General features: G+C 55.1%; 2 protein-coding genes across 2 annotated transcripts; one reads left to right on the top strand and one right to left on the bottom strand.

The window, feature by feature from the left end:
• The first annotated feature begins 16030 nt into the window (after positions 1-16030).
• Positions 16031-21658, top strand: LOC105480700 (DiGeorge syndrome critical region gene 6 like). The gene is made up of 5 exons (XM_011739808.3): positions 16031-16214; positions 16294-16454; positions 19823-19923; positions 20525-20665; positions 21119-21658. Exons 1-5 carry the CDS (start codon positions 16105-16107, stop codon positions 21266-21268), a joined length of 663 nt encoding a protein of 220 aa, XP_011738110.2. The 5' UTR covers positions 16031-16104; the 3' UTR covers positions 21269-21658.
• Positions 21659-22656: 998 nt separating this feature from the next.
• On the bottom strand, positions 22657-36519 carry LOC139358392 (proline dehydrogenase 1, mitochondrial-like). The gene is given in 10 exon segments (XM_071078924.1): positions 22657-23045; positions 26545-26643; positions 28013-28188; positions 29139-29285; positions 29407-29499; positions 31098-31179; positions 32168-32247; positions 32660-32770; positions 33166-33214; positions 36179-36519. Coding segments are annotated over 10 exon segments (1512 nt in total). The 3' UTR covers positions 22657-22711.
• Between the last annotated feature and the right edge of the window lie 15327 nt (positions 36520-51846).

The raw sequence follows: 51846 nt of genomic DNA, 5'->3' as shown, positions 1-51846 counted from the left end.
CAGTGTGGGCTTTATGGACATCGGGGAATCTGTCGGGGGTTTGAACACACAGCGACGGCATGGAAGTTGAGTTTTAGGTCAATCTTGTGGAGGCGGGAGAACTGAGTCAAGCAAGATCAGCCGGGGAGGAGTCAGCAAACTTTTTTCTGTAAAAGGCCAGAAGGTAAATGTTTTAGGTTCCATAAGCTGGTTGGACTCCGTGGCTGCCTCCGTCTGCTGTTGTGTGAAGGCAGCCACAGAGAGCACAGAAGTGGATGGCTGTGGCTGGATTCCAGTAATGCTTTTATTTGTGGCCTCTGAAATTTAAATTTTATGTCATTTTTACATGTCACAAAATAGCCTCCTTTTAATTTTTTCCCCAGCCCTTCAGAAATGTAAACACCAGGCCAGGCGCAATGGCTCACACCTATAATCCCAGCATTTTGGGAGGCCGAGGTAGGTGGATCACGAGGTCAGGAGTTCAAGACCAGCGTGGCCAAGATGGTGAAGCCCCCATTTCTACTAAAAATATAAAAAATTAGCTGGGTGTGGTGGTGGGCACCTGTAGTCCCAGCTACTTGGGAGGCTGAGGCAGGAGAACTGCTTGAACTCGGAGGGTGGAGGTTGCAGTGAGCCGAGATCGCGCTACTGCACTCCAGCCTGGGCAACAGAGTGAGACTCCATCTCAAGAAACAAACAAACAAAACAGAAACGTAAATACCATTATTGGCCTGCAGGCTGGATCTGGCACGTGGCTGGTGGTGTGGCCACCCCGGGGTCTGGCTCGTGGGCAGTAGTGTGCCCACCCCCGGGTCTGGCTCGTGGGCGGTAGTGTGCCTTGTAGTTTTGTGGAATCCACAAGGCAAGGCAGACAGATCCAGCAAACGTTAGCTTGAAAGTACCAGGGACAAGTAGAGGGAGTAGATAGAGGTCATGGGCTCTGTTCTCAGAGTTCACAGTTCACTTTGGAAGTCATGGTGAATACTAAAAGAGCAACATGGGCACCAGGGAGGCAGGGAATCAGGCACGCAGCACGCGTGGGCATTCTGCTGCGCAAAAGGCAGGGGCTGTTCCCTCCCTCCTGGACCTTCCTCCCATGCTCCAGGCACACCCTGCGTCAGGGCTGTGGGACAGACTCCCCCTCCCTGAAACACTCTTTCCTGCAATATTGCATGCGAACTCCCTCAACCCTTCATGCCTTCGCTCAGATGTTACCTCCTCTGGGAATCCTCATGCCTCCCAGTGTAAAATGTCAGTGTGTCTCCTTCCTTCAGTGCTCTGGATTCCCTGTACTCTGCTTTACTCTCCGTTTTTCCGGAGCACTGACCCCTCTAGCATGCTGTGTTGCTCGCTCATGCTTATTGAGAGGTGGCAGGGCCCGGGCTCTGGAGACAGGCTGCCTGGGGTTGATTTTGTGGCTTCACCACTTGCTACTCATATGGCTTTGGGCAGATTATTTAACCCCTTTGGCCTTGGTTTCCTCACTAGTATGAACAATACCTAACTCAGAAGTTTTGTGAGGATCAAGTGAATTTATATTTATAAAATTCATAGCATAACACCTGCCATGGAGTCAGAGCTGTATTATGTAAGTGTTTAATAAATACACCTTTTATTGTCTGTCTCCTTCCACAAAAATGGAAGATTCATGAAGTCAGAAATCCTATTTGTTTTGTTCTCTGATGGATCCCTAAGCATTTTGAGCAGGACCTGGGGCAAAGCTGGCCATCTGTGCTCACCGAGTGAGTGACTGGGTCGGGGGAGGGTGTGGTCTGGGACGGTGTCAGGGAGCAGTGAGGTGTGGGTCAGTGCTGTGCACGGGTCTGCCCTGGGTCGGCTGGCTGAAGAGGCTGAAGCTGCTGTGTGCCAGTGTGTTTGTACACAGTCCGGGGGAGTGGGAGGGACAGTGCTGGGCTGGGGCGGAGGGCCTGGCTGCATTTGGAGAGCGCTGGGCCGGATCCTACTGCAAGAGGAGAGAGAGGGTCTAGCTATCAAGGGCAGGAAGAAGCCTACAGGGCCCAGTGTTTCCAAGCGCTCTTCCATCCACCTCCTATCCTGGCCTGAGCCCACTTAGGAGGAGGCAGAAGGATCGCTTGAGGCCAGGAGTTTTAGACCAGCCTAGGCAATATACGGAGACCGCATCTCCACAAAAACACACACAAAAAACAGCAACAAAATCGATTTTGCATTACTTACTATAATCACAAAAAATGACAAAGAAACCAGAGGCATTGAGAGGGCCCTAGTTAAATAAGTCCCCGTACATCCAAACAATGAAATACCATGAATTTGTGGGTTTTTAAAAATAAGGTAAATGTTGAGGATAAACTGTTTAATGAAATACGCTTCACCTCGCTCATACAAACAGTAACTGAAAATGGGTCACTCACATGTTAAACATAAAACTATAAAACTTTAGGGGAGAAATTCTAAGAGAAAAAATGGAGCCCTAGAACTAGGTAGAGATTTGAGACTTGACACCAAAAGCATGACCCCTCCAAATATGGATACATTGGAAATCACCAACATTTAAAACCCAGGCTCCGGGAAACACTGGCTTAAGAGGATGAAATGAAAAAGTACAGACCAGGAGAAAAGACAGGCATTCCTGGGAGATATTGCGGGTTCAGTTCCAGGCTCCCACAATCAAAGCAAATAGGGAAATAAACTCCGGTACCCAATGTTTTCGTTTCCCAGTGCATATACATGTTAGGTTTACACTATGGTGTAATCTATTAAGTATGCAATAGCATTATGTCTAAAAACCATGTACATTTCTTAATTTAAACATACTTTCTTGGGCTGGGTGTGGTGGCTCAACCCTGTAATCCCAGCACTTAGGGAGGCCAGGGCAGGCGGATCTCTTGAGATCAGGAGTTCGACACCCGCCTTGGCAATGTAGCAAAACCTTGTCTCCACAAAAAAATAAAATAAAACTAGCCAAGTGTGATGGTACATGTCTGTAATCCCAGCTGCTAGGGAAGATGAGATGGGAAGATCGCTTGAGCCTGAGAGGTTGATGCTGCAGTGAACCATGTTTGTGCCACTGCACTCCAGCTTGAGTGACAGCACAAGACCCTGTGTCAAAAAAAAAAAAAAAAAAAAAAAAGAATATTGGTTTGTTTAATGACTTGTGGTACAGAAAAAACTTTGCTAAAAAATGCTAAGCATTATTTGAGCCTTTAGAGACCCCTACATAATCTTTTTGATCTTTAAGCTGTTGGAGTCACGCCATGAAGCTAATTGGCTGCTGACTGATGAGGATGGTGGTTGCTGAAGGGTTGTGGGGGTGGTGCTGTGACAATTTCTTAAAATAAGACAACAATGAAGTTTGCCACATTGGTTGACTCTCTTTCACATAGGATTGATCTGTTGCTTTGTAGTGCTGTTTGATAGCATTTTACCCACAGTAGAACTACTTTCAAAATTGAAGTCAGTACTCTCAGATCCTGGCGCAGCTTTATTAACTAAGTTTATGCACTATTCTAAATCCTTTGTTGTCATTTCAACAATGTTCACAGCATCTTCCCCAGGAGTAGATTCTATCTCAGGAAACCACTTTCTTTGCTCATCCCTAAGAAGGGACTCCTCATCTGTTCAAGTTTAATCATGAAATCACAGCAGTTCAATCCCATCTCCAGGCTCCACTTCTAATTCTAGTTCTCCTGCTATTTCCCCCACATCTGCAGTGACTTTCTCCACTAAGTCCTGAACCCCCAAAGTCATCCATGAGGGTTGGAATCCACTTCTTCCAATTCCTGTTGATATGGCTAGTTTGACCTCATCCTATTTGATCACAGATGTTCTTAATGGCATCTAGAATGGTGAATCCTTTTGAGAAGGTTTTCAATTTACTTTGCCCAGATCCATCAGAAGAATCACCATGTATTGCAGCTACAGCCTTATGAAATGTATTTTTTAAATAACAAGACTTTGAAAGTCCTTGATCCACAGGCTGCAGAATGGATGTTGTGTTAACAGGCATGAAAACAACACTCATCTCCTTGTACATCTCCAGCAGAGCTCTTGGGTGACCAGGTGCATTGTCAGTGAGCAGTAATCGTTTGAAAGGTATCCTTTTTTCTGAGCAGCAGTGGGTCTCAGAGTGGGCTTACAGTAAACCGTGCTGTAAACAGATGTGCTGTCATCCAGGCTTTGTTGATTATTTATAGAGCATGGGCAGAGTGGATCTGGCACAATTCTTAAGGGCCCTAGAATTTTGGGGATGGTGGATAAGAATTGGCTTCCATTTAAACTCACCAGCTGCATTGACCCTTAACAAGAGAATCAGCCTGTCCTTTGAAGCTTTGAAGCCAGGCATTGACTTTCCTTCGCTAGCTAGGAAAGTCCTAGATTGCATTTTCTTCCAACAGAAGGCTGTTTTGTCTGCATTGAAAATCTGTTGTTCAGTGTCACCACTTCATCAGTGAACTCAGCTAGATCTTTTGGGTAATTTACTACAGTTTCTACATCAGCACTTGCTGTTTCATCTTGCATTTTTATGTTATGGAGATAACTTCCTTCCTTCATCTCATGAGCCAGCGTCCTCTGCTAGCTTCAAATACTTCTGCAGCTTCCTCGCCTCTCTCAGCCTTCATAGAATTGAAGACAGTTAATGCTTTGCTCTGGATTAGGCTTCGTCTTAAGGGAATATTGTGGCTGGTTTGATCTCCTAACCAGACAACTAAAAAAAACCTTTTTCCATATCAAAAATAAGCTGTTTCACTTTGTTACCATTTGTGTGTTCACTGGAGTAGGACTTAATTTCCTTCAAGAACTTTTCCTTTGCATTCATGACTTGACTAGCTGTTTAGTGCAAAAGACCTAGGTTTTGGCCTCTCTCAGCTTTCAACATACCTTCCTGGCTAAGCTTAATTATTTCTAGTTTTGGATTTGAAATGAGGGATGCACATCTCTTCCTTTCACTTGAACACTCAGAGGCCACTGTAGGGTTATTGATTGCCCTGGTTTCAATATTGTGTGTCAGAGAATGGGGAGGCCCAAGGAGAGAGAGAGACCTGAGGGAACAGCTGGTTGGTGGAGCATTCAGAGCACACACAGTATTTATCCATTAGTTCACGGTCTTATAGGAGTACAGTTCATGGTGCCCCAGAACAATGACAATAGTGACATCAAAGATCACTGATCACAGATGATCATAATTCATGTCATAATAATGAAGAAGTTTGGAATGTTGTAAGAATTACCAAAATGTGACAGAGACCCAGAGTGATCACTTGCTGGCAGGACGATGGCACCAGGAGGTTTCCTTGATGCAGGATTGCCACAGCCTTCAATTTGTGAAAAACAGATTGTACAATACAGCAAAGTACAATAAAGCAAAGCATAATAAGATGAGGTCTGCTTGGATTTGCAAATTTCAGGTCCAACCAAGTGCTAGTATCCAGAATGTGCCAAGAACTCTCAAAATGCAACAGCAGTTTTTGAAAATTGAAATACAAAATAGCCAAAAGACACTAATAGGCGTTTCACCAAGAGTATGTACAGATGTCAAGTAAGCACATGAAAAGATGGCCACCGTCTCATGGGAAGGTGTCGTTATGGACCGAATGTATATATCCCCCAGATTCATACATAGAAGCCCTAACCCCCTGTGTGGCTGAATTTGGAGTAAGAAATAATAATTAAGGTTGAATGAGGTCATAAGTTGGGGTCCTGATAAGACAGGATTTGTGTCTTTGTTAGAGGAGACCCCAGGGAGTTGGCTCCCATTCTCTCCACCTACACCCACCAAGGAAAGCCCACATGAGGACATAGTGACAGGGGCCATCTATAAGCCAGTAAGGGCCCTTAACCTGTAGAATGGTGAGAAAACAGTTTAAGGTGTTGAAGTCGCCCAGCCTGTGGTATTTTGTTACGGCAGCCCAAGCGGACTAATACACATTAAGATCATGGTGAGGCAGTGAGACACACCCATCAGCATGCCTTAAGCACAATGTAGAAACAGCACCAAAAGCTGGTGAGGATGGGGAGAAAGTGGGCGACTCACACATCACTGGGTAAATGTAACATGGTACAGCCACCCTGGAGAAGAGTGTGGCAATTCCCCCTCCCAATAAAGCAAACCCCACCACCACCAACAAAACATGCAACTACGGAACAACCTGGCAACTCGATTCCTGGGCATTTGCCCCAGAGAAATGAACATGTAGAGTGTGGCAGAGAATTAATGCAGTCGGTCTGGGATGCTCCGAACCTGCTCATTCCCAAGAGAATATCTGGCCTTGCCTGGCTCTGGGGAGGAAGCCCAGAAACCATTGAAATACTTGCCTGATAAGAGTGTGTTTTCGTAGCTGGGGCTGTGGGCAGTTTATGCTGATGACCTGATCTATGGTGGGGCCCTGGACCAGGTGGTGTCCTTCAGGGAGATGGGCTTCATGAAGTTCTTTGAGTCTTTCTAGGGAGTCGTCCAGCTCAAGGATGCCTGGAGGACCTTACCCGACAACACTTATGTTCACACAAAATCCTGGACCTGAATGACCTCAGCAGGCTCGTTCCTCAAAGCCAAAACCTAAAAACAACTCCTCAGAGGCCTTTCAAGGGCCAAGAGGTTAAGGGCTGGGGGTGGGTGTGGAAATAAAGAGGAACATTTGGAGATCCATATTAGAGGAGGAATGAACAGGACTGGGTCACAGGTTGTTTAGGACATAGGGACATACAGGATGAGGAAACTCTCCCAGAGTCCTAGACTAATACACAAATTAACATACATGGGCACAGGCCAGGGCAATGGCTCATGCCTGTAATCCCAGCACTTGGGGAGGCCAAGGTGGGAGGATTGCTTGAGCCCAGGAGGTTGAAGCTGCAGTGAGCTATGGTTGTGCCACTGTACTCCAGCCTGGGTGACAGGGGGAGACCCTGTCTCTAAAGGAATTAAAAAAAGAAAAAACACTGGTACAATTTATTGACAGCAAGTCTGGGTCACAGCCAAATAGAGGAAGAAGAAGACCAAGATATGGGGGTTGGATTGTTTTTAATATGTAATGTCTATGAAACAACCAAGCCAGAAAATCAACAAGGCAATTCTATATCTATGTAATTCTGAATGAAGATAAAACCTTGGGCTTATACGCATGGAGATAAGAATTAACGCCTTGGAAAAGGATTACATCACCCAGAGGTTATGTTTTTAAGTGTAGAGATAGAATAATAAGGCCATACCTGAACTGTGATGCACTGCAGACTGTAAATCCAGGCAGAGGAGTCTCTGCTGGCAAACGCTGCTGGGGAGGAGCATCCAGAGAGGGAGGAGCAGGTTCTGATGTCAGGATCCGGAGAGGAGAGGATCTTCGGAATCGCAGGTGAGCCCCTCCCCCGGACTGCTGCCAGGATGTCCAGGAGGATGGGCGGTACAAAGTCGCTATTAGGTTTTTCCCACAGCAGTTCATCAGTGGCAAGAGAGAGGAGTTCTGGGGCGATCTGGTGGGAGAGCGAAGAGTGTAGGAGAAATGAAGAGGGAACCTCCAGTGACCACAGTGAAAGGTGCTGTGTGTTGACTTCACCGAAATTTAGCTCTGAAGGGGCCCAGACAACCTGGGCTCTTGAATAAGGTTGGCCATGTGATGTTAAGGATTTTTTTTTTTTTTTTTTTTTGAGGCAGCATCTTGCTGGTCACCCAGGCTGGAGTGCTCTAGCTTGATCATAGCTCACTGCAGCCTCAACTTCCCAGACTCAAGCGATCCTTCTACCTCAGCCTCCTGAGTAGCTGGGACCACAAGTCACCCAGGCTGGAGAATGCAGTGACACAATCTTGGCTCACTGCAACCTCCGCCTACTGGATTTTTGTGCCTCAGCCTCCCGAGTAGCTGGGACTATGGACATGTGCCATCATGCCTGGCTAATTTTTGTATTTTTTGGTAGAGGTGGGGTTTCATGATGATGGCCAGGCTGGTCTCAAACTCCTGACCTCAACTGATCTTCCTGCCTCAGCCTCTCAATGTGCTGGGATTACAGGTGTGAGCCACTGCGCCCGGCCTCTCTCCTTTCTTAGCATGTCAATTACATTTCTTTTTTTACTTTTTTCAGTGGTTGCCCCAGAGTTTACAATACACATTTACAACCAATCCAAGTCCACCTTCAAATAACACTCTACTACCTCACAGGTAATGCAGGTATCTCACAACAACAAAATATTCCTAACTCCTCTCTCCGGTTCCTTGTGTCATGCATGTCACTTAAATGTAAGCTGTAGTCATCAAATACATTGTTGCTACTACTATTTTGAACAAATTGTTATCTGTTAACTATATTAAGAATAAACATAAAAGTTTTTATTTTAGCTTATTTCTTCCTTCTCTATTGCTCTTCTTTCGTTTCTGTAGATCTGAGTTTCTGACTTACATCATTCTCCTTTTCGCTGAAGAAATTCTTTTAACATTTCTTGTGAGGTAGAGGTAAGCATCCTGGAGACAACTTCCCTCAACTGTTATGTATGTGAGAAAGTATTTCTCCTTCACCTTTTCCCCCAGTTTTTTCTATTGTGGTAAATTACTCATAACATAAAATTTACCACGTTAACCATTTTTGAGTGTACAGTTCAGTGATATTAAGTACAAGCCTAATGTTATGCAGCCATAACCACTGCCTAGCTCTGGAATCCTTTCCATCTTGTAAAATAGAAACTCTGTGCCTACTAAACAGTATTCCCCATTCCCATCTCACGCCAGGCCCTGGCAACCACCATTCTACTTTCTGTCAATGATTTAGACTATTCAACATATCTCATGTGAGTGGAATCATACTGTGGCTTTCACTCTGCATAATGTCCTTAAGGTTCATCCATGTAGTAGCGTGTGTTAGAATTTCCTGCCTTTCTAAGGCTGAATAATAGTCCATTGTATACACAGACCACATTTTGTGTATCTGTTCATCTGTGGATGAACACTTGGCTTGTTTCCGTATTTTAGCTATTGTGAGTAATACTGCTATGAAGATGGATGTACAGATATCTCTTTGAGAACCTGCTTTCAATTCTTTTTGGGTATATGAAAGGAAAATAAATCTAAGGACCCAAAAATCACTAAGCCAAGGGAAAAGTCAAGCTGGGAACTATGTCAGGCAAACCTGCCTCCCATTTTATTCCTATAAGATAGCTACAAAGATTAAAGACAGTGGCTGGGTGTGGTGGCTCATGCCTGTCATCCCGGCACTTTGGGAGGCTGAGGTGGACAGATCGCCTGAGGTTAGGAGTTCAAGACCAGCCTGGCCAACATGGTGAAACCCCATCTCTACTAAAAATACAAAAGTAGCTGGGCATGGTGGCATGGACCTGTAATTCCAGCTACTCAGGAGGCTGAGGCAGGAGAATCACTTGAACCCGGGAGGCGGAGATTGCAGTGAGCTGAGATTGCACCATTGCACTCTGGTCTGGGCAAAAAGAGTGAAACTCCATCTCAAAACAAAACAAAACAAAACAAAACAAAAACAGCTACATACCTCCCTTACAATTTACCTACAAGGAAATTCCTGTGGGCCTCAAGATCTTCACCCTAAAACAGTTCTGTTGAATTTCACCCTGGCAATATAAACTGATAACTGATCTTCAAATATGTAGGACAGAAAGTCATCCCTCTGCTCACTTGAGACAGATGCATATTGGATTCCCTCCTCTGCCTGTTGTTTATGTAAAAATGCAAATTCACTGAGCCGGACCAAATTATGTATTCAGTAAAAGGTTGATAAAAGACTCAGAAGAATACACCAGTTTGTCTCTTATCTACCTATGACCTGGACGACCCTGCCTCTTTGAGTTGTCCCACCTTTCCAGACTGAACCAATGTACATCTTACACATATTGATTGATGTCTTATGTCTCCCTAAAATGTATAAAAGCAAGCTGTGCCCCGACCACCTTGGGCACATGTCATCAAGGACCACCCGAAGCTGTGTCACAGGTGTGTCCTTAAACTTGGCAAAATGAACTTTCTATTAATAAACTGATTGAGACCTGTCTGAGATATTTTGGGTTCACAGGTATATACCCAGAAGTGGAGTTGCTGAAGCATATGGCAATTCCATTTTTAGTATTGTGAGGAACCGTCGTACTGTTTTCCACAGCCGCTGTACCATCATACAGCCCCACCAACAATGAAGAAGGGTTCTGACTTCTCCACATCCTCACCAACGCTTGCAATTTTTGATTTTGTTTTGTTTTGTTTTGTTTGTTTGTTTGTTTAACATACTGTTCATCCTAATGGGTGTGTGGTGGTGTCTCATTGCAGTTTTGGTTTGCATTTTCCTAATGATTCATGATGTTGAGCATCCTTTCAAGTGCTTGCTGGCCATTTGTATACCTTTAGAAAAATGTCTATTTAAGTCCTTTATTTTATTTTATTTTATTTATTTTTTTTGAGACAGAGTCTTACTCTTATCACCCAGACTAGAGGGCAGTGCTGTGATCTCAGCTCACTGCAACCTCCGCCTCCCGGGTTCAAGTGATTCTTGTGCCTCAGACTTCCGAGTAGCTGGGACTACAGTCATGCACCAACATACCATGCTAATTTTTGTGTTTTTTTGTAGAGACTGGGTTTTGCCATGTTGGCCAGGCTGGTCTTGAACTCCTGACCTCAAGTTATCCACCCTCCTCAGCCTCCCAAAGTGCTGGGGTTACAGGTGTGACCCACAGTGCCTGGCTGCTTTGCTCATTTTTTAAATTGGGTTGGTGGTTTTTTTGTTGTTGAGTTTTAGTAGTTCTCTATGTATTCTGTCTATTATTCCTTTATCAGGAATAATGATATTCAGTATGTGATTTTAAAATATTTTCTTCCATTCTGTGGGTTGCCTTTTTACTCTGTTAATATTGTATTTTGATGCACATAAATATTTAATTTTCATGAAGCCTAATTTGTCTACTTTTTCCTTTGCTATTAGTGCTTTTCGTGTCATACACAAGAAATCATTGCCAAATCCAATGTCATGAAGCTTTTCCTCTATGTTTTCCTTTAGGGGTTTTATTGTTTTAGTCTTACATTTATGTCTTTGTTCCATTTTGAGTTAATTTTTGTATGTGCTATTAGGTGAAGACCCAACTTCATTCTTTTGCATGTGGATGTTCAGTTTTCCTAGCACCAGTTGTTGAAAAGGTTGTTCTTCCCCATTAAATGGTCTTGGTACCCTCATCAGAAATCATTTGACTGTAAATCTACGCTCTGTATTCTATTCTGTCAGTCTCTATGTCTATCTTCATGCCAGTACCACATTGTTTAGATTACTGTAGCTTTGTGGTAAGTTTTGAAATCAGAAACTGTGAGTTCTCCAGCTCTGTTCTACTTTTTCAAGATTACGTTCGCTGTTCAGGGCCCTTTGATATTTCATATGAATTTAGGATAGGCTTTTCTATTTCTGCAAAAAAAGCATGGTATTTTGATAGAGATTGCATTACATTTATAGATTGTTTTGGGTATTATTGATATCTTAACAATATAAAATCTTCCAATCCATTAACATGGAATATGTTTCCATTCATTTATGTCTAATTTCTCTCACTAATGTTTTATAGTTTTCATTGTACAAGTCTTTCACCTCCTTAGTTAATTCCTACCTTTTTTTTTTTTTTTTTTTTTGAGACAGTTTCGTTCTTGTTGCCCAGGCTGGAGTGCAATGGCACAATCTCGACTCACCGCAACCTCCGCCTCCCAGGTTCAAGCGATTCTCCTGCCTTAGCCTCCCAAGTAGTAGCTGGGATTACAGACATGTGCCACCACGCCTGGCTAATTTAGTATTTTTAGTAGAGACAGGGTTTCTCCATGTTGATCAGGCTGGTCTCAAACTCCCTGACCGCAGGTGATCCACCTGACTTGGCATCCCAAAGTGCTGGGATTACAGGCATTAGCCACTGCACCCCGCCCATTATGCTAGTATTTTTAAAGGGTTTTTACATCAATGATCAGAGGCATATTGATCTGTTGGTTTATTTTCTTACAGTGTTTTTGGCTTTGGTATCAGGGTAATGCTGGCCTTATAGAAAGAGTTAAGAGATATTCACTCCTTTTTTTTAGTTTGTTTTTGTTTTTTTTTTTACAGAAACAGGAACTAAAGAGTTTTAACTGGGCACCGCTATAGCAGTGGCTGTTGATCATCGTCTCCTGGCTGGAACCAGGGAATCCTGTCGTTCAGGGAGGAGCAACGCAGCAGCAGGCATGCCTTCTCAGCCCCAGCTGACTCACTCTGGGGTGGATGGATGGATTTACTTACTTATTTATTTATTATTTGGTTCTTGTTCTGTCGCCCAGGCTGGAGTACAGTGATGCAATCTCGGCTCACTGCAGCCTGGACCTCCCGGGCTCAAGCGATCCCACCTCAGCCTCCCAAGTAGCTGGGACTTTAGGCACATGCCACTACGCCAGCTAATTTTTTAAACGTTTTGTAGAGACAGGCTCTCGCCCTGTTGCCCAGGCTGGTCTTGAACTCCTGGCCTCAAGCCGTCTGCCCACCTTGGCCTCCCAAAGTGCTGGGATTACAGGTGTGAGTTACCACACTCAGCCCACTCGGTTTTGAGTGGCCATTTGCTTTGACTCAGCAAACACTTCTGATGGTAACAAAGCACCAACTGGGTGGCTGGTTTCAATCCTACTCTTGCACCCAACACCGCAACATTTTATCTACCTGGAGCAAATGCTCTGGGGTCCTGAGGAGCTGGCCACACTGCCCATTTTGCTGGTGGGACAGTGGGAGGCCCTGCCCTCCTCCCATCCCACACCTCTTAGGCAAGAGCTGTGCCCAGGAAATGTCACCCGTAACTGGTCTGCACAGACCCTGTCTTCCAAAAGGGTGCTGTGCCTCCACCAGACCCCACGGGCAGTACATTGGTCAAGCACATGCAAGACACGCCAAGGCCAAGGCCTGACTGATTGGACAGTAAAGACACAATGAGCCCCTCTCATTCGGAGCTGATTACTCACAGAGTGAAAATAAGAGAAGCCTGAGGTGGCAGCTCCCTCCCGTCCTGGTGCCACACACTAAAAAGGACAGCACCGAAACAAAAGGGGTCAGAGAGCACGCGCTGCGGGACACCCACTGCGGAGCAGCCCCTGGAGACTGCGCCGGGCGGCATCCTCATCTGTGGCTCTGTTGTGGGGGCCGGGGGCAGGCAGCCTCCCCCTCACCAGGGCCAGCGAGGCAGGCAGTGAGGAGCAGTCTCGGGAGACAGAGGGAGTGAGAGGTGGCCTGGGTGCAGCCTGATGTTCTGGGAGGAGTAGGCTTAGGTCAGCTGCTGTGCGCACCTCTGCGTGGCCTGTGGGGATCCTGCAATGGCTCAGGGCCCCACGGCAGAGCTGTCTCTCCGCCCACACAACGGACACACAACCTAACACACGGAAACTCACAGAGACACCAGAGAGGCACATGTGACACTCAAAGACAGACCCCCACAAAAGCCACGCAGGAAAGCCTTTTGCCACACGTGCACACACACATACACACAGGTGCCCATCCCTTCAAACCTTGGTGTTTGCCCAGACACACCTGTGTCAGAGACAGGGGACCTGCAGCTCCCCAACACACACCAGTCACCCCACACTAACCCAAGGTGTCACCAGCCAGCCTGGAGGACTTGGGAGGCCAAATGGAGGTGGACAGTGGCCGCAGAGCAAAGGCCTTCGGTGGATAGCACCCGACGTGAAGAGCCATGGCGCCCACCGTGTCCACACACACAGGGGACACACACGTCTGTGCACCAGCTCCCCCATTCCTACACACGCATCACCCATCCCTGGGGCTCTGGAGGATGAGGCCCCTCCTTCCAGACCAGGGCCTCCCTGAAGACCCAGAGGTGGTCCAGGAGTCCCCATGCCTGAGTGACCCACTGCTCATGTCCATGAAAAAGAAAAGGAACTGTGTGTGTGTGTGTTTGTCAGCACAATGGAAGTTTATTTTATATATATATATATACTTTAAGTTCTGGGGTACATGTGCAGAACGTGCAGGTTTGTTACATAGGTATACACGTGCCATGGTGGTTTGCTGCGTCCATGAACCCATCATCTACATTACATATTTCTCCTAATGCGAAAAGGAACTTTTTTTATCTGAGGAATGTGAGCCCCCTTTAATTATCTGGCCCACAGAGGCACTGGAATGAAACAGCAGTCACATCCCACTCCCACTTGAGCTAAAGACCTCTTGAAGCCAATTGCTCTGTGGGTCCTAGACTGATGCCAAGTAGACATAAAAAGCCATGCGCTAGACACCATAACTCTTACCCTGTAGTCCAACACTGTATAGCCAGTCACTAAGGTTCTCTCTGGAAAGCAGTCAGAATTCCTGCTGACTTCGTATCAGCCCACTCCCTGTCCCCTTCAGTCTTTAAAAACGTGCTTGTGATAAGGCTGAAGGAAGCACTCCCAGGGCAACTTGGTGTGTCCTGGGCAGCTCTCTCAGCCTTGGCCCAGACAAACTCTCTATATGAACTGTGGTTCAGTTTCTTTCTTTAGGTTGACATCCACATTAGGGGAGCAGTGCTGCTGGGCTGGGGAAGCTGGTTCAGGTCAGACATTGCACAAAGGGTGGGAGAAGGGGCGTTCCTGCATCAGCACCCAGACGAGGCAGAGCAGCAGGTGTCCAAACCCAGGCCTGGCTTGCTCCTGCTGTGGCTCACAGCCCCCACCCCACCTGGCAGACCCCCGGAGCTGGTGACAGTGTTGCCCAGCTGGCCACAGCAGCTGGACTGCTTATCCCACTCACGACCTACGGGGGAGGTGTCAATGACCAAGCCCAGCCCCAGCTGGCTCCTGGTCACTTGCTGCAGGCTCAGCTCCCACGGTCTCCAGTCCCACCTCCAGCTCCTGCCATTCCGAGGGACCTGGAGGCCAGGGTGCCCGGCGCATGAGCAGCTCTGGGTTGTGGTCCACCCTCCACGGCAGTGGCCTGAGCGCTCGTTGTCATTATTCACTTTATTCACTCCTGGTTTGCTGGCTGGAAGGGATCACACAGACATGGCATGCAGCGGAGCCAATCCTGCCAGGGACTGAGGAAACAGATGCTGGAGAAAACCAGAGACTTTGCTGGCGCTTCAGGGGGACCCCAGTTGGCTCAACGCCCCCTCTCCCTCATAGCCAATCACTAACCAATGTTCTCTCTGGAAACCAGTCATAATTCCTAACCTAGTCAAAGCAGGTCATCCCACACAGTCCAGCCACCCCGCAGGCAGCTAAAGAGTGCTCGGTGAAACGCAAGTCTGAGCGTGTCTGTGTCCCCAAGCCTTTCCGTGCCCCCTGCCGCTCTTCGGACAAGCCCCCAGCAGCCTCTGTAATGGGCAGCCCCCGCCCTTGTCTCCTGCGCTGGCTTCCGCAGCCTGGCACACCGGTCCTCTCGTCCATCCACCTGACCTGATTCTGGCAGGGCCTTTGCAGAAGACTTTCCTCCACCCCAACCCCTCCTATTAAAGTCTGTTCCTAGCCGGTTCAGCCCCAGCCACCAGAAGCCCCCCAGCCCCGGCCCAGCAGCTGGCCTGGGGAGCGGGGAGAGCGCAGTCTGGGTTACGGGCTGGGGACCGGGCAGCCCCGGGCGACCATGCAGGCCCAGATGGGGACTCTGGCTCCGACTGTCCTGCCCCAGAGGCTCTAGGGTGGTCCCGTCTGTCTCACCCCGGGGGGCGGGGAGGACGCAGACAGACCCCAGCGCCACTGCTCGGCCGCAGATGATGCCTTAGACCCAGGTTCTGTAGGCTCTGGCCCGAGCGCCCTCCCTCTGGGGGAAGGCGGGTGACCGGGACAGTCCACCTTGCAGGCTCGCCGGCGCGGAGCCGGGACCTCAGCCCGCACTGACACAGCAAGGGCCGGTGGGATTCTCCATGGCCCTGCGATATCCAGGTGGCGGAGTCTCGCCTCTAAGGTGGCGCAGGGAGCAGGCAGGTGCAAGCCTGGGCTGAGCGAAACCCTCCTCGGAGTCTCCGCAGAGGGGCAAGGCGCGCCTCCCTCTGAATGAGCAGGCGGCGGGGCGCGGGCCAGGACAGGTGGCCGGTCGCGTCGCGCTCGGGACTGTCGTAAAAGGGGGCGGGACGCTCCGCTCGCGGGACTGTCGTAAAAGGGGCGGGACGCGCCGCGCTCGGGATGACGTGAAGTTGGGGAAGCTCGTTGCTGCCGCCGGCGGCTACCGGGCGTCCGCGCGATGGAGCTATACGCGGGTGCCTTGGAGGAGGTGGCGGACGGTGCCCGGCAGCAAGAGCGACACTACCAGTTGCTGTCCGCGCTGCAGAGCCTGGTGAAGGAGTTGCCCAGGTACGCGGGCGGGCGGGCGGCGGCCTGCCGAGGCGGTGTCGGGTCCCTCCAGGGCTCACCGCGCCCCCCTACCCCGCAGCTCCTTCCAGCAGCGCCTGTCCTACACCACGCTCAGCGACCTGGCCCTGGCGCTTCTCGACGGCACCGTGTTCGAAATCGTGCAGGGGCTACTGGAGATCCAGCACCTCACTGAAAAGAGCCTGTACAACCAGCGCCTGCGCCTGCAGAACGAGCACCGAGGTGCGCGGGGGCAGCGGGACGAGGTGCCTCCTCCTCGGGGTCTGCGCCTCCCGGCAGCTCTTGGTATCTGTGCAGATCGGCTCCTTCCTTGGGAGTGTTCGAAAAAGGTCCCTAAGATTAACAAAATCAAGGGCGCGGAGACTGAGACAGCGCCTTTTTAGTGACCAGTGGGTCCAACCAGTTTTGTTTTCAGTTGCTGCAGCCCCCACTTGTTAGCAGAAACTCCTTGCTCGGGCTTCCCTGTGCCCCAGCCCCTTCCAGACCGGACGGCCCTAGGCCTCGGTGCCTGGTTGGCCTACAGGCAGACTCTGGTGGTGGCACTGATTGCGTTGCCCCTCAGTAGTTGGAGGTCTGTTGACAGCTGTGCAGCGAGCGCCTTTCAGGGTCAGTTCCCTCTCAGACCTCGCAGGGCCTCATTCCAGTTGCACATCAAATTCCTAAGCACTGTCTCCTGTGGCGCCCTCCCAAACCCGAAGAGCTTCCCACTTGAGCCGCATGCTTGGTGGGCTTGGGAGTCCTTTCCTGCGAATTATATAGGCCAGGTCCCCCTGCACCATCAGATTTCAACCTTCGCTATTTTATTTTTCCCAAACTTCTTTTAAAAGTTGAAACACTTAGAAAAGCTGAAAAGATAGTCTACTGCGTGCGCTTGTGCTCGCCGCTGAAAGTTCAGTAGTGAACGTTCTGCTCTAGTGCTTGATATCCCAAAATGCGTGCATGTAACAGCATAGCGGTTCACCTAGAGTCTTCAGCGTTCCTGGAGACCAGGATTTTCAACCCAGCAATGTTGACATTTGTGACTGGGTAAGTCTATGGTGAGATGCTGTCTTGCGCATTGCAGGGTGGCAGGGGTACCGTCCCTAGTCCGGAAAACCAAGAATGCCTCCAGACAACCGGGGGGTGGGGTCAACCTTGGCCTCGGATTGGGAGCAAGTTCTCTAGAACAAGAGTGGTCTCCTACACAGCTGCCGAGGGTAGCCCCCTGAGAAATTAACTGTTCTGGGTGTCTCCTGACTTTCAGTGCACGGCCACATCATGCTACCTAACTTGTGGCAAATTGTTGATTTATAAGTAAGGATCCAGTCCAAGTTCATATACTACAATTGGCTACTTTGGTCTCTTTGCTTCTGGAACAGTCCCCAGCATTTATCGTGGCATTGACTTTGTGTAGAGTCCAGGGCAAATGCCCTGCTGTGGATCTATCAGGTTGCTTCCTCGTGCATTTAACCTGCTTCTCCACTCTCTGGGTTTCCTGTACACTGGACTGCTGGTAGAAGCCTGATTAGAAGCAGGTTTAATGTGGCAAAAATTCCTCCTAGTGGTGCAAGGCGCCCTTCCCCAGAAGGCAGGCGCTGTCCATCTGCTCCAGGATTCGTGTTTCTATCAAAAATGGATGTCGGATTTTGGTAGACCCGTTTGGCAGCTCTTGAGATAATCACATGGTGAATCATTTTCTATGACTACAGTGAATTACAGTTACTTGAATTCCATCCTACTTGGTCATGCTGTAGTATCCTCTTTATGTACGCTGGATTTGATTTGCTAAAATCTTAAGAATTTTTTGGTGTATGTTCATGACAAACTGTGGTCTATAGTTTTCATGTAATATCATCTGGTTTGGGTATCAGGGTTTTTGCCAGCCGTATAGGATGAGTTTGGAAGTGTTCTCTCCTCTTCTGTTTTCCAGAAGAGTTTGTGTAGATTTGGCATTACTTCTTCCCCTAAATGTCTGGGCGACTGTCTTTTTAAAATTTTTTATTGAGCTGTAAGAGGCATACAGTTTAATCCCAAGTGCATGGCTCAGTCCTTGATGCTCAGACTGTGCCATGTGTGGCCAGTGGGGGCGCTCCAGGCTCCTTTAGATGCCTCCCCATCATTCCGTGAGCACTTCCTTGCTTTCTGGTTCCAGAGCGTGTTCAGGCTCATCTTTTGTTTTCTCCCTGTCTCAGTCCTGGAATCGGCCATTTTTCCACAGGGCCCTGGTCCCTTCTAGTGGGATGGGGAGTTTCAATAACTCCCTGGGCCCATTGCTGTTTGGGCCAGGCCCTGGTTCCACCAGCAGCAGGCATGCCTGCGTTGACGTTCTGCTTCTCCTTTCTGATTTGGCAGGGGTGAGTGGCTGCTCCTACCTCCTTTGTGTTCCCTGGGCATGTCTAAGGCCAGGCCCCTTCTGCCCAGGCAGCCGGCGTGGCTCTCTTCTTGCCTTTTGGTTGCCTACCTAGTGGAATCTGGTAGTGGGCCTGGCACTTGTAGCAATGTTTGATCAGTAGAGTGAAGGAGATGACATTTCCCTGCTTCCCTGTGTTATGGAGATGTCTCGAGGGAGCTCTTGGTTTGAAACATATTTCATGTGATAAATGCCATCATTGAGGTGTGTACAGAATGCCAAGAAACAGGAGATCGGGGAAGGCTGCAGGCACAGAGGGAGCCAGCTACCTGCAGGGGAGCCTCAGGGACCCTGGAGTTCCCTGGAAACTTGCCACCAGAGAAGAGCTGCAACATCAGGGCTCTTCCCAGGAACAGAGTGTTGGGTTTCACATTTCTTGTGGCCAGGGACCCCTCCTTCCTGGGGAGCTGTAGCCATTTGGCACTTACTGCAGTGGCGCCAGCTGCGGGGTGCTGCATGTTCTGTTTCATGGTAGTTTATGTCCCATGATCGCTTCCTCTGTACATTCCCCTCAGACTAGACAGTTTGCATACATCTGTGTTTGTGCACAGTTCAGCAGGGACCGTGGAGCTTTACTTGGTGGCCGAGGGTGAGCTCCTCAAAGCCGCACAGGCTTATGGTGCCCCAAGCTCATCCCAAACTTGGGCCTCCCAGGTCTGCCCACCCTTCTCCGTCTGGCGCTGTGCCAGAGCTGGGAACTGCAGATGGGGGAGGGGGCTGCCCACCCTGAAGGGTGGAGGGGCCGAGCACACCCCTGGTAGGCAGAGGCCCCACACTCAGGCTCAGCGACCCCGCTCCTCCTGCTCCTTTCCCATGCCTTTGTCTGAGGTGGTCTCCGACACTTGAGTAGATGTCCAGTGGCCTGTGGCCATGGGGGCCCTGAAGCCCTCAGACTGCAGCCTCCCTCCCACCCGCCTCCTCCAGCTGCCCTGGGTCTGCGGCTGCAGCTTTGGCCCCACCCGGCCAGTCTTCCCCACCCCACCCTCTTTCAGTCCCCCGCACCTTCTGGAGTCCCCTGGAGACTTGCCATTGGAGGGCCCGGCCCTGGGTGACAGTAGGGTAGGAAGATGGAGGAGGCTGGCGTCCCTACTGCAGATACGCCTTTGGCCTGGCTGCTCTGCTGGGCTGGCAAGGCAGGTGCCCATGGGTGAGGGCTGCTGCCAAGTCCCACCGCCTGCTGACCGGCTCTCATCCCTCCCAGTGCTCAGGCAGGCGCTGCGGCAGAAGCACCAGGAAGCCCAGCAGGCCTGCCGGCCCCACAACCTGCCTGTGCTTCAGGCAGCTCAGCAGCGAGAACTAGAGGTACTGAGAACACAGGCAGGGTGGCCGGCCTAGCTGTCCTGTGGGCACCATCTGGCTCTGCTGACTGGAGGGGTGTTGGGGCTCAGGTGTGGGTGGCTACTCTGGGCCTGAGTGGGCCACTGGAGGCCTAGTGAGTCCTACCAGGTGGCTCTTCCCTGAGGGTGCCAGGTGTGCTGGGGCTGGGTGGAGGGTGAGGGCCTACCAGTGCTCCCCTGGAGCTCACTGGTGCTCCTCGTGGGTTGGGGCCTCCGCAGAGCAGGTGGCCTTGAGGGGGTACAAGGGCAATGGTGGGGTGATGGGGCCAGCCAGGAAGCGGCCCATCCTTCTCCCAGGGAGCACAGGGACAACCAGAGACTGGCATGTAACCAACAAGCCATGGGGCAGGGTGTGCCTGCGGAGATGTGTGTGTGGTCCCAAGGCAGCCCCAAGTTAGGGCATTTGTGGAAGCCCCTTAGGGCCCCCTTCAGGAGTTCGCATGGCCGAGGAGAGGCCTGGGTGTGGTGAGGATGCATCGGTGGTGTCAGAGCTGGTGCTGCTGGGGACGGCAGCAGGAGCATGTGTTTGAGCTGCCCTCCCCCTCCCGCCCCACCCCTCATGGCAGGCGGTGGAACACCGGATCCGTGAGGAGCAGCGGGCGATGGACCGGAAGATCGTCCTGGAGCTGGACCGGAAGGTGGCTGACCAGCAGAGCACACTGGAGAAGGCGGGGGTGGCTGGCTTCTATGTGACCACCAACCCACAGGTCAGTGCCTGGGCCTGCTCCGCCCTAGCCCGAGTGCCCCTGGGCCCCACAGACCCCATTCCATCTGGGGTTTCACCGCTGGTCCCTGGGGAGCCAAGCTCAGGGTATAGGGGGTGAAGTGGAAGGATTGAGACTCTGGAAAGGATTTCTCTGCCATTCCCAGCACGGAGGCCAGGCCCATTCCCTACAGGAGGGTGAGCCAGCCAGCCACGGGGCACTGCCCACCCTCCCCAGGCCTGCTGTGCCCCACAGGGCCCTCTTCTGCTCCCCTCCCACATGCCATTCCGAGTGGCCCTGCTGGGGGCAGAGGCTCAGATTCTACCCTGTCCTGGCAGGCCATGACCAGGCTTCACAGGATGGCCGCCCTGTGGGCTCACTGCCTGGCACCCTTGGGCCGGGGTGAAAGGGGCCCGGGGGTCACTCTGGCCTTCACGGTGCCCCTCTGTATCCCAGGAGCTGATGCTGCAGATGAACCTGCTGGAACTCATCCGGAAGCTGCAGCAGAGGGGCTGCCGGGCAGGGAAGGCAGCCCTGGGACTGGGAGGTCCTTGGCAGCCACCTGCTGCCCAGTATGACCAGGAAGGCAGCCCTGTCCCACCATAGCCACAGGCAGCAGAAGTCTGGGCAGAGTTCATCTTCTGACCTTTGGCCACTGCCTTCCCAGCTGCCCACAGGGGTCCCCTGCTGAGGAGAGGCCGGGTGAACCCGGCTGCCTGTCCCCCTGCGTCTGGGACTTGCTGCCAAACGCTAGGTTGGTCTCATAAAAGGAAGGCCGGCCCAGCCTGCCGCTGTCTGCTTCAGGGCCCGGCAGAGAGTGAGGCCGGGGGTTCTCACACCTTCTCACTCCACGGGGCACATCCCAGCCTGCACCGCGGGCCACCCGAGTGCTTGTTCTGGTCTCAGCCGCTCCCTTGGCAGCTGCAGCCCCCATGCAGAAGAGGCTCCGAGGCCCAAGCTCTGTGTGACCCAGAGAAATAAAGATGCCTCAGTGTGGCTTGTGTGACAGCTGCAGGTTCTGCCATAACCAGGGCCCCAGTAGGGCCCCCGCCTCTGCTGCAGCAGAGGCCTCTGCCTGGGGGCCCCTTCCTGGGCTGTGTGCCCAGCCCACCACCCCTCCCCCTGTACGGAGACTGGGACCCTCCAGCCTTTCCTGCCCCAGCCCTGGTCCCAGGATGCTGTCACTGCCATCTGCACGGGGCCCCCATCCAAGCCCCAGGGCATGAGGACCACATCCAGCCTGCTTTGTGGGGCTGGGGGCTGGAGAGCGTGGGAGAAGACCCGGGGTGCAGGTGTGCGCCTGCCGCAGCCTGGTCAGTGTCCTGTGGGAACCACTAGGAGGCACCTGATGCAGGTCACGGGTAGAGGACTCTGGGTGGCAGGAATGGCCCGAGGAGGAGCCCTGGGGGAAGGCGTGCCAGACCCACGTAGAGAGCTTGGCCTCTGCATCTGCATGAGTCCCCTCCATGCTGGCCTGGGCCCATGGGCCCTGCTGGGTCCTTGTGGAGTCAGGGTTGGGGGTGTCCAGGTCTGCGCAGGGCCTGGCCTCCAGGAACAGATGATGCTGGAAGCCAGAGTCTGGGGTGAGACTTCTCTGACCCTGTCTGAGCCACTCCCTCTTTGCTGCCCAGAGCTGACCCTGTGTGAGGGCAGGGGCTGTCAGCTGCAGGAACAGTGGTTTATTGACCAGGCAGGGCCTCCCCAGCCCGGCCTCTGCTCCCCGAGGGGCTCGGGCTGTGTGGGCTGGCCCTGGCAGAAGGCGGACAATCCTCTAGGCCCAAGGACATGGGGGTCACAGAGGTGGGGCCTTGGGCCCACACATCCGGGGAGAGTTCCCAACCGTTCCCTGCAGCTATCCCAGGCAGGTAGCAGGTTTGGCCCACACCTGAGTGCCCAGACCCTGGGCAGGGCTGGGAGGCACCTGACCCCACCTCCAGCAGCTCTGCAAATGCTGAGAAAAAAAGGTGACTCTGTGTGAGGATGGGGTTGGCTGCAGCTGTGGCGATGGCCCGGGGTGGGGCCTGGAGGCCGAGGGTGGGCTGGCGGGTGCTAGGTGCGGCAATGAAAGAGGCTGCCAGTTCGGAGCCACCGCAAAAGCTTCAGCCACAGCAGCTGCCGAGTGCCCTTCATGAGGCTGCTGTTCTCCAGGGCGCGGTGGGACAAGTAGGGCAGCACCTCCATCACGGGGCCGTAGGGCACGTACTTGTAGCCGGCCTGGCCTGCATGGGGGCAGATACGCCATGAGGTGCAGGCCCAGAACCGCACCCCATCACACCAGGGAGGGCCCCACTCACCCAGCGGGAAGCTGATCTGGTCACACATGCCTAGCAGCTGTCCAAAGTACACCTGGTGGTCAGCGGGATGCAGGCACAGCTCCTCCATCCTATGCAAGTGGAGCCAGGAGCTGAGGGCCAGTTCCAGGACACTGTCCCCGGTGCAGGGGTACAGGGCTCTTGTCCCAGCTCTGAGCCCATCCTACTACCCCAGATCCCCCATCTACACTCTTCAGACTTCATCCCCTGCAAGGTGGGGCTGGGGTATGGGCTCTGCCTGGCCCTGCCCCAGTGAGGTCTCTTCTCAGCAGGACTCTGCTGGGCTGCCCTACTCTTCTCCCTGGGGAGGCCTCAGCCCTTAGCCAACAAGATCCTCCTCCTGCTTTCCCCACCCTCCCCTCTGCCACCTCTCCTCTACCTCCCTTCCTGGAGGTGCAGCCCTTCCTGGGGCCCTGACCCACCCAGCAGCCTGCCCCACAGGGCAGGGAAGCTCCTCGGCTCTCCTGCCATCCCTTCCTCAAGCCCCTCCAGGGTTCTGCGGTATGACTGGTCTCCGGCCCTGCCCTTGCCCTCTGTGGGCTGCTCCTCTGCCCCATCCCCACAGCTGCTCTGTCCCACACAGCTGCCACCAGCCCCCGAGTCCTCGGAAGGCGGCTGCCCTGAACCGAGATGTGCTGCACATGTCACATACACACGGGATTTAGGAGACTTTGTAGAAACATAATACTCAATGACGCGTTGCTTTTCTAAAAGCAGCTGGAATACGATTTGAAGTAATATTTTGTATATTTTGGGTTAATTAAAATGTATTCTTGAAATTCATTTTATCTTTTTTAATGTAGCTACTAAAAAATTTTACAGATGTGGCTTGCATTATATATCTGTTAGCACTGCTCAGATATTGGGGTGGGGCCCTCAACTCTGTCCTGTCTTCACACCACCCCTGACAGGGTCTTACAAAGATTCTCAGGGTTTGAAATATCCATGCAGTGACAGTTCTCACGTTTCATTTCCAGCTTCCTATATCCAGGTATCCTGACTTAGCCGGTCTGCACAGCACTGGGGCCCCCACCCTGGGCTGAGTTCCGCCCGCTCCTCACACATCACCTGGGTGACTGGCGGGGCCTGTGCTGTGCTTCCCACTCCCTCCCCGAGGGCCTCACCTCCCCTGTTCTCTCCCCGCCCCAGCCCTGGCTCCCAGAGTACCCATCAGCCAGAGGCCCTTTCCCTCCATCCCTGGGCTGGGCTCCAGTGTCGGGACCACCCAGTCTAAAGCAGGCACCCGTCTCTGCCACATTGCCCTGGTCTCCATCGTGTGTCTCCCTCAACCCCAGGACAAGAACCCAAGAGCCGGGCTGCCACTGCTGGCTGCCCCCTCCCCTGTGGTGTGCATGGCCTCTGCCATGTGACTGCAGCTACCCCCAGCGCCGGGCAGCAACTCACTCCGCCTGGCATCTGGGCTTGGCCTCATGAGGCATTTTGGCCAACAGGGAGGTACCAAAGGTGACACAAGCAGAGGCTTGCCCTCTCCAGGCCTTCTGGAAGCCTGAGCCCACCACATGCCCAAGCCTGGGCTGGCCTGTGAGACACTGGACCTGGGTACAGCCTCCTTTACTGCCCCAGCCATGAATGAACTCACTAGGCCCCACCGGCCCCAGATCACAGATGCAGGAGGGACACAGGCACGGCCAGCGGCAGAAGCATCAGCTGAGCCAGCCCGCCCAGGCCTCCAGAACATGCCACTGTTTCAGCCTCTAAGTTTGGGGCTGGTTGGTTCCTCAGCCAAAGCCAATGCGGGTTGTTTGAGGGTGGGTGGTGTGGCAGTCTGGGCCCGGCATAGGACAGAGCAGCTGCCATAGTCTAGAAGCACTCAGGGTAGGGGACCCCAGCTCCCCAGAGCTCCCCAGCCACCCACAGCAGGGGCACAGAGCTGAAGCCTGCAGGGGTCCAGCCTCAGGCAGGGTTGTGAGCATGGTATTGGGGGAACCTGGCACACGGCCCTTGGGGCCATGAGGAGAGAGCCCGACTGCCACTCAGGGGAGGGGGAAGCTGTGTCCAGTGGGGAAGCCACTGCCACAGCAAGACAGTGGGGACAGACAGGTGCTGGGGGGAAGCTGGAGAGAGGAAGCCCTGCTGAGGGCAGGCTGTCCTTTTGGAGTTGGATGGTGATGTGTCTAGTCAGGCTGTGAGCTCACCAGCATTGAGAGTCCACCCAGAGGCTGGGAGTCCTGATTACAAGCTGAGAGGACCCACCAGCTCCCGAGTGCTGGCTCCTGCTGGCCGCCAGGCCTGTGCGTGTGGAGACAGTGAGTCTGTCCCATCTATGACAATTAGCAGAGGGTCAGGGCACAAAAGCGGGTGTGCTGCGATTTCAGGCCATGAAAAAGCAGCAGCATCGTGAACAAAGGCTGAATGTGGACATAAGTGAATGATTTCAGAGCCGTGAGTCAGCTCCCCGAGCAGCTCCAGGATGTGTCCTGTTGGCTGCAGCCCTGGCCCCAAGCCTGGCCCTGTGGCTTCACAGCTCCTTGGGGAGCCCCCTTGTGCCACAAGCCTTGGATCTGGAACACCCTGCCCTGCTGTGGAGTGGAACCTCTGCTCAGCTCCTAGGAAGGTGAGAGCCAGCGAGGCCACTGCCCAGGCCCCCGAGGGTTCTAGGGGTCCCATCCCTGGGAAGGCGGAATCTGGGAGGGGAGGGGGAACCTAGGACCCCATTGTGTGCATAGCTTGGGCTAAGGCATGAGATAAAACCGGGGTGACAGTACTGGAATATCCAAGAACTGACTTCACCTAACTGCTGCCTTTGACTTGTTAGAATTCTACCAAAGTTGTGCTCCATGGGACACATGTTTAAAGGGAAAACAGACCGTTACATTCCAGATGTAGTAAAAATGTTAAGGGAACTGCTTATAAATGAGGCGGCGCTGTGGAGGCCTCCTGAGGGACTGGGCTCCAGCACTGCATCTGTACCTTTCAGGAGCCCTCCGAATCCCCTAATGAAACTTAGGTTTTTAATTGTGAAGTTTAATAAGTCAGATGTTAATTTTTAAAAGACTGGTTATAGTGGCTCATGCCTGTAATTGCAGCACTTTGAGAGGCCAAGAAGGGAGAATCACTTGAGGCCAAGAGTTTGAGACAAGTCTGGTCAACATGGTGAAACCCTGTCTCTGCTAAAAATACAAAAAATTAGCCAGGCATGGTGGTGCACACCTGTAATCCCAGCCACTTGGGAGGCTGAGGCATGAGGAATTGCTTGAACTTGGGAGGTGGAGGTTGCAGTGAGCCGAGACCATGCCACTGCACTCCAGCCAAGGTGACAGAGCGAGATTCTATCTTAAAAAAAAAAAAAAAAAAATGTTAATTTTAAAAACCAACGTAACTGCAAAGAGCCTTTGTGCTCACAGTCCAATGTCCAGAATGCCAGCAGGCCCGGGCCTGCAGGCACTGAAGCTGCCCTCCAGCTCATTTCACCAACCTTTCCCCACAACTGCCCGCCTGCACCCAGCAGGTTGCTCTGCCCACCCTGAGCTCTGCGCTGCTGCCACCTCTCCCCAACCAGAGGAGCCAACGGCTCGGGTGGGGTGTCGGTGCAGGGTGGGGCGCACCTACCTGCGCAGCGTGAAGCGCACTGTGTCCTCGTTGTGGGAGGCCACCATCACCTTGGCCTTGGCGTTGTGCTTCAGCTCCTCCAGCACGTAGTCCAGGCACCTGTGGAGAGTGCCACGTGTGCCCAGTTCCAGCCTGTGGTCGCCTGCGCCTCTCATTACCAGCTGCACAGAGAGGAGGCCGAGGGCAGGCCCAGGGCCATCCAGTGAGCTGGCTCTTTCCAAGGGTGTCCACAGGATCCCACAGGATCAGGAGGAACAGGAGCAGCATCTGCCCCTCCCAGCACCTCATGAAAAAGAAAGACCAGCAACCAAGAAGAAGTGAGCGATGTCTGGGACCAGACAATTCATGCAGAACCAGCTGGGGTGCAGCGTCCCTGCATCGAACATGCCGTGACACTGGGGACCAGCCCAAACATGGCCATGAGCCTCATGACAGACACAGCTTTGCTTCTGGGGAGGGATCCTACAGTGCCCCCCGGCCCTGCAAGGAAATAAAAGGGAAGCAGGTCCCTATAGGGCACAGTGGGGGTGGGCATCCCGGTGCACCAGGAAGCCCGAGCAGTACCACGCTCCTGCAGCGAGGACACAGCAGGCTTGACCACGCGCACATTCTCTCTGACCCAGCAATTCCAGTTCCAGGAACCTAGGACAGCTGCATCCTCAGACACAAAACCCCTGATGGCCCGTGTGTACCATAGAGGGTGACGGTGTGTCCAGCGAGTCCCTGTTACAATAACCAGACTGAAACCAGTAAGATCAAAGATGCTGGACACACAGTCCCGGGCACCCCATGCCGGCTGGTAACAGCGCCACTCTGCAAGCCCACAAAAGGGGACCCAGATGGAATGAGAAATGAAAAGCACATTGGGCAGAGAACACACTACAACGCAAACAACAATGGCGGAGATGTGTGCGCTGCGGCACGATGGGCACGGCGGCTGCAGGAGGGGAGCTGCAGGCAACCAGGAGACACCTGGGGTCTCTGAATTTGCAGCACACACGCCTCTAAGAGGAAAAGCTCATGGTTGGCCAACCTGTGCTACATGAAAAGATCACCAGGAAACTAGAGCAGTAAAAGCAGGTGCAGAACAGCTGATGGGCGATCCCACTGTGTGAACTGAAAAGCAAACAGGCTGAGCCTGCGGGGTGGGGAGGGCCGGGTGCTCGTGCACATCTCTGGATCTAAGTGTCTACAGGAGCCGGCTCAGGGAACTGTGGCCTATTTTGCTTTGTTCAATGGGCTTTTCTATATTTGTAAAAGAATAACCTTAATGTTTTTGAAAAAGCAACACATGACACAAAAGCAGAGGAAATACCAGTTCTGACCTGGGGACACACGAGGCTGCCACTCCTGCTGGGGTCTTCTGGCCCCAGCAGGGTGGGACAGGGTCAGTCTCCAAGCCTCTCCCTCAGGTCCGGTTTCTTGGCACCCTGCCCTGGGAAGATGGAGGTGCGGGAGAGCTGCGCACCTGTGGTACATGGCGTTGGTGGCCTCGTACGTGGGGTTGATGGGGTCCTCATAGCCGATCTCTGCCGCATGGGCTCGCTCCTGGGCCAGGTAGGCGCCCCGCACCAGCTTGGCCCCAAAACACCAGCACTCACAGCGAGCCAGCTCCATGCCCAGGGTCACATTGTCATAGGCATCCTGTGGGGCCAGGGCCAAAAGTCGCAGGGAGCCTGGGCAAGCCCAAGTGACAGCAGGATGGGGCCTTCCTGGGCCCAGGTGCAGTCACCAGGGCTGGGCAGCAGCTGCCTGGGGAGGTACAGCTCAGGGCACCTGGAGCAGGTGTGGGTGAGGATCTGTCCCCAAGGAGCAATGGCAATGGGGATGTCTGCAGCTTCCTGTGTGGCCCGTGGACAGCCCTGTGGGAGCAGCCCAGGCACCAGCAGCCATCATGTGCCCTAGACTCCCAGGCTGACTGGGGGACGGGATGTGTACTGCAGGCTCCTGCCTGGACCCCTCCCCATGCCACCCTGTGTCCTCCGGGCACCCGGCTCACCCCTGAGAGCTCTGAACCTGTTAACATCCCTGAGCAGTTTGGGGCCCACAGGCTAGGGTGGGCTCCCTGAATACATGTGACATCCTGGGTGAGTCTTTCCGGGGAGGGCCCAAAGCTTTCATCCGGTTCTTAGGGGCGTTGAACTGAAAACACGCTGGAGGAAATGGTCATGTGGCGCCTTCCACGTTTGGGGCGTCAGGCACATCTAGTGGACCCTCATAGAGATCGCTGTCTTCCTCCTGCTCCTTAGACACTCGGCGGGTTCCGAGAACCACAGGAGAGGCTGCGGGCAGCGGGCCCTTCTTCCTACTCTGAGCCAGTCACCCCGGCCTTGGCCTCCTCTGCAGGCCTGGCTGTGGCCACCACCTAAGGGGCTCTTTCCTGGGCCCTGGGGCCCGCCCTGGGTGAGCTGTGCTGCAGAAGACCCCAGCAATCCCTTGGGGGCACGGCCCACTCCCTCCTCCATCCCGTGAGCTCCCTGGCGGGTGCTGAGTGTAGAGCCAGGCAAATGCCAGGGAGCTCAGATGAGAGGAGCCCCGCCTGTGGGGTCTCCAAGCCCCAAGGCAGGCAGGGAGGGGCTGAGCGGGGAGCTTGCCTTGAGGTAGCACTGGTACGTGTTGAAGATGAGCGGCTTCTCCACATTGAACTTGCGCTGCATCTCCAGCGTCAGGCGGCTGATGGCCGGCTGGAAGTAGGTCTGCTCGGCGTCCACCATCAGCCGCACGCCCACCTCTGTGGCTTTCTGAGAGGTGCAGAGGGAGGAGCAGTGGGAGCAACTGTTGCTCAGGTGAGGCAGGTGCCCTCTTCTGCACGAGTCCCAGGTCCCCAAGGCCCCAGCCCTCTGTCCAAGCAGGGCAGCTCACCTTGGCCAGGACATCCATCCGCTGTAGCATCCTCGTCATCTGTAGCTCCTCCTCCTCAGTGAACCGGGACAGCAGGGGCTCCAGCTGTCCTGTCTGGGGGTGCAGCACATGGTCAGGCCACAAGCGAGGGCTGGAAAGTGCCACCCTGAGGCCCAGGCTAAACCTTTCTCAGTGTTCCCAGCCCACGGGAACCCTCTGATCCGCCCATGCAGGGCCGGGAGGGCCACCTGGACACAGCAACACAGCGCCTGGGAACCTCCAACGCAGCCAGTGCACTGCCCTACGTGGGCCTGGTGGCACCATGAGGGAGCTCATTGGCCATGTCCGTGGGCCCCAGGCTCAGTCTAGGCCTGCACCCCAAAGTGTGTACTCTAGCAGCCTCCCCAGTTCCCACCGAGGCCTCACTGTTGTGGGAGGGCCCCCTGCAGCTCCCATGTGACACTGAGGAAGTGAACACTGACCACCCAATCGTCAAACAGAAGGCTCCGCCCGGAGCAGGGAGAGGACCCAGGAGGAGGAACCCCTGGCTACAGGCTGACAGGGCGGTCGTGCAGCACATGCTGACACGTGGCTAGGGACCAGGGCAACCTCCAGGATGAGGCCTTCAAGGAGCTAGTGCTCAGAGGCCATGGGGACCCATCCCGCAGGGCCTCCCGCTCACCCCTTTGCTGCCCCAGCAGCCTCACCTCACTGAGCACACACAGTACCGCTCTAGCCCTTGCTACACCATGCTAAAGTCTCCAGCAGCTGGTGGCCTTGGTGCACAGCCGCTCTGTACACACGGCGCCCCGAGCCTCTGGGTCGAGGTCTCTAAGTGTGAGGCTGGGCCCTTAGTGGACTGGGGCTGGATGTGTCATGGAAAGCTGCCTCTGCAGGATATTTTCTGAAGGTGCTTCTGTTCTTTCTTCGAATCCCAGCTTAGGTTGTGGTTTCAAGCATTCTGCCAGGTCCTGGGCCCCCCTCCCACAGGCAGATGACTCTCATTCCTCTCCCCGCTGTGTACAGGCTGGCCTGGTGACATGCTTCTAACAAAGAGAACTCGGCAGAAAAGATACCGTGTGACTTTTGAGGTGAGGCAGGAAAAGGTCACCCAGCTTCTGCCTGGCTCTCACGTCTCAGGGGACACTGGCAGGAAAAGGTCACCCAGCTTCTGCCTGGCTCTCACGTCTCAGGGGACACTGGCCCTTAGAGCCCAGCTGCCGTGTTGGGATAAAGCCCAAGCCACAGCCAGCACCAACTTCCAGACATGGGAGCGGGCGCCTCCACCAGGTCCCAGCCCACCACTCTGTGAGTACAGCTACCCAGGAGACCCCAAGGGAGGACTGCCCGGCTGAGCCCTGTCAACCCCAGAACCATGAGGGAGAAGCAGAGTGACTGCTGCGTTTCAGGCCTCTGAAGTTTGGGGTGACCTGATGCACAAGACAGATGACTGGGGGAAGGCCCAGACCCCCTCTCCTTGTGGTGTCTTAAGGCTCTGCGTGGGTCTCTGTCCCACCAAGCACTCTGTGGGCACTAGTGGGTTTGTCTCCTTCCCCCTGGACCATAGGGGGTCTGTGGGGCCATAGTGTGCAATGATCTTGGTCATGTTAAGTTCCCAGGGTGGGCAACCAGAGACACGCGTGGCAGGCTGAACTCCCTTCTCAGCCCAGCGCCCTGCTGAGCAGGGCCTCACCGAGGAGCGGAGGCGTTACCTGAGCGTTGGGGACCACCAGGTGCTTGGAGAGCTTGGTCCTGCTGTCGATGATGCTGCCCCAGTCCAGCAGGTCCACGGTGCTGAGGGAGGAGGCGCATCAGCAGAGGGGGCGACCCCACCTGTGGGTGCTGGGGTCGGGTGGGGGATCCAGGCCCAAACCTGTCCGTTCACCAACCACCACAAAACCCACCTCGGTGTGCAGTTTTAAAAGACAGAGAAGGCTGAGGCAGGAGAATGGAGTGAACCCAGGAGGCAGAGCTTGCAGTGAGCAGAGATCGTGCCACTGCACTCCAGCCTGGGCGACAGAGTGAGACTCTGTCTCGGGAAAAAAAAAAAAAAAAGACAGAGAAAATGTAAATACTGTTCTCTGTTTAAAAATTTAAAACCAGTGGCGTGCAGTGGCTCAAACTTGTAATCCCAGCACTTTGGGAGGCTACGGTGGGCAGGTCACTTGAGCCCAGGAGTTTGAAACCAGCCTGGGCAACATGGTGAGACCTGGTCTCTATAAACATAAATTAATTAAAATAATTTAAAACCAAAACACAAACAGTCCTGTATCTAGGCGGCTCTGAAAACACTGAGTACCCTAGGGCTGTTTTGGGCTTGTGGAGGGGCCGAGCATAGGCAGCCAGGCAGGAGGTGGACACAGCTCCAGGGGCCAGGGAGGACACAGTGGGCAAGGCTGACAGTATGTGAGGGGATGGCTCACTACTGCACCACCCCAGTCACCTCCCCACTTCAACTGGGGGCTCCTGGTGACCTCGGTCCCAGCCCCTGACCCCAAGGATGGGGCGTGGGGCTCTGATCCTTCACCTGCCAGCGTGGGCTCCAGGGGGGCTGAGAGTGCCACCTTTGCTCTGGACCCAGATAATTCTATAATGAGCCCTCTATGGGGGCCTCAGAGACCTGAGGCCATCAAGTCCTGCTGTGTGAAAAGCAGGTCCTTCAGCACTGTCATCCCAAGGCCCACCCTCTCAGGCAGGGCAGCCAGGACTGGGAGACGCCGCTGGGGCTTGGCTAGAACCATGGCTGATGCTTGTGTCCTCTCAGCCTGGGGGCTGTTCTCACCCAGACACTCCCAGGGTCTCCGCCGTGAACCAGTCCTCAATCTCAGCCTTGGATGCGATGCCCATCTTTGCAACACTTTCCTTGAGAAGTGAGAAGGCCTGGATCAGCCCCATTCATTCACATTTTATCCTTCCCCCACCCATTGGCCTCTGGTGCTGTTTCTGGCTTTATTACATCATTAGCGAGAACGGGATCCATTTCTGGTTTGTTTCTACTGCATAGACAGGTCTATTCCCACCCTGCTGCTGATGCTCGCCCATGCCCTGCAGGGCTGGTCCCCAGCCCTCCCACCAGCATCTCCCCACTCTGTTCAGCGTCCCTCTGACCTCCTCCTCCCCACAAGGCCAACCCCAGCAGCTGCAGAGTGAACCACATGCCCTGGATGAGTTCCCCAAACCACCTCAGACCACTGCCCACCATGCCCCCTGTGCGCCCCCACAGTGCCCACCCCCTCACAAGCCCCGGGAGTGGGGAAGGGGAGGGCTGCCCCACCTGCAGCGCCGCCACTTCCAGCCTGGTGTCCACGCCTGGCCAGCCCACAGCAGGCTGCTGACCCCACCCCACCCCACCCATGAAGTCCCCGCACATGGCGCTCTGGAGGTCCTGTAGAGATGGAAGGGCGGGGTCTGTGTTTGCCATGCAGGTGCAGGACAGCAGTGGGCACAGGGGCTGCCTGTCCCCTGCCGAGCAGCCCCCACAGGCTCCCTGCCTCGGTTTCCTCCCCTGTGCCACCAGCACCATAGGCTGCTCACCCGTGGGTCACAGGACCCAGAAACACCAAGCATGGCTAAGGCAGAGACACCCCAGCAAGGCCCCCTTGCTCAGGCCTCTGCCCCAGAGCCAGGGTCTCTCAGGCACCTCTGATGTTCCTGCCCCCACACAGCCAGCCCGCAGTCCCACCCGGTCCTCCAGGCCGACCCTCTTGCAGCATTCTTCCCCTGACACTTGTTTCCAAGCAGCAACCAGAAATGTTCCTTTAAAGTGAAAGCAGATCTTACCATCTCATCTTGTTTAATGTCACCCCAATGCAGGGCCTTCCCCTTCCATCTGCCCCGGGAGAACAGGCAATGGGTGAGAAGACGCCCCTCACCCTGGTGGCCCAGCATTCAGCTGGCCACTCTGACCCCCAGCCCCAGTCGGGAGGCGGCTTCCAAGCACTGCTCGGCAGGGCCAGGTGCAGTGGTATGCACCTGTAATCCCAGCACTTTGGGAGGCCCAAGTAGAAGGTTCACTTGAGCCCAGGAGTTTGAGACTAGCCTGGGCAACATGGCTGGTCTCAAAATATGAAAAAATATGAAAAGTAGCTGGGTGTGGTAGTGTGCGCCTGTAATCCCAGCACTTTGGGAGGCCAAGATGGGGGGATCACTTGAGCCCAGGAGTTCCAGGCCAACCAGGGCAACATAGTGAGACCTCATCTTTTTTCTTTTTCTTTTTTTTTTTTTTTTTTTTTTGAGATAGAGTCTCACTCTGTCACCCAGGCTGGAGTGCAGTGGCATGATCCTGGCTCACTGCAACCTCCACCTCCCAAGTTCAAGCAATTGTCCTCTCTCAGCCTCCCAAATACCTGGGATTAAAGGCACCTGCTGCCATGGCTGGCTAATGTTTGGTATTTTAGTGGAGACAGGGTTTCACCGTGTTGCCCGAGCTGGTCTCGAACTCCTGAGCTCAGGCAATCCACCAGCCTCAGCCTCCCAGTGTGCTGGAATTACAGGCATGAGCCACCATGCCCAACCGTGAGAACTCCCCTTTACAAAAATTAACAAAACAAAACAAAACAAAAAAACTTGGCCTGGTGTGGTGGTGTGCACCTGTAGACCCAGTTACTCAGAGGCTGAGGTGGGAGGATGGCTTGCGCTCAGGAGGTCTAGGCTGCAGTGAGCTATGATCACACCACTGCACTCTAGCGTGGGCAACAGAGCAAGACCCAGTCTCATTTGAAACAAACAAACAAACAAAAACATAAACAGGCCTGGGACCTGCTGCCCCTGACGGAGGGCTGCTGGGGCCAGCATGCGGCTGTGCAGGGTCAGGTGTTTCTAACACTGAACGACATTGGGCTTTGGTGACCTCTGGCTTCTCTAGCCCTCGAGCCCTGCTTCCCCCATCTCTGGCCCCCAGAGGCTGTGTCAGGGAGGGATTCCCAGGCAGAAGATGCGGCACCAGCTCCCTGGGCACAGTGGCTCACACCTGTAATCCCAGCACTTTGGGAGGCCAAGGTAGGCAGATCACAAGGTCAGGAGATTGAGACGATACTGGCTAACATGATGAAACTGCGTCTCTACTAAAAATACAAAAATTAGCTGGGTGTGGTGGTACATGCCTGTAATTCCAGCTACTCGGGAGGCTGAGGCAGGAGAATCGCTTGAACCAGGGAGGTGGAGGTCACAGTGAGCAGAGATCAAAGCACTGCACTCCAGCCTGGTGACAGAATGAGATTCCATCTCAAAAAAAATAAGAAAGAAAGGAAACAGAAAAAAGAAACCTGACCTGGTGCCTTCCTAGTCCCCTCTCCATCCCAGCCACAAGGTGGGCATGGCTTCTGCATGGCTAGCCCCTGTCCCACTCAGCTGCCACCTAGGATGCCCGTCCTTGCCCATGGCTGGCCACTGCCTCCCCTGGCATTCCTGCCTTGCTGCCTCCTCCTCCTACTGCAGCACCACCAGCACTGGCTGCTCTTTCTGGATGCCCCTTAGATGTAGGCACTCCCCAAGGCCTCCACATCCCGTCCCTCCCCCTGCCAGTTCCTCTACCTGGGATGTCCCTTCTCACCTTCCTGTCCCCTTGGCCTGGGCTCTCCACGGCCACGGCTTGACCTTATGGCATCCTTATGCACACAAGCACAGCAACGGCCTCTCAGAGGCCACTGTCTGTCCATTTCAGCTCCTTCTTCCTCCACCATCCTCCGCACCCCTGCCACCACTGGTCCTAGGCTGACCATGGCGCTCCCCATGAGATTTGGGCCAACAGCATCTGACACTGATTTCGTGGACCTCTGCCCTTACCTCGCACCCGCCGAGGCCTCACCTAAGCTCAAGTACGGCTCGGTGCTTCTCATCTCCCACCGACCCCGGCCTCCCCCCCTCCCCCCGCCTCCTGGTGAGGCCAGGAGTGCAGCCCCCGACCTCCCAGTCTCATCTGAGACATCGACACCACCAGATCACACCCCGCCCCCCTCCCCACCACCGGCGCCAACAAACGGAACTTTGCAAACTCTTCCCAGGGTCACCTGGAGATAACCCTCATCTCTAATACCCCTAGGCCGATGCGGCTACAACAGCGTTCTGCTTGTTGCCCCCACCCCCACCCCCACCAAAAGCCCTCACACTTTTTTTTTTTTTTTTTTTTTTGAGACGGAGTCTTGCTCTGTGCCCCAGGCTGGAGTGCAGTGGCGCGATCTCGGCTCACTGCAAGCTCCGCCTCCCCGGGTTCACGCCATTCTCCTGCCTCAGCCTCCCGAGTAGCTGGGACTACAGGCGCCCGCCACCTCGCCCGGCTAATTTTCTTGTATTTTTAGTAGAGACGGGGTTTCACCGTGTTAGCCAGGATGGTCTCCATCTCTGACCTCGTGATCCGCCCGTCTCGGCCTCCCAAAGTGCTGGGATTACAGGCTTGAGCCACCGCGCCCGGCCACCCTCACACTTTTTAAAGTTACCATGGGTGAGTTCAAAGCTGGGCGTTTGAGGGGCTTCCCATTTTTCCCCAACAGTGTGCTCAGAGTCGCCGTGTCTGGGAAGCGGCTGGGTCCCGGGGATTGAACCCTGGGGTCCCAGGCTATGAACCCTACACCAGGCTTCTCTTGTGGCAACATGAAGAATACTCCATTTTAAATTCCAAGTGATAACTTTGTATTTCCACAAGTGGTATATATAGTAAATATTAAAATGACCATTGTTTTTAGTTGGTAGACATCGACAAGTAGGAAAATTTGCGAGGTCCGAAAGGAACTGCAGGAAACGTCTCCCTTCCTGGCTTCCCTCGCTCCAGGAGATGCTTGGGAGGCACCCCTTTCACGCCAGGAAGCTCCGTAAAGGCTCCTGGGACGGGCAGAAGCCCCATGCCCCCGCCTGCACCCCGCGCACCAGCTCGTGCCGCGCCAACAGCGCGGGCCAGGCGCACAAGCGCAGCACCAGCAGGCTGCGCGCCAGCTCCCAGGTTCGCCGGCTGCGGTACGCCTCCTGCGCGTTGCCGAAGTCCACGGCGGGCACCGGTGGCCGCACTGCCTTGGCCGACCCACGTCCCGGCACGGCCCCTGGGCCGGCGGCAGGCTGCTAGCGGACGGCCGGCGCCGCGGACAGCGAGGCGAAGCGGGGAATGTAGGGGTGCAGCGCGGGTAGGACGCGCCTCAGAGCCATGTCGGGACGCCGGTACCCGCCCGGGCCGCTTAAGTATGCGCTGTTGGTCCCGCCCCGCCCCGCCCCGCCCCGGAGACCCCTAGCCTAGCTCTCTCCTCTGGAGTCCCACGCTCCGAGCCGCGCCCACTCCTGGGGAGACACAGCCCCATCCCAGAGGCCCCGCCCCTCCCTAGCATCTGCACCCGCTCCTCCTGAGGCCCGGCCCCGCCACGCCCCGCCGTAGGGCCCATGCCTTCTCCACGTGAGTCCCTCGCCCGGCGCTCCGAGCAGCGCCCTTTCCCCAGGAGACGCCGCTCCACCCTAGGACCCCCGCTCCCACCTCTAGAGAACCCGCCTCGAGGTCCCAACCCCACCCCTGAGGGACCACCCCAACCCGAGGCCCGGCCCGCCCTGGTGGTCATGCTCCAGAAGACCAGCGCTTCCTCCGCAAGGGTTCCAGTACCCTCAGGACCCACCGCTCTTTCTCCTTATGAGGCCCCGCCCCGCGCTCCCAGCCGCGCCCGCTCCTCAGGAGGAGCCGCTCCGCGCCCCTACTCCCCGGGAGGCCCTGCCCCAGGCTCCCAGCCTCGCCCTCTCCTCGGAAGGCCCCGCCCCGCGCTCCCAGCCGCGGCCTCTCCTCGGGAGGTTCCGCCCAGCGCGCCGCAGCAGGGTCTTGGCAAGCCGTGGCCACACCCCCGCGAGAGACCGGGTCCCCTGCTCTACCCGCCGCGAGCTCCGCCTTCCCCACAGGAGACCCGCTCCCTTGGGAGTGACACCCCGCCCCCTTGGGAGCGGGACCACTGACCAGGCTTGCGGTCTCCCCACCACACCGGGTTTCCCGGGTCCCCAGGCCAGCCAGGTGGGTCCGGAACCCGCCGATCACTGCAGCCGCACACCTGCATTTCTCCCTGGTCCTTGAGCCGCGTGGACCCACAGCTGAGGCCGGATCAGCGGAGAATCCAGCCCTCAAAGTGGGTCCGCTTATCCTCTGGTCTAAATGGGTGTATGGGAAGCCGTCCTCTCCCTCCCACCCCACCCCCGCCTCAGGTTCCTTAGGGGCTTGCCCCGCATTCCTCTCCTGTCTTCCCAGTCCCACTGCCCACCCAAGGGCAAGCGCGCACCACTAGGCCCCCTCGGAACCTGTGCAGCCCGGTGGTTCTTCCCTGCCGCCCCACAAGACTCCGCTGGCCATGCCGCCTCCCCTGTAGGCCCGGCCTCAGTGCCGCCCGCGGGCCCCCTTTGCCTGAATGCCCCTCCCAGATGTCACTTTCTTGGTGGAACCAGCCCTGACAGCCTGCCGTAGTGCATCTCTCCCCATCACTCACCGCTGGGCCCCTCGTCACCTCAGGACATTCCTGCACCCCACAGACACTGGGTCTGGCTGTGGGTGGCAGCCTCCTCCCACCTCACCAGCAAAAGGCTTGCAACATCCAGGGGCTAGCTTAATGAAGAGCGTGGTCCACTTCAGCCAGTATCTGCTTCTCTCTGTGCTCCTTGCACCTTTCTGGAAAGGGCAGGAGGTACCTTGCATGCCCTGACCTGTTCTGCAATGTTGACATTTGAGGCTGAATAATTTCCTTGTGGTGGGAGCTGCCCTGTGCATTGCAGGTTATGTATCATCATCCCTGGCCTCCAGGAACCAGAGGCCAGTAGTACACACACACACACACACACACACAGACACACACACACACACACACACACACACAGTCGGGATAGCTGTAAATGTCTCCAGACATTGCCAGGTGTCCCTGGGGGACACCATCACCACCACTCTAGAGAAAGAGAGGCTTCCTGATAAATGGAGCAACAGTTTTTCTGCTCTTCTTCCTCCTGGTGGCATCACAGAGCAAAGGAGAGAGACAAAAGGAGTGAATGAGTCTAGGCTCACTTTGCTGGAGAGAGGCTAGCCTCAGCAGCCGGCTGTAACCACCAGAGTCTCCCCTTCCCGAGGACTATCCCTCTTCCTGTGGCCCCTGTCCACACCTATCACACCTTTCTCCCCAGTGCCTGTCATGCTGTCAGCTCCTCCTGAGCCCAGGCTGTTTGCATGCTGCTCTCAGGCACCCATCCCTCCCCTGAACCCCACACCCTCCTTCCTCTCTTCATCAGGGTCAGCCTGGTGGGTGCCACCCCTGGCAGGCCCTCTCTGACCCCCAGGGCCCACCTGGGCACCTGTGTTGCCGCAACTCCCTCTTCTCTTCTTGCACTTGTTGCTGGTGACTTTGATAGCTGTGCCCCATCCACACTGCTGCCTTGATGTGTCGTTATTTAGTGAATGAAGGAAGGAATCGATGTGGGAACCCATGTGGGAAGTTTGACCCCAGTTTCTAGACTGGTGACTATGGATTTGAGATGCATCCCCCAGGCCTTGCCCTGAGTCACCCTGGACCACACCCAGTCCTCACAAGCACCTTGGCACTTCAGCTACATGGTGGGGACCCTCTGCCGGCAGAGCTGAGGCCAAGGCCCACTGGCTTCCCAAAGTCCCTGTTCCTGCTCTCCGTGAAGACAGCCCTTTGATGCCACATCCTCTCCTCTGGAGGGCACACCACACTGGTCTGGGTTGCATTCTTCTCCCAAGCATCTGTGCCTGGTTACCAGAATTGGAGTTCGGGTTCCTAGTCCTCAGCCTCCACCCAGGCACTGTGTGTCGGGAGTAACTTGTCAACATTGGTAACTCAAGAAGGTGAGAAGAGCCGACCCTGACCCTAACCCTCCCCATCTGGAGCCAGTACTCGCCATGACTGCCATTTTCTGGATAATCCTGTTGATCTGATCTGCTCTTGGCCTAAGACCTCCCCTCTAATGCACTCATATCCATGAGAGAGAGGGGGTCCCACCAGCTGTGCCACCTCTCCTGCACTAGTAATGGAGAAGGCTGTCAGCCCTCCACATCACACACACTGAGTGTGTGACAGTCAGCTCACTGACTTACCGCCATGAGAAAACATTTTAAATGGCCCATTTTCAAGGCATGATAAATCTGAGTACTGGCAGCCAGCCTGCCAATGTAACAAACCGCATGGCTCATGCACCTAGAAGATCACAATAAGCAAACAGAATGTAGAAGAGGGGTCAGCCTATAAAAGGGAAGAAAGTTTCGTTACTGGGAAATTGAAACTTAAGCGGGGAAGGGGATGGGGTATAACCTTACAAGGGGGATAATGAAACTTAGCCAATGTCCTGGGAGATTGTAACCCCATAGTACTCGACCAGTGAGGAGGAGGAACTTGTGTGCTAGGGGATAAGTTACTTGCTGTGACTGCCCTAGTGTGCCTACCCACCAGACACCGATCTTGCAAGACCACTATTAAAAGTCTCGCTTTTCACTTTTCGTGCCTCTGAGTCCATTCTTTGGGTTTGGATGGGTGAGCTTGTTTCTCACACTGCCACATTGCCTCTCCCAGTATTCCTGACAAATGCCACACAAGGGCTTAGACTTCATCCCTGTTCTTATGTGGGAAACACTGAGCAGAATCTAAGCCGAAACACACCTGAAAAGGTCATAGCAAGGCCAAGGCAAAGCTCATAGACAGGGTGGTCCTTGTCATGCATGGCCCGTGGAGGAGCCAAGCCTGGCTTCAGCACCCCAGCCACCCCGGGCAGTCTTCAGGGCGTTCTTAGTCCTGCCTCGTGGGTGCCAGGGTCAAGGAGGGTCCCTCACCTCACATCCTACCATCAAACTTTTACTCTGTAGCCTGGGGTTCAAAACCGGAGGGTCTGAGGGTGACATCAGAGAAGCGGCAGATCAGGAAGCTCCAGGAACCCATCCCTCCCCTGGACAACAATGATACTGAAAGGAATGGTCTTAAGCAGTGATTCTGGAAACCAGCAGAACGCTTGCAACATCCAGGGGCCAGCTTAATGAAGAGCCTGGTCCATTTCAGCCAGTATCAGTCAATTTCCACCTTTATGGGCACAGCTACCATCCCCCAAACCTCAACCCAGTGGCACACAGAGGAATACAACGCTGGTGCACAGCGGCACTATTCACAACGGCAAAATGGTGCAAACAAAATGTGATCCATCCATACAGTGGAATATTATTAAACTATAAAAAGGAATGAAATACTAATGCATGCTATGACATGGATGAACTTTGAAAATATGCAAAATCAAAGAAGCCAGTCACATGCATGGAACTGGAGGAACTTATGTTAAGTGAAATGAGACAGAACAGAAAGTTAAACACCGCATGTTCTCACTCGTATGCGGAAGCTAAAAAAAGCTGGCCTCATCGAAGTCAAAAGTAGAACAGAGGATAGTAGAGGCTGGGAAGGGTGGAAAGAAGGGAGGGAGAGGGAGAGATGTGTTGAAGGATACAAAATTACAGCTACATGGGAGGAATAAGTTCCAGTGTTCTACACTAATGTGGGATGACTCTAGTTAACAATAGCATATTATGGGTCAGGTGTGATGGCTCATGCCTAAAATCCCAGCACTTTGGGAGGCCTAGGAGGGTAGAATCTCTTGAACCTAGGAGTTCAAAACCAGCCTAGGCAACATGGTAAATTCCCATTACTACAGAACATACAAAAGTTAGCCGGGTGTGATGGTACATTCCTGTAGTCCCAGCTACTCAGGGGTTGCTGAGGCAGGAGGATCACCTGAGCTTTGGGAGGTAGAGGCTGCAGTGAGTCGCGATAGTGCTACTGCACTCCAGCCTGGGCAACAGAGTGAGCCCGTGTGTCAAAAACAAAACAAAATCCAAACCAAAACAAAAATTTTGTATTTTCAGATAGCTAGAAGGAGAATATTGAGTGTTCGTAATGCAAAGAAATGATAAATGTTTGAGACGACAGCTATACTAATTACCCTCATCTGATCACTGTACATTACATGTATAGAAACATCACTACATACCCCACGAGTATGTACAATTATTATGTGTCAACCAAAAAATAAAAATAGCCGAGTGTGGTGGCTCACGCCTGTAATCCCAGCACTTTGGGAGGCCAAGGCAGGAGGATCACTTGAGCCCAGGAGTTCCAGACCAGTCTGGGCAACATAATAAGACCTCATCTCTACAAAAAAATACCAAATTAACCAGGCATGGTGGTGTGTGTCTGTAGTCCCAGCTACTCAGGAGGCTGAAGTGAGGGGATTGCTTGAGCCCAGGAGGTCGAAGCTACAGTGAGCTATGATCATGCCACTGCACTCCAGCCTGGGCAATGGAAGGAGACCCTGTCTCAAAAATAAAATAAAAGTGAAATTAAAAAAAGAAAGAAAGAAAGAAAGGTGCCAGACACAAACAGCCACAAGTTGTATGGTTCGGTTTATATGAAGAGTTAAGAATAGACAAACCTGTGGAGACAGAAGTCACACGAAGACAAGTCCGTAGATTAGTCTGGCGAGTGCCTGGAGGTGGGGGACGGGAGGAGCAGGAGGGACTGCCAAGGCCCACGGAGTTTCTTTGGGGTCTGGAAATACTCTGGGGCTAGATAGTGGTGATGTTTGTTCAACCTTGTGTATAGACTAAAAAAACCATTCAACTGTGTCATTGAAATGGAAACATTGTGTGGTATAATGCACAGTCTCTCTCTGTTGCCCAAGCTGGAGTGCAGTGGCACGATCATAGCCTTGAACTCCTGGGCTCAAGTGATCCCCTGCCTCAGCCTCCCAAGTAGCTGAGACTACAGGCTGGACTGCATCTAGCTAATTTTTTAAAAATAGTTTTTGTGGAGACAGGGTGTGGCTGTGTTATCCAGGCTGATCTGAGACTCCTGGGCTCAAGCAATCCTCCCACCTTGGCCTCTCAAAGTGCTGGGATTCAGGTGTGAGCCACTGCGCCCAGTCGTGGATTATTTTGAAAGAATGATGCCCTGTCAGGGCCAGAGGATCCAGGTGGGAGTTGGTGGCGGGGAGTCCTCAGGGAGATGGGCTGGGTGGGAGGTGAGTGCTGGGGACAGAGGGGTGGGCTCTGCTCTCCAGCTCAGGAGATGGGCAGATCTGAGGGGCCAGACTTGGGCATGTGGTGGGGACCCAGCTGCTGGCCGCCCCGAGGTTGGGCCAGTCACCAGGGCCTGCCACTTCCAAGGAGAAAGCAGACAAGAAACAGACCTTTGAGGGTAGAGAGGCCGCTGTGCTGCCCATTCGGCCCCCTGGGGACATTGCAGTCAGCCCCGCTCAGGACTCCTTCTGTTCCCCCACTTGCCACTTGCACTCATTCCCAGCGAGATCATTGTTTCTCCTCAGCCGTGAGCATGACATAGGAGCTCTGGCAAAGTCTTTTTTTTTTTTTTTTTTTTTTTTCTGCCATGTGCCTCTTACCTGGACTCCTGAAATATTTGTTTCTCTGCCGGAAATGGGGCTCCCTGCATTCATTCTGATTTGTTGCATTTTTGCTGCTTGCCCTGTAGCCACTTTTACTGATATATTTGCTCTGTCTGTAGGCAAAGGAATTCATTCCCATTTGTTTAATTTGGGGCTTGTCCTTCCGTTATCTGCTGCACCAAACCTGGGCCACTGGGTATATAAATTCCCTCATTGGTACTTTCTCCCCTTAACCACTACACACTGCCGTTCACAGATCCTACTTGAGTTCTATTTAGCTATGTCATTTTATTCATTTTTTTCAAAGCTAGTAAAATGTGATTGCAGTTCCTGAAGTTAAGATTGTCTGCTAGATCCCAGAACACGCCACTATTTATGTGAATGCAATCACACTTCACCACTTCATCATTTTCAATGCACGTGTGAGGAAAGGTATTTAGACCCCCCCCCACACACACCCACCAGATTGTTTCCTTGCGAAATTAGGGTATATTCTGCTGACAAGCATGGTGTTCACAACCTTCCCATGCAGGAGCTACGATCACCGCTCCATTCTATGCAGGGGAGACTGAAGCTCAGGGAGGAGGAGAGACTTGCCCAAGAGCCCACAGCAATATTTGAACCTGGGGTCACTGTCCTCAGGGACATTTTTCTTTTCCAAGAGTCATATGTGTGCTAGGTCTACGGAGCCTGCTGCCCCCAGCCCCCACCCCAGGGAGATGCAGGTGACTGGCACCCGGTGAGCCCGGGCTGGCATTGTCCTGAGGGCCTGCGGGCCAGGGATCAGGAATGTAGGAGCCCAGCTGAAGGGACCCAAGCCCTCCAGCAATGGGTAAACACGGGCATCTTTGTGGTTGGTGAAGTGGGATTGTGTGTGTGAAGGAGGAGGCAGGCTTGGGGTGCACGACCCCTTTGCTGGATGGAGCAGGTGTGAGCCTTGGGAAAGCTGAATGCCACAGTGACAGCAGCAGCAGCACTGACCCCAGATGTTGTGACGTCCCAGGCGTGACCCACGTGGGAGCAGGTGGACTGCAGAGGGAGACTCCAGGCGCTGGCTTTGTGCCAGATGGGGTTTGGGACTTCTTCCTTGCGGAAGTGAGAATGGTAATAATGCCCCCTCAGGTTACTGTCAAGATTCAGGGGGCTCCCGAGTTTTTTAGCACAAGCTCCAGCCCCCACTAAGCACACGATAACGCAGAGCCGTGATCTCTCTGCCTGAGCAGGTAGTGGGGTGGGGGACTGAGAGGCTGCAGAAAAGCCTCAGAGCCTCAGACTCCCTGCAGGCTGGGAGGGACCCTGGGGAAGGTCGGCTGCTGACTTGGAGAGGTCGAGGTGGAGCTTGAGCTGGGCGGTTTACAGGCAGGGGTGCTCCCTGTGAGATGCCCCAGCTGGCATCAGTCTTGGCGCCCCAGACAAGGCTGAGCCTCCCAGAGCCTTTCTGTAGGGTGGCTAGGTGCCTGTGATAGCCGGCACCAGAGACCCCGTCAGGAGGGCTGACAGGTTCCAGACAGAATCTCAGAGGGCCGCCCCTTTCAGAGGTGGATGGGAGGTCAGAGGACAAGCCACGTGGGCTCCTGTGGAGTCAAGATGTTTAATGGAGCGACATGTCTGGTGATGCCAGGCCAACCAACCACCCAAGATGGTTCACCCCATGGCCTGGCCACACCCTCTCTCCAGCCCGTCCAAGGCAGGACATGCGTCTGGAGTGGACCCGGTGACACCCTCGTTCAGGTGGAGCTCTCCTCAGGGAGGGGTGCCCGGCCATCCCCTGAGGTCCCTCCAGCCCGACCTAGCTCTCTTCCCCAGGTGGGCAGTCCCCAGTGTGCAGGATAAGCTTGTCTACTGTCCCCAGAGCCTGACCTGGCCTTGTGTGCCCTGCCGGGTGCCAGCAGGGCTTGTAGCCTCAGCACTGACCGTGCCTCCTGGGCACCCACTCGAGGGCTTGGGGACTTCCCAGAGGCGGTGACAACTGAGCTGAGATGAGGAGGACCCAGGCTGGTGAGGGAGAACCAGGGTCTCAGGGGACACAGAAGGACAGTCCATAAAGTCACAGGGAGACTTCGGCCCCGGAGCGTGAAATCAGCACCCCGGACTCACCCCCAAGCCTGCCCCACTCTAGCCAGGGCAGGTCGGGGCCGGGGGCTGGCAGCCTCCACTTCTCGCTTCTTTGCCATGGACACCCCCATGCCCCCGTCTTCCTCCAGCAGCACGGGAATCCCCAAGGGCCCCATCGGTCCCAGCTCCTGAACCACAGGTCTCAGACTGCAGGCTCTGCTGGAGGCTCGGGCATGGGGGGATATCGGGGGCTCCCACCGGCCCCCTCCCAGGTGTCAGACTGTCAGCAACCTGTGCCTTCCAGCAGAGTTGCCAAGGTGAGTTCCCTTGGGTGGAGGACAGGGACAGACGGTGCTGTGCCCATCATAGCTGAAGGCTCCGGCTCTCCTCCTGTTTCAGAGCCCTTCATGGGCTTCAGGCCTCATGCAGAGCCTGTCTCCTTGGCTGGTGTGGGAGGCGTTTTATCCCCAGGTCTCAGCCAGTGGTTGCCCAGCAGCATGGTCAGAGCCGGGCCTACCTGGTTCCCTGGGCTGGCACTCTGAGTCCAAGGTGGCACCGTTGGGCAGTGACCCCTCCCTAAGCCCCCAACCTCTGACCTCCTAGGCACTGGCCCAAGCCATGGTTCCTGAAAAGGAAAACCTGGGGATTCCTTCAATGTCCACCACAGGTGATGACGGGCTCAGAGCACCATGGGGTGTGCCCAAGATGATGAGCCCTCCCTGCATGTCAGTAACAGGGACACACATCCCTGATGCGCGGGGAGGGAAGAGTCTGAGTGTACGAAGCTGTCTGTCCACGCAGGCCACACGTGGATGGGGGGCTAGGACACGGAATGGAGGAAGACAGGACTCAGAGGACTCCCATCTTATGTGGTAATGTCTTTGCATCGACCACTCTTGTATAAAGACTCACCATCATTTCTCGCAAAGTAATAATGCCATGAGATAACGCCACAGTTTATCTTGTAATGTGGATAAGTCAGGACCAACTGGAGACGAGCATCGCCCTGAGGCTGACCCGTAGCAGGGGCCACTGGAGCTTTGGGGAATTTGAGATTTCTTTAGCCAAGCCTGGGGTGCACTGTCAGAGAGCACCTCCAGAGCTGTTCAAGGCCTTTGTCTCCCCTCTGGGAAGGGCTCCGAGTGGAGTCAGATGAGGGGCCTGTGCTTGCCTACCAGGTTGTTCCAAACGTAGGCAGCTGGGCTCCCTGGCAAACTCCTGGGTGCCCTGTGAGCAGCTCTGACGTCAGTGGACAGTGTTCCCAGTGAGTCTGCGGTCAGTCCTTGTGTCCAGCATTGATTTTCCTTCTGCGGTCAAGTTAAGCTGTGTTGTTGGTACTCGCTGTACCTCCAGGTGCTGAGCAAGCATGAGGCTAATCTCCCGCTACACATCCCGCCCCTCTGGCCCCGCCAAACCAGGGCACAGAGGAGCTGGCCCATGGCTTTCTTGAAACCATGCATTTCATTTCTGATTATAAAACTAAGGCGTGCTTTGGTAGACCGTGTGGTGGATACTGGGAAGGATAAAAAGGACATCAACCTGTTCTGACATCCCAGCACCCAGGGCAGGGACCCAGAGGGGAGATTTGGGTGTATTTCTCTCCATTGTCTTCTCTACAGAAGTGACACAGGTGTGCACACACACATCATGTGGACATGTGCAGATGGAGCCCACCCATGTGTGCACAGGCACGAACACATGTGGGACATTTGCTCTGCCCCGCAGTGTGTGTGAGGCATGTGCACATCCACTGCCCTTTGTGGAAGGCATGTTCACACCTGTGCACATACCTGAGGCCACTCTATCACTGCAGGCCCCTGTGCATTTCCTGGGAGACACGTTCCCATTTCATTAAGAATTCTTGGCTGGGCGCGGTGGCTCACACCTGTAATCCCAGCACTTTGGGAGGCCGAGGTGGGGGGATCACAAGGTCAGGAGATTGAGACCATCCTGGCCAACATGGTGAAACCCCGTCTCTACTAAAAATACAAAAATTAGCTGGGCGTGGGGGCCTGTGCCTGTAATCACAGCTACTCAGGAGGCTAAGGCAGGATAATTGCTTGAACCAGAGAGTCGGAGGTTGCAGTGAGCAGAGATCACGCACTCCAGCCTGGTGACAGAGCGAGACTCCATCTCAAAAAAAGAAAAGAATTATTCGTGATGGATCTACTCCAGGCCCTGCCTCGCCATCACTAGTCACAGAGCAACTCACAGCCAGTGCTCTCTTCACAGGGGTCTGAATGGCAAGGAGTGAGCCCCAGGATTGCCCAGGACAAGTGGCAGCAACAGGGTGAGTTCCCAGGACGCTGGCAGGCTGTGTGCGGCTCCCGGCTCTTGGAAGGTGCAGAGACCCCAGGGAAAGCCATGAGATGCCTCCTGCACTTGTCCCACCGGCAACCTGCAGGGGTGGGTGGGATCAAGAGTGGCAGCAACTGCAGACACCCAGACATCTCCCCAAAAGAGCAGGGTGGGGGGCTCTGGGTGATGTTCTGGAGGGACAGGAGCAAGGAGGGAGGCCCAGGGCACCAAGGGCTTCTCATCACACAGGCTCTGTCCCAGCCACAGTGCTGTCCCTCCCTGAGCCCTGCATGGCCTCCTGCCCATAGGTGAAGATCCAGCCTCAGCTCCCTGCATGCAGTAGGCCCACCCGTCCATCCATCTGTTCACACCAGGAAGCCCAGTCAGGTGGACGGCCCCTGTCCTGGCAGTGCCATGTTGCTGGAGGCATCCTCCAAGAGTCACCCAGCCCCACAGACACTGATGGAGGACAGCAATGGCGCTTCCTGACAGTGCTCGGCAGGGGTGGGCGTCAGGGTCAGCCTCCACCACGTCGCTGTGGGAACAGCCCCCAGGACCCGCTGACCCATTTGATACATCAGGAGGAAAGCCAGGGAGCACGGCGCACTCTCCAGCTACCGTGGGGCCAGCACACCATCCAGCCACCTTGGGCCAGTGAAATGGAAAAAGTTCCCCTGTTGCCCTTGCAGGGTGTGCAACAAGGGGCGTGGCTCGCTTCTTCAGTGCTCCGCTGCCCAAACCTCTAGGGGAGCTGACAGATGTGCAGGCTGGGGCTCCGACCCCACAGCAGTCTCTAGGGGTCAATGTTTACAGCTGAAGCCCCAGTGGGTGTGTGTTACGGGGGCTCTTTTAGTTTGCCATCTACAGGGCGACTTGTGTTAGTCACAGGGCTTTCTGCATCCTGGGGTTCTTGCCTTGGTGCACCAGAAGACTCAGGTCACATGTGGACTTGCAGAATGAGTGCAAGGTTGTATTGAGTGGAAGCCAGAAGGGGGTGGAGCGGGAAGGTTTTCCCTGGAGTGGGGTCACTGAGCGCCCAGGCTGTCCTCCGGCTGCCCAGCCAAACTCCGCGTGGTTCTGCCAGTCGGTGGCCTGCCAGCATGCCGGTGCCTATCAGTGTGTTCATCTTGACGTCCAGCCGCCCGTGTGTGCCTCTGTGACGTGCTCCTCTCCACGTCCAGCTGCCTGTGTCTGCCTGCTAAGGTCTCGGGGGGGGGTTTATAAGCACAGGATGGGGGCGTGGCAGGTCAGGGTGGTCGTGAGAAATGCGACATTTGGGCAGGAAATGCCTATTCTCACCTATGTCCATGGAGTTGGAGCCCTAGTCAGGGACCACTCCCTCCTCTACCCAGCACTTCCCTTTCCCCTCTTCTGTGTCATTTAAATGGACCACACTTTTCCCTTCCCAGCACTTCCCTTCCATATCAACAGCACATTCTCCAGTCACTATGGGGTCAGCACACTCTCCAGCCACATGGGGCCAGCAGCGGCTGGGCTCCAATTCAGGTCTGCACCAGTCCCTCATTCTTAAACCCCTGGGTCTCGGCCTGCCCATGTCCCAGCTTCTCCAAGTCTTGACTCCCAAAGTCCCAGCCTCCTTGAGGTCTCAGTCTCCCTGTTCCAGGCCTCAGCCTCCCCTGAATCCCTGCCTAGCCCAGTTCCTACCTCCCATATCCCCTCCCCAGGTCTCTGCTACCACGGCTCACCCAGCTGCACCCCCACCCCACATATCTCCTGGGACCCAGGAGGCCACTCGTGGGCTAAGCCTGGTATCATCCGCGTGTAAACCTTGCTCTGAGCACACTCCCATGGCTGTGGCTGCCGACTTTCACTGTGCATATTAAATGCCATTCAGATGGATGGGATTGGTTTTCAGTGTCCAGCGGACGGCAGCACGTGGAGAAACAGCCGCCCTGAGGGGCCTCTCCCTGAGTCCTGGCGGGTGAGCTCTTGGTGGGAGCGACTGGGGAGCAGGGACCCATTTAGGATGGGGTTGGGGGAGAAGGCAGGAGGCAGGTGGGACCCTCCCTGGAGCCTCTCCTGAGATGCCCTAAGGGCTGGGAACGGAAGCTACTTGGTGGGGGAACCCAGCAGGGGTTTCCTGTCCCCGGGCTGTGGCCATGCCGAGGACCCTCCTGCTGCTGCCTCTCCCAAGGCCACTCGGCCCCTGCTCACTGTGCGACCTCACACAGCAGCTCTGTAAGCCCTTCTGTCGTCTTTAGCCACGTCCCACCAGAGTCCCCTGGGAGCCGCTGGCCAAGGCAAGGCTGGGCAGGGGGTTGACATAGGCTCTCACTCCTTCAGATGCCCTCAAATGGGATTCCACCTTGTCATGGCTCCTGAGACCTCCCAGCCTGGCCTCTGAGGGTCTGTCCAGACCTGCAGGTAGATGGCTGGGCCTGCAGGGACAGAGGCGGCCGGCAGAGGGCAGCAGAGCGCCACAGAACTGAGCGACTGGCACTCATCAGGCCGGGACGTGGCCACCCTGCATGCGATCAGCTCTGGCTCTGGCTCTGCCTCTGCCTCTGCCTCTGCCCTGGGCCTTGTCCCACCCCAGGACACCCCAGGCCCTGCCTCGGCTGCGGCAGAGAGGCCAGGCCTCACCCCTCTCTCTCCTGACACCTGCCCAGCCACCGGCCTGAGCCACCGCCCTCCAGGCCTCTCCTGCCATCCACCCCAGCACCGGGCCCCTGATGCCCCTGCTTCCCTCCCATGGGTCCCTCCTAGACACCATCCTGGCCCAGCCAAGATGCCAGCACCAGATCTCCCCAAAACATTCCGGGCCCTGGAGGACAGGGTGAGGCTCCAGCACCTTCCAGGTGGCACACACGATGAACAATCCCAGGGCCACGCACCCTGGACCCACCTCCCCCAACGCAGAGACCCCCACCGCAGGCCTTCAGCCACAAGTATGGACACACAAGGCTCCTGGGGTGTGGGCAAAGGGGTGACACTGGCCCATAGTGTGGGCACCATGTCACAGGGCGAGACAGAGACTCAGCCCCCAGGGTAGCTGACCTCGGGCTGGGCCAGGCCCTGGCCACGCTGAACCAGGCCTGAGCATCCTCAGGGGCCGGCCTCTCCCTGGGGGGTCCCCACAGAGGCAGCCATAGGCTGGGCCCACCTCGAGCCCAGCACCTTGAGGGCCACAGAGCCTCATGGCCCGGGCCACTAGTGGTCCCTTTGTGTCCTCCGGTGACAGGAAGCCCCCTTCCCGTCAGCCCAGTCGGTCAGCCCCCTCTGTCCCGGGGTGAGGCCTCTATGGTGAGGCCCGTGGTCCTGGCTCCAACCTAGCACTCCTCGGGACCCACTCCCATGCCCAGCTCCCTGCCAGACCCACACACCCAGCTAACACCAGCCCCACCCGTCCTGCCCCACGGGGGCGGCACCCTCCACTCCCCTTCACTGGTCCCTTCTCTGTCCCCCCTTCCTGCCTCCCCGCCCTATCCGCTGGGCCCTCATTGTCCGGCCTCCTTCCACCACTCCTGAGAACCCTCCCGCACGTGAGCACCCGTCCCCGCACCTGCTCACCAGGCCTGGCTGGGCCGGACCCTCTCCCGAGGTGAGGGCTGCAGCCGGGTCGGCTCGGCTTGGCTCAGCGGCGCAGACTTGTTTCTGCCATAACAGCAGGTGAGGAATGAGCAGACCACGGGCTAGCCAGGTCTCCACAGCCTGCCCCGGGGCCGTGATGCTCCAGGGTGGGGCAATGAGGGAGGAGCTGCAGGTGGCTGAAGCTGGCTGAGGCAGAACGCGCTGATTGGGGCTTTGCCTTCCTCTGGATGCCTCCCCTTGGGAAGCCCTGTGAGAAAGGCCTGAGTGCCCCAGGGGAGAACCTCACACTTCCCAGAGGAGGTAGGGCTGGGGGCGGCACTGGCCCCTAACCTGGAGCCCTGGGCTAGACATTGGAGGCTTCCATGTGTAAGGAGAGGAGGCCCCTGGGAGGCAGAGGAGGAGGGCTGGGAAGTCCGCAGGTGAGGCATCCCCTGGGCCACACCTCAGCACCTGGCTTCCCCCCTCAGTTGCCAAGAAAATGCCACCTCCCCTGGTGGATGGCAGCACATGGAGCTCCCAGTCAGGCGTAGGGTTTGCAGACCTCTGGGTCCTCAAGTCCCAAGTCCTGGTGTGGCGAATGCGCCCCAGAGCTCGGCTGCCGGTGAAGAGCCTGTCTTCCCAGTTACGTGCAGCCAGCCTGCCTCAGGGATAATTGGCTCCCTGCAGCTCCTGCCAGGCCCCTTGCCTCCAGAGGAAGCTGTTGGGGAACAGGCTGGGCAGCACAGGCCCCAGAACAATCTCACTGGTGTCAGGGCCCCAGATACACCAAGCAGCCCCTGTAGTCCCAGCGACGGCCCCGCAGGGAAGCCCATCCTGAAAGGCAGATGGTGGGAGGAGGAGGTGCTTCCGGTGCTTCCTGGAGGCCATCGTGGCCCGGGGAGAATGGTTTATTCTCAACCTTGATATTCAGGTCTATACGCTGGGAAGATAGGAGCTGCAGACCCCACTGACGCCCAACCCCGCCCCCAGCCCCGATCTCTCCCGGCCCGGCAGCTCCTCCAGTCTCACACACAAGAGCTCCAGCAGGTCCCAGCCTGGCCATGGCCCCACCTGACTGCACACCTCTGTCCTCGGGGCCCATCACCCCTTGGTGCCCTCTGTCCAGCCTCCAGGAGCCCGCACTGAATGTCTACAGGTCCCTTGGCAGGGTCTCAGGTGATTTTTGAG

Source organism: Macaca nemestrina, chromosome 15, assembly GCF_043159975.1.
Source record: "Macaca nemestrina isolate mMacNem1 chromosome 15, mMacNem.hap1, whole genome shotgun sequence".
NCBI classification, from domain to species: Eukaryota; Metazoa; Chordata; class Mammalia; order Primates; family Cercopithecidae; genus Macaca; species Macaca nemestrina.
This window is presented reverse-complemented; position numbering and strand designations above follow the sequence as displayed.

Bases quoted from the DNA above. Each gene is read 5' to 3' on its own strand.
- LOC105480700 (XM_011739808.3), top strand. From the start codon at position 16,105: ATGGAGCTATACGCGGGTGCCTTGGAGGAGGTGGCGGACGGTGCCCGG. The intron at 16,215-16,293 runs GTACGCGGGCGG...CCTACCCCGCAG, and splicing joins CTGGTGAAGGAGTTGCCCAG to CTCCTTCCAGCAGCGCCTGT. The intron at 16,455-19,822 runs GTGCGCGGGGGC...CATCCCTCCCAG, and splicing joins CCTGCAGAACGAGCACCGAG to TGCTCAGGCAGGCGCTGCGG.